This window comes from Vitis riparia, chromosome 15 (genome assembly GCF_004353265.1).
Source record: "Vitis riparia cultivar Riparia Gloire de Montpellier isolate 1030 chromosome 15, EGFV_Vit.rip_1.0, whole genome shotgun sequence".
Lineage (NCBI taxonomy): Eukaryota > Viridiplantae > Streptophyta > Magnoliopsida > Vitales > Vitaceae > Vitis > Vitis riparia.
In genome coordinates this window covers 2,646,331-2,714,733 of record NC_048445.1, presented here as the reverse complement: position 1 = coordinate 2,714,733, position 68,403 = coordinate 2,646,331, and the positions used below count along the sequence as shown (strand labels likewise).

Genomic DNA, 68,403 nt, shown 5'->3' with positions numbered 1-68,403 from the left:
AGGAAATTCTATAAAATAATAAAAAAATTATTCCAAGAAACAACTTGCTTTCAAAACAATTTTCAAAAAAAACAAAAACAAAGGGTTATATGTTAAAAGTTTCTTATCCTCGAAAATAATTCTAATAACAAAGTTTTTAGTAACAATTCTTGGAAATAATTTTCATTTGTTTTCAAGAACAAAATTCTATTTTTTGAGAACCTAAATACAAAAATTGTTTTCTAAAATTATTCTCCATGGAAGTATTATATATTTATATATAACATAAAATTTATATAAAAAAAATTATTCATATTTTCAATCATGGCTTAAAACATTACATTAAAAAATAATTAAAGACGCCACAAATTTGTTTAAAAAAATTGATTTGTTTTCAAAACAAATTATCAAAAAACTTCAAATTTTATTAGAAGGAAATTCTATTTAAACTATAATTTTTTCCATTTACACTCAATTAATTCTTTTATTTTTATATAAAAACAAATTGGTAAATTACTATTATACCCTTGTCTTCTACTTTCACTGTCCACCCAAAACCATAATCCTTATCTCTTTCCTCTTCACCATGTCTTTTCCTTCTCTCATCCTCTTTTGTCTTCTTTCCCACTTTAAATCCCAAAAGAAAAAGTACTAAAAATGAGCAATTTCACCTATTTTTTCTTTCTTCTTGGTTTCGAATGAAAAAAGAAATGAAAAGAGAAAGAAAACAGGAAAAGACATAAAATTAGAAAAAAAAAAAACATATAAAAAGAAAAAAAAATGACTAAATTAGGGCTTTGCCTTAGGTGGAAGGATGAAGATGAAGATGAGGATGTCATGGTAATTTACGGGTTATTTGATTAAAAAATGTCATTGAAATCCAATTTTGAAAATTTAATTAGTTTTTTTTCCTTTTTTAATCTTATTTAGGTAAAAGCATTCTTATGTTTTCTCGTAAAAATAACTTTTTCTTTTAAAATATATTATAAACATTTAAAATAATTAAGTATATTTATATAAAAAATGAGTTACTTAAAAAACAAAAAAAATAAGAAAGGATAATTCACAAATATAAAAAATATTTCATCCTAATAATTGAGGGGTGATAGGCCTAATCTTGTGTTGATCTTTCCAAATAAAAAATACATATAAATAAAAAATTAAAATAAATAAATAAATAAATAAAGTAACAAAACAAAAGCAAAAACCAAAAACACACAAAACAAAAACTTCAACCGACCATTTGTAAAATATACCCTTACGGATAAACCCATCTACCCCAAAAAATAAAATAAAAATAAAAATAAAATAATAATAGTAATAACAACACATTGACATCAAGAGATTTCCCCCTATGAGGAAAGGGTATGTGCCCTTTTTAAGACCTTTCAAAGGGGCCACATTCAACAAACAAATAAAAAGTTGACTATGACAAGCCCCCCTTTATTGAAAGACTTCTAAATTCCAAACACGCGCACATGCCTTTGAATACATCCTCAATAATGTTCAAGTAGAAATCTAGAAAATTCAACCTATAAATTTATTAAAAAAAATTATATATACGGCTCATTTGAAAATTGTTGTAAGAACTGTTTTCTATTTTTCAAAATAAAAAATAGAGTGTTTTCAAATAATATTTTTTTATTATTTTTACTTATTTTTTAAAAATTATTTTAAGAAATAATTATACATTTGAAATAATTAAAAATAAAATATTAAATATAAAATTATTTTTAAAATATTGGAATCAAATTAAAAACATTTTAAGTTTCCAAACAATTTTTTATTTCACAAAAATCAAATAACCGTTTTCAAAAATTGTTTTTAAAAACTATTTTTTATAATTATTTTCAAAAACAGACTCATAAAATCTTCTTTTTTTTGTTGGTATTAAGTTTTAATTATAAAAATATACTAGTTGGGTTTATGTCACCAAACTATAATGATAAAAAAATAATAATAATAAATTACAAATCAACTTCCTTTTTTCATCGTGGTTGGGAGTTTGGGGCTTGGTTGCCCACTGTTGGGCCTCTAAAGTCAAACCCAAAAACTCCATTGCTGTGCTGGGCTTCTTACTGGGCCTGTCTCTCCCTCTTTTTGGGTAGTTCTACATGTACCTGTACTATTTCTCGATTAGGTTAAGGAAATAAAAATAAAAACCTGGGTTTAGTAATTATTTTTTAAAACATAAAAGGATTTAATCTTCTTGAGATATTTTCCACTAAAGATTTTTTTTTTTTTTTTTTTTAATTTTTTTGTCATGGATTCTAAAATCAAAAGAACCCAATGAAATGACCCTAACATTGTCCTACGCTAAATAAACACGAAAAACACATGGGCTTGGTGGATATGGCTGCCGTCGGCCGCCCCCACGAGTTGGGGAAAATAATGGAGAATAATGTCTGGATCCAAAGCATGTGTCCTTTTGTGTTACCCTAAAATAATTTGATTGCTTTTTACCCTTTTGAGTAATAGAATATGTAATGAGATGATTACCATTTAAATATCATTTTCACTTGTTTGTTTAACTTTTAGGTAAAAAATTGTAAAGAGTTGTCCACCATAATGTCTTCTTAAAATTTTATCTTGTACGACAATATTCGATTGTGTGTTTAAGCCCCCTTTACATATTTCAAAAGCGGTACAATATAAGACATGTGAAATCTTAGTAATAATGCAATCGAATATCGGTGATCAATAATTTTAAGACAAGACTCACTGTATCATAGTTTTAAATATCACAAATCTATCCATTTTGAAATAAAAGACACACATGCTCACGAAACAACACTCTACTTTAACATTAAAACCCAAACCCTAGATCTTAAGTTTTTAGCTAAATTTCTAACTTCAATGATTCTCACTTTTTGAAAAATATATATATATATATTATATCCAAATTTGTCGCATGTCAAACCCTAACCATACAATTATGGAGCTTCGAATCTGAATCTAAACTAAAACACAAAGGTCGACGATAACTATATGTCATTATCTATCACACCTTAAAAATATTAAAATAATTTATGCAGATTTTGTTGTCGAGAAATCCTGCATGTATTTTCTGATATGCTATTGGGTTCTTTATAACCAACTTAATTAATTCAAATAAATTATTTGATTTGATTTGATTTTGCATTTTGGGAAAGATTTCATGTCATTGTTGCTTCAAGTCCTTGGTTTGATGGGCCCTTAAACTTTTCTTTCTACGTTATCTAATTTAATTGGTCATGGCCCATGGGTTTTATAAAGTCATCTAATTCATGATTTTTGTTAGTTATTGACTAGGAATGAGGTTTTGTTCCAAGGGTTCAATTGGAAACGTGTTTGAGTTTGATGTATCACAATTTTTACTCTAGTGTGTTGGGCCTTCTTTGGGCCTATATTGTCATGAGAGCCACAGCCCCAGCCCAAAATTGCAACATTTCTTAGCCTGAGGAGTGCACTGTGTTGTGCCCCAATACTTCTAATTGTGGACCTCTTGGGACTCTAGGCCTGGCCCAGAACTGTAGGTATGACTAGGGATGTGAGATAAGGTGGGTTGAAGATGGGTTGTCCCATCCCTATCCCCATTTCAAACCCAAAGCCTTGTAGAGCCGGGTCGGGTCAGAGACTAGGGCTTTGTTTGAGAAGTATTTCTGCAAATCGTTCTAAAAAATAGTTTTTAAAAACCGTTGTACGATGTTTTATAAACCAAAAACCTATTTAAGGATTTAAAACGTTTGTAACCTATGTTTTATGTTTTTAAGTATCTTTTAAAAATAATTTTGATTATCATATTTTATTTTTAATATCTATACCATTATATTTAAAAAAAAATGCAAAGAAAATAAATAAAAATAATTAAAATATATTATTTAAATTTATTTTTTTGTTTTCTAGTTGTTAAACGCTTTTCCCGCTTTTAGGAGTGGAGTTAGAAATAGAATCAATGGCAAAATGATTGAAATTAGTTTCAATAATATTTCTCTTATGGATTGGTTTGTTTCTCTTTCAAAATTAAGGTCATAACATCAATAATTTTTTTTTGTTTTTTAGGGGCATCTGCCACCCCTATGCCCTACCTCCTACTTGAATTCCTCAGGGCCTATTTTTTGTTCCAACTATTTTGAAAAAAGTTGTGGTTTAGATTTCCAAAATTTATTTTTAAAAAAGTTGTTAGAACATCATTTAAAACTAGAATAAATATGATTTATAAATAAACTAATTAAAATTTTCATAAACTTTACATATTTCTTTTTATGAGATATTAATTGGCCTTCTAATTCATGTGTCCAAAAAGAAAATTAAACTAAATTAAGAGTTGATTTGAGGGTAATTTTGTAAAGGCTTAAAAGCACTAGAAAATGTTTAGAAGTATTTTTTATATATACAAAAATTAGGTATTTTACAAAATTTTAAAAAATATGAAAAATTACTTGAAGTAATTACTTCAAGAAAACCACTTTTTTTATTTATTATATTATATATAATAAAAAATTATTAAAACATTTTTTTTAGTTTATATCAAACATCACGAACGTATTTTTAGGAATATTTCTAATAGAAGTATTACTAATAAAAGGGTGTTTGATAAATTTAACTTAAAATATATTTTAAATAATCAAATAAACATATTTATTCTTATAAATTATAATTATGGCAAAAGAGGTTCAGTAACCATGGAGGTGATGGAACAATAAAGGAGATAAATCGAACGAAATGGGTGTAAAAGGGTAAAATAAATATGTGAATTTAAGAATAAGTTAATTAATTTTACTTATTACTTAAAGTTATTTTTAATTTTAAATCATACCATTAAATTATTTTATCAAATATACTTAATAATTTAAATTAAAATATTAAATCATTTTAACTTCTTGAATTGGTTTACTAAACAACCGTTAAGACATACTGTAAATTTCATTTTCTACATTATAAAGAAAGATGGGCCAATGGCCCAATGTGGAGTTGGGTGGTACAATATCCGATCATACCACCCCAAATTTGTCGCCATATAAAATTCCCGCCCAATTGTTATCACTTTGGGCCTCCTTTGTTTATTATCAAAAGGACCTATGGGCTTTTAGATCATAGGCCGGGTCCATGGACCGTGAAACTAGAAACCAATATCATATGGGCTTCATATTGGGCCTGGATAATGTAAGCTATAGATGCTATGAAGGCGCAGTCTCATCTTTTGGAAAAATCAACATCATATGCTTAACCGATGATACCACCCACCTAATATTATCCATTTTTTTGTACCCAATAGCCTAGTAACCTAGTTGATCACGACGAATATTGAAAAATGTGGTCTCGATAAGTGGCACATAATCATAAGCGTTTGAATCCTTCAATTGATAACACCTTGAATTTATTTGATACAGTTGTTGTGGAGTAATTAACACTTTGAGATTTGGACTTTTATGGAGAATTATAAGGGATTGATCATGAAAGGTTCATCGATTATAAAAAAATAAAAATAAATAATTCATCTATTCATTTATTTTATATAATAAAAAATATTTAACAAAAATTTGAAATTAGGAAAACGATGAAAGATTTTTCAAATAAAATAAAAAAAACATATATATCTCTATATATATATATATATATATCATGATAAGATAATGATGGTAGACAATTTATCTACTTGAATTTTCTAAAATATAATCCTCATTTAACATTCAAATTTAAACGTATGATATCATCTTTATGTGAAATATAATGTTTTTTAATTATTTTAATGACCTTTTTTTTTTAGTGTATTCAAGAAATATTTTTAATTTATGGGAAGTTTTATGACACATTAATGCATTTGTGAAGAAAAATAAAATATTCTATGAACAATACAAACCATATTTATTATTTTTTTGAACTTTATATAAATATAAATATAAATAAAAATAAATTAAAGAAGGAAATATGGAGCAAAAATGTATTAATAACTCAACTAAAGGGGAGGTCCAGCTAATTCTAAAGTGACTCACGGATGTGGGGCCAACCAATGAAATCACGCCACGTTGCCACGCTTTGAAACGGCGTCAGAGGGGATCTTAGGTTTCCGTTTACAGAAATCAACCGTACAAATTGTACCAATACGTGGAACTGTAGGTGTCTCTTTCCTCGCCAAAATGTGGACACCTTCAACTAACACCACCAGTTAAGGGCATTAACGGAAATTCACTTACATCAAGTGCATTCAAGACCATCAAAACTCAAAACACCCTCTGTGAAGGACCCAATCAGGGTTTCAGAATTTAAGTGTTTTGATGTTTTATTGGCTGAGACCAGGGAGATTCTGTGGACGACAAGTTTCTTGGTGACCACGTGGTCCTGAAGTAGCGCGAGTATCTTGTTTTTTTAACTACTCTGGAGAGTGTTTTTTAGAGCGATAGTTTGGTTATATATAAAGGTTTGGTTCAGGCGCCGTCACATCGCTCTAATCTCTGGACTCCGCCTCTCAGTCGCCACCACGCGCAGCGACCACGGAGGAATGTGGACTCTTCTTCTTTGAAAATCACCGGAGAGCTGATCGATCGCCGGGCAAACAGCAGGAAAGCCGAGATCTCGATCTTCGACGTAGGGCCTCCGTCGGACAAGTGATTCCTTACTTAGGGTTTCATGGCTTCGGAGGATGTTAAACCTAGTGAATCTGCGGTGACGACGATCGTGAACCTTGCTGAAGAGGCGAAGCTCGCGAGAGAAGGAGTCAAGGCTCCGAGTTATGCGATTCTCAGTGTTGCAAAGTCTCTGACTGCCGGTGGAGTCGCGGGAGGAGTGTGAGTTTCATTTTCTTCTCAAATTTTTTTTTTCTGCTGGTGTCATTCTTTTTCCCCAAGAGTTGCAGATTTTCTTTAATTATATATTTTTTCAAATATTTATTACAGATGAAAGTTTCAGCGAGAAACCTAAATTTGCAGTGTAGAAATATTTTCTTTTTCTTCCCCCCCCCCCCCCCCCCAAAAGTTCGGTATACTGATTCTTAAATTCTCTCTAAATCCATCTTTTCGGCTTTTCCCAAGAAAACACTTTCTTTTCAAACAAATACAACTTAGACCCGAAAACAGTTACATTAAAGTTTTTCTGATTTTTTTGGCTGAATAGTTTGGCTAAAAATTCACTTACACATGAAATGCTTCTATTTTATGGAGTGAAACTTCATTTTCTCACAATCTAGATCATAAATCATTGAATTTTTTGGTGTACAATTTGAGAAACGTATTACTAGGAGGAAAGTTCAATAGTTTGACCACTATATTCATGCGGTTTCTGTGAGATGAGCTTTTTCTTATAGCTTTATTGCTTTTCCACGATGATTTTTAGCTGAATTTGTTGGTGTTGTTGTAGGTCACGCACTGCTGTTGCTCCATTGGAACGATTAAAGATATTGCTACAGGTTGACTTATTTATTTAATTTATTTTAATTGTCTTTCTCAATCAAGTATTCAACTTGAAATTTTTCCGAAGATCCAACATTTCATTTTGTCCATTTCTTTCATTTATGAAGGATTACATGCTCTGTATCATTATTATTATTATATACAACTATGGTTGTAAAAACTCCACTTATGCTTATGCTTGTTTTCTTGTTTCTTTTTTCCTTTTTGCATACCTCACAAACACAATTTCTTATGCCTATTTTTCAAATATCTTGTTTCTATTTTTGCTATTATGACATGCAGGTTCAAAATCCTCATAACATAAAATACAATGGAACAATTCAAGGTTTAAAGTACATATGGAAAACTGAGGGTTTTCGGGGACTGTTTAAAGGCAATGGAACTAATTGTGCTCGTATTATCCCAAACTCAGCAGTCAAGTTCTTCAGCTATGAGCAAGCTTCTAAGTATGATTCCTTAGCAAATTTATTGTTGCAATGACTGTTTCTATTGATCTTAGGTTTGAATCTTTTGACTTTAGTACTGGACAATTGTCGCTCTGGCAATCAAGCTTAGCATGTGTGGATCTAGTCTTGTTTAATTAATTGTCTTTTGGATACATTCATTTAGTTGTCTTAAGAAAAACTTGGGAGGGTTTTGTACCTTTTGATTCAATACATGCTGAAGATAGAAAATGCATTCATTTGTAAACTTGTATGCTTGTTTAAATTATGTAGCCTTCGATATAGCCTAAGGGAGGAATTTTAGGAAATTTTAATAGTTCTAATACTGTCTTTGAAAGTTATTCTTTTACCTCTCTTTAAGGGATTGGTATTCAATCACTCTAGATGACTGATCATGAAATGTTACATTTTCTAATACATCATAGGACAGGATTCACCCATTTACTATTTTCTTTCTTTGGCTGATTGTTCCTTGTTATTTTGTTTTACAGGGGTATATTATATCTATATCAACAGCAAACTGGCAATGGTATGCCTATCTTCATTATCCTTTTGTCATAGTGCTCTGTAACATTTTATATATTATTCATCATTTTGCTCAATTTTGTGTTGGGCCAGGTTGAAAATTTGTTTATGGGTCTCTATTGGAGAGCAGTTTGGTTCTGCTCTAGATGAGGCTAGGTCTATCTAATAATATTAATAACGTGGTTTAGAAGACCTTTAGTCAAGATAACTTGGTTGGGCCCATTGAGAAACACAACCTTATTTTGTTGGTATTATACTGGGTTTTATCAAGAAATCCTAATGCTAATTCATTTGAAATCTTGCTTAGGCAGTAAAATATGTGGTTTTATAAAATTTCCCTGGTGTTCAAATTGTGTCAATGTCTACTCCTGATTGGGATCTATAAATAGCTCGATTCTCCTCTTATGCGAGTCTTGAAAATCAGATGTTATATGGCACTGGATAGGGAACTTAAGGGTTATTCAAGTCACTTTTTTTTTGTTATTTCTTGCAGAAGATGCTCAGCTTACTCCTCTTTTACGCCTTGGAGCTGGAGCATGTGCTGGAATTATTGCCATGTCTGCAACTTACCCAATGGACATGGTACGGGGCAGGTTGACTGTACAGGTACTATCAAGTTTCCTTATAAAGGAAATTATATTTTCAAAGATGTCCTGAATTTTATTTATTTTTGAATATTAGGAGCTGTTACTAGCATCTCAATGTTACTGCAATTTCCCCTTATCTGATATCATGTACTTGCAGACAGAAAACTCACCTTATCAGTACAGAGGAATGTTTCATGCTCTATCAACAGTGCTCCGACAAGAAGGACCACGGGCTTTGTACAAGGGCTGGCTTCCTTCTGTCATTGGAGTTGTAAGTCAACTCTTTGCATTTGTTTTATTTATCCTTGACTGATGATTATTGTCATGATAATTGCATCTATGCATTATGCATTGCCTATTTCATGTCACACATGGCTGAATGGGTGGTTTATTATCCACAAGGTCAAGGTCTGAAGGATAGGAGCCTCAATAAATGAATCATTACATGTTATAGAAGCCATGAAAGATAAAAAACAAAGAGGCCAAACCTGTTGTTATTCATATTTTCATGTAAAATTAGTACACCTCTTGTGAATTTTGTTTTTTTGTTTTTTAAAGATATGTTAAAAAAGGAGTTCATTTCAATGTTAGCCTTGTGAACTGGTTCAGTTGTATGATGTCTCTTGATGATAGGTTCTAGTTAGAGAAATGAAAGAAACAACTTTTTATTTTTATTTTAACTATACTAACTAATAATTTTCATCACTTCCCCTTGTCTCTCCATAAAGATCTAATTTATAAACAGAGTTTTTGAGGGGAATTTTTTTTTTTCTTCTTTTCTTTTCTCTAACTAGTGCCAACAGTCAATGGTGTTTTTTTTTTTTCCTTTCCAAATCATTACACTATTTGGTGCCTGAGAACTAAATGAAATTGTGGCTCGACATTGTTGACATGAAAGAGAGACATTACATATCACCACAACAGGGGGGAAAGAATGAACAGTGTGCTCCATTATTCAATATGAACAAAACCAAAATAGAGGTGGTGCTCTTGCATTTTTTTTTTCTTCTGTATGGGCAAATCTCAAGATCATTTAAGTCTGGATCTTCTCTAATTATTGCAATTTGGGTGAAAAAGAGCAATGTTTTCAAAATTGGACCGGTCATTGAACCAAAAAAGTTACTAGTTCATGGTTCATTGGTTGAACCGCTTGAACCAATGATTTGGGGTGGAGGGGAGCTTTCTAGTGAGGGGGAGGGGGGTTTTGTTGGCGAGGGAGCGACGTCCAACCGACCAGTGGCCAATGATAGTGGCTTGGTGCTGATGACTATGGAAGGCAGTAGGGCAGCTGTGCAGGGGGGTTGCAGGAAGGATGGTGTCGTTTTGATACCGGGGAAAAAAAAATAGTTGAATTGGATGGTTTGGAGGGAATTGGCCGGTTCGCCGGTCAGACCGCCGATTCAACTGGTTTGATTCCGGTTCGACCACTTTCCGGCCCAAGTCACCAGACCGGATCAGACCGGTCTGGTTTTTAAAACCATGAAAAAGAGTGATGCAGTATAGAAAGTAAAATGCAAGGAGAGCAGTGTATAATTGAAAGTGCCCTAGGAATCACTCCTAGAAAGCTTTAGGCTTCACACCCAAGTACTCTTTGTATCACACAAAGAAAATAGTGACTGCTAAAAATTCATTCATTCATTGATTTTTCTCAAAAGACTGATCAGCTACTATATAAAACTTTTCTAGGGACTTATAACTCCTTAAAACTAGACACGTAGTAATAATGCAACTTGAAAATAACAAAACATGGACTGACTACTAGACCACATTAAAGTATTGGAAAATGACAATAATAATGACCGAAAATTGTAACTTAAACCCATTGATTAAACCCATAATTTGATTTCTGGAAAGTGATTTCTAGGCTGAATCCATATTGAATTATATAAGATTCCAACCAAGTCCATTATCATTTAGAGAGTGTCAAATTAAGGTTTGGGCCTTGGAGCCCACTCCTTTGCGCTTTTGATAAACTTTTAAAGGTAGCTGCCACTTGTCTTCATCAACTCCCCCCGGCTTAGGAAAACTTGATCCTAACGAGTTAAAAGGCATGAAATCTTTCATAAAGGTCTTGATTCAAGTGTTGGAATTCCCTATATGTGATCCAGGTGCAATTTGAAAGTGGCTTTCCTCTCCATTTGACAAGATACTTTTGATAGCCCCCTCATCTAGTTGAAACAATTTGGTGATTAATAACATCTTCAATTTCCTCTTTTAAACAAGGAGCTGGTGGTAAGCAAGCATTTGGGCCACCATTAGTTGTAACATCTTCTTTGTTAAGTTTACCTATCAGAAAAAAAAAAAAAAAAACAAAACATCTTCAGGATTAAAACATAGGGTGAGGTCCTTGATGTTGATGATGTTACTAATGCCCATATTTTCTGGCAAATCAAGAAGATAAGCATTAGAGCTAATTTTCTTGAGCACTTTGTATGGACACATTCTTTGAGTGAAGTTTCTTGTATATACCTTTAGGATATTATTCAAGCCTTATCTTTACCATAACCATATCTCCTTCCCTAAAATCGGCAAACTTTCTTTTCAAATCAGCATGTGCCTTGTAATTCTCACTGCTGAGAGCAATCTTCCTGTGAACATCGTCATGTAAATCATGTATATGCTTACATGAAAGTAAAATTGATGCAATACAGAAAGTAAAATGCAAGGAGAGTAGTGTATAATTGAAAGTACCTTAGGAATCACTCCTAAAAACCTTTAGGCTTCCCACCCAAGTACTCTTTGTATTACACAAAGAAAATAGTGGCTGCTGGAAATTCATTCATTCATTATTTCTTCCAAGGGATGCATATATGAGGGTTGGGCACAAGGGATGCATTTATAGACACCAGAACTTGCTGCAAACCCTCTGATGGTTAATCAAGATTATATATTTCTTGGTGCTAATAATTGTGCTTACTTGACTCTGGTTAAGAACAAGTTGTTTTGTGCTCATTCCTGTGCTGGACCTTATACTCTCGTTTGATGTCTGCAGGTTCCATATGTTGGCCTTAACTTTGCTGTTTATGAATCATTAAAAGATTGGTTAATCAAAAGTAAAGCATTTGGACTAGTTCAGGACAATGAGTTGGGTGTGACAACAAGGCTTGCCTGTGGGGCAGCTGCTGGAACTATTGGCCAAACTGTTGCTTATCCTCTTGATGTCATTCGCCGAAGGATGCAGATGATAGGTTGGAAAGATGCTGCTTCTATTGTCACTGGTGAAGGAAGGAGCAAGGCCCCTATCGAATATACTGGCATGGTTGATGCCTTCAGGAAAACTGTTCGGCACGAGGGCATTGGAGCATTGTACAAGGGTTTGGTCCCTAATTCAGTGAAGGTCAGTCTCATTCTGTTTTGTGTGTTCTGCACTGTAGAAAAGAAAATACAAAATAAAAATAAAGTCTTGGGATGATGATAGCCAATCTGCCATGCACAGTGGGAATAGGATGATTAGATGGAAACAATGGATTGGGATTTTCCATTTCTTCATTGTCTCACTCTGGCTACTCATACATCCACTGGGGCATTCATCAGCTAAAACTGCACGAGGCCTGTCATCTTATAGGTCCTACCCAAGAGATTACAGGGCTAAAATTAGGTTTGGTTGGATGCTTTTGAACAATTTGATTATATTTTTATCCTTTGTACTAAGAAAGGAGTTAGAATTTGTGGCACATTAGTTCCACAAATCATGTGCTCCCCATAACTATCTGACATGCTGATTTGCTCTATACATCTGTTACATAGGATCCTTCTAAATGTGGATTCTTAACCACTCTGCATGCCTTTGTTGTGTTGATTTTTGCTTCAGAAACCAGGTTCTAGGTCCAAGAATTCATAGAGAAGTTGTCTAAGAGATGTTAATGGTGCTCAGAGTTTTAAGTGAAAGGAAGGTTATAGGACATGATTAGTTGGTCATGCATTGGCTCATGCCTTAGACTGTACATATCTGAGAAATATGTCAGCCTAATAGAAATTGTATATTTACCCCAAAATATGTGAGGGATGTCACAGTTTCTTCTTGGATGATTCATTCAGAAAGCCAATTTCTTCTTTACAACGTAGCTCTTTTAACCTGTCATATTTGTGACAGTATATATTTTTTCCCTGTTATAAAAAATTTGACTAAAGGAGAATTGCTAACACTGTTGCTATCTTGTTCAGGTAGTTCCATCCATAGCACTTGCATTTGTGACGTACGAGATGGTGAAAGACATTCTAGGAGTTGAGATCAGGATATCAGACTGAAGTGTGGAGAACTCCACCGTATTTATTGAACTAGTGTGCTATTTTTGTAGGCAAAGGGAAAGAGAGAAGGTAAATTAGGGTGATGTCTTCCTTTTTGTCACAGGATGAGAACATTTAGAAACCTGTCGGGGCCTCTATGTTTATATGCTGCTTTCGCTTGTTTTCCTGTATTTCCCCATGAACATGCTTTTAGCTCTTAGATTCTCATTCATATGCAGCATCAATAAGCATTTGCAAGGAACAATTCAAGAAATGCATTTTCATGCCTTTCTATTAAAGTCAAGGAAATGCTTCTACTATCCTATTTGTAGTGACCGTTTATGGAGTAGAGTTTATCTCTGTATTTAACAAGTTAAATGTCTTCACTATGAATGGTCATTTTGATTATGGTTTTAAAAGCATACAAGTAGTGAACGAACCGGTCTTACATTGAGTTATGCACCTTCTCGAATGTGTTTGAGCACTTTCTCTTTCCCTATCTCTATCCATTTCCTTTTATTTATAGACTATTCGATAATTTGCTTGAGAATTATTGGAATTCTGCAAACCCTTACCCCACAGAGCCGAGCCAAACTCAGGCTCTGAAGATGACACTGAATTACAGACTAAACCTTCTACTTCAGCTCTTCAACCGGAGATCCCTTTGTAAAGCCCTTGAGATAACCCTTGAGCATAATAATTCTTTGGTGATTCTTTTCATCTCCAGATGTGTTACAAGAGAATTGTATCCGAGTAAGGTTTATAGATCAAGCGATACAAATTAACACTGTACTTTTCTTTCTTTCTTTCTTTCGATTGTAGGTGATATGGTAATACTAACAAAAATTCCCGAAAATAGTATAAGAATACATACTAGGCATCCTAGAATTTTTAGCAACACCCATGGCCTGCCTTCTTTCCATGGTCATTCGTGTATTTACCACGTTCTTCACATCCTTCTGCAATGCCTGAACAGAGATGAAAGAAGCAAACTTGATCAGATTGCGATTGCCATGTTTGGGGGTCCGTGTAGCAAATGCTTTTGAAAACAAGTTTCAGAAAATATTGTTGTATCTCAAATATGAAAAACAGTTTTTTTAGTTCATTCTCTGTAAAGTTAATATAAAAGTTTTGAAATTTTCAACTATTGATTAGAAAAGTTCATAAAATGCAATCAACTTCTTTCAAAATTGTTTTATATCAAAATTTGGTCAAAAGTGTTTTAGATATTGGTTTTCTATCTACAAAGGGTGGTTATATTAAGGACTGTTTTCAAACATGGCCTTACTTTTTTGCTTTTTGGTCTGAAGAGGGGTGGGTTGTATGACTTGTGTAAGAGAAGCCTAAGAACAACTAACCGGGAATCCTTGATCGTTGTCTGAAACCGCATACGTGGTGTTTGTCGTCCCACAACTTTGAATTCGTTCATTTCCCTTCTTCGAGGTTGTAATCTTGATGCGGCCACCTTTTCTTCATGGTTTTTGGGGCTTCTAACCTTGGTTCTCTCTTCACCATTCAAGCTTTCTTCAGTGGATGCAGAAAACAACGAAAGAACCACAATCAGTAGGTTTAGCTCAACAAGAGAAGATGTGTTCGACGGCTCTGTATAACTCAAGTCGTCCTCCTCCTCTTCGTCTTCTTCCTCGTCCTCAACCCCATCATCTTCTTGATTTCTTCCAACACAAGGTTCCACTATTTTTGCGCTATCCTCTCCCTCTAGGTGCTCATCTTCTGCGTTTTCCTCCATCCTTTCTTTACGGTGTTCTGCCATCTTCGGTGTCCGATTACAGCGGCCGTCTTCTACTTCCTCCTGATCGTACTCCTGATTTGTTTCTTTACTAGGTTTCACCATCTCCTCTATCACCTAACCAAAATCAGCGTTAGTTTGAGCTCAAAGAATATGGCTGGATCGATTAATCTTCTGAGGTTTTCTCCCTCGCTGAGAAACCGGAGGAAGAAGAAAGAAAATATGATCGTCCGCAGAAGAATCTATCTTGTCCTCTGTTTCCTCCGCAAACAAACAGAATAAAAAACTAAGCTACGATTCTCCGAAAATCAAACAGAGTTTACTTTTGTTGTAGTGGCCCCAAAAATAAAAGAATCCATGGTTAGAAAATTCAAAACAGAAAAATCAAGAGCCTTGAAAATCGGCGGCTCAGAATTAATGGGTCCCACATTGGGATCTTTTGTCGTTATGTTAGTTAAGCTGTTGGTAATAAACGATTGTGGTTAAAACAGCATTTGAAGGTCTAGGCCCTTATCGTGGTATCATCAACACGGAGTACTTGCTCTCCTCGAAATGACAAGACTACCCACATGCACTAATCACGTGGTCTTCATATGAGTGCCATCGCTATTTCACGTGACATTACCCTCGCATGCTTCAGAAGATCACGCCATGTGTCCCATCCAACGACCCAGGTTTGGCGCCTTACAAGTCGGGCGCCGCTGGTGCACGACAAGCCGATAGCCCAAACAAGTCATCTCCGGTGCTCAAAAGCGTGCGGCGGCGTGAACACCACGTCGTGTGATCACCCTGACACACGTGATTCCCACGTGGCTGCCGGAGGCCGACAATTGGATCGGCGACGTGTTCTCATCTCCTCCTCCAACTTGCTAGCCGAAAAAAGAAAACGACATAAATAGAAAAAAAAAATTTATTCGACAAATGCCGCTGAAGTCGGGAGAAATTACAGTAAGACCCTCATCACAAAAGTCACCCATGTGGGCCCAGTGATCAGTGAATGAGATCCAATGGGCTTAAAAACCTGGGCCAGTAATCCCCAGAAGTTGACAAATCGACAACAAAGACTAGATTCAAGCCTTCTGCAATAAATAAGTAAATAACTCGTAAATGGCAGTCAGATGCAGCAGCTCGGAGTTCTTCACAATTTGCCAGCTATTTTCTTTCCTGTTTTTTTTTTATTTTTATAATTTCATTGCCATCATGTCATTTTTCTCAGACCCTTTTTTTCCAATAAATTTAATGATATTTTATTAAACATTTTCAATAATTTAATTTGATTAATGATCATTAATTAAAATAACTAAATAATAATATCTCGATGCAGATTTTTGGCTCTGGTGCTGGGCGGCGTCCAGAGTGGCCTCGAACTCAGGACTAAGGCCTTGTTGTTGGTCCTCCTGGTACCATCTGACTTAGGAGGGCAGACAACAAGACCTTAGTCCTGAGTTCAGAATGCCACTCTGGGCGCCCTCGGGCGCCGCATTGGCACGCCCTAAGCACCAGATACAAATGTACAACAGGGAGGATGGGGCGTTGCGCTCGCCCTCGGGGCGCGTGATAGAAGGAAACAGACATGCATTCCTAGGCGAACTGCCGCAGCCTTTTATTAGATTTCGCCGCATTCAGTAGGCTGCAGGAAAGGCATGATGGCAGTTTCGTAAATAAAATCGGAAATGAGCCCCATTCCATAAAATAGTTAAATACATAAATTTTTGCAAAAATAAATAAAAATATCATCGTGGCTCCTGTATTTTCCATAGTTGTGGTGGGCGAGCTGACGCCTACCAGCCACCAGGGCCTCTGACCAACCCACCACCCCTAAAAAAGAATAAATAAAAATAAAAATAAAATCGCATTTAAATTAAATTATTAAAAAATTCAAAAACCAAATCCAGAAAGTTTCAGTAAACTCTCGTATAAATATCTTACTCCCTCCTGACAAGACTTTTTCACCGTTATTGCTATCACATTGTGAGCACAGTGATTCAATTATTTTCTCTATTCTATTATGTTTGTTTTTTTGGATTGCGAAGATATTTTCCAATTTTCAGGCAAGTCTTTCATCTCTCCTTCACATATTTTTCTATCTGTGGTTTTGGGTTTTTGTTGGTTTTTTTTCATTTTTTTGTTCTTCAATGATTTAAAGGTTTGGTGCTTCATGTAATGGTAATTTGCTTCGTTTTGGGTTCAGCTTGGACCGAGACTAGTGGGTGCGGTTGCATTTCTTTGATTTTTGTTTGTAGCTTCTTTTTTATCTTTGGGTTTTTGGGATTTTGAGGTAATGGTTAGATTTTGTCTTCTTTTTTTTTTTTTTTTGTGATGATGTAATGTGTGTTCTGGTCTCTGTTGGGCAGTGAATCCAGTTGCATATGTGTGGATTGGAATTTTGTAGGTTGGGATTTTTTTTTCCCTCTGAGATTTTCTAATTGATAATGCGAATTGTGCTTCTCTGCCTTTTTCTCTATGATTTTGTGTGAGAAAAGTGTTCTTAAATGTGAGATTTCTAATTGATCATTTGATCTTGATTCTGCTTTTTGAGATTCACAGTTGGGATTTTTAATTTATTGGTTATCAATTCATTTCTGTGTACCCGTGGCTTTTGATCCTTACACCCATTCCCTTTGTGTGATTCTCCTCATTATTAGTGATTTTTTTTTCTTGCAATCTTTTATTTGGGTTGGTTATTTGTGGAGTATATATCTAATGAATTTATGTGTGGATGAGGAATTTATGAAACTGGGGTTTGGGTTGAGATTCAAAATTGGTTTTTGAAGTTATCTAGTGAGATTCCTTGGTTTTGGTTCTCTCATTTTCACCTCACTGTATAGATCATTTTCGGTAATTCTTGTAATTTTTTTGTTTGGGTTCTGTATTTGCAGATTGCATGATGTATTATGATTGAATGAGGCCTGTTCTTTTGGTATGGAACAAGCTAGGGAGGAAATGGATGCAAAGAGTGTAGCAAGGGCTGCAGAACTGAAGAGAAAAGGTCTTGATGCTCCATTGATGAAATCAGAGGGTCACAATATGTTAGGATCACCAATGAAGTACGTATCTAGTGGTGGTGATTGGCCCAAAACCTTACCCCATGTCTACACCAATATGTTGGGGGGTAGTGGTTTAAATAGAAGTATAACATCCTTTGATGGATCTGAACCGGTGTGTACTAGTCCTTCCTCTATGAAGGATCCTGGACTTACAGTCGAAGAACTTACTGTGAGAAACTATAAGACCACAAATTTGTCTTCAGTTAGTAGTTCAAATAGTAGAGAGGGAATGCATCCTAGGCAGAGTCAGTGGCATCATCTATACCAGCTCGCAAGTGGGTCAAGAAATAAGATGACACCAAATGTCAGGGAGGATTTGACTGGAATGACTTCTGAAATTTGGGATTTAAAACCTTTGTTGAGTAAGCAAACCAGAGAAATTTCTGCTCAGTTTACTGGTAGTGACAACAAGATCATGTCAAGCAATAAACTGCCTTTTGGGCATGCACAATCAAAGATATTATCCGCGTCTAGCTCTCATGAGGTTTATGTGAAAAAAACCTTAAAGAGCAAAGGGATTGTTTGTAAAGGTGCAGAAGCTCATACCGGATTTGACATTTCATTCATGGGCCAGAATACTGAAAAACAGGCTCCTGTTGCATTGTTGAACTCAAGTGCTAGCATGGGGGTTGTTTGTAGAAATATGGAAGCTTGCAGTGAATCTGGTGTTTCAGCTATGAACCAGAATAATGAAAAACCAGCTTGTGTTGCATTGTTGAATTCAAATACAAACCATGACCAGCATTCTTCGCATAGTGCTGATAAGGCCAATCATGAATCTTTTGATGAAGGAATCAGCTTGAGAGATAGGCTGAAACCAGGAGGTAGTACATTAAATAAAGTTGAGAGCATGCATTTGTTTAAGCAGATTGTGGAGTTAGTGGATTTTGCCCATTCTCGTGGAGTTGCTTTACGTGATTTACACCCAGCCTGTTTCACTTTGTTGCCATCAAATAGGATTAAATACACTGGATCATCAGCTCAGAGAGAATTAGACACTGTCGTATGTCAGAATATGAATAAGAAGAGGTCATTACAACAGGATATGGTACCTTCCAGTAGTTTGGGTGCAAAGCAGCCAAAGCTAAGGGATGATGTGAACTCATTAAAACACCAATCTCAGTTAACCCTTAATCATGGTTTGAGAAGTGGAAGTGTGAGTGATACTGATATTCTTATTACTGGTCAAGATTCTGATTGTGCTGAACACATGGTTGGAAATGTTTCTGGCTACCAAAGTACTTCTATTGCAACACAGCAGCAGTCAATTTCTTTAAATGTCCATTTGCAAGACAAGTGGTATGCTAGCCCAGAGGAGCTCATTGATGGGATTTGCACATGTTCCTCAAATATCTACAGTCTCGGGGTTCTTTTATTTGAGGTGAGATGACTATTCTTCCAACTATTTGTTCTGTTAACTATTTTTGCAAAATGAAATTTCTTTGTGATCTTATTTCTTGCAATTTATTGTCATCAATTTTGAAATTAAGTCATGTAACTCAAAATTTAACTATGAGATTTCAGAGAGTACATTCTTGATTCTTATATGAATGGATGCTCTAACTTGAGAAATTGAGATATATTTGTGCAGATATACCTTGGTTTAGCATTATATTACATGCCCTTGGATTAGTATTAGTTAAGGAACACATTGTGCTGCTCATATTACTACATCCTTTTCTTTGTTATTGGAGCCTCATAAAAACTACTTAGGTTAAAAACATGAATTGTTTTCCGCAATCAAATATATCTACATTCCTTAGCCATGTCATGTTGTATGTTAAATTGCAAGTGAAGTATTTCAGAATAGAGTTGATTGGTCGGGTGCTTTGTAAGGGGCGGGAGTTGTTTTTTGTTTCTCCCATCTTGATCTTTGCCTTTTGGGTTGCCCTTTATCTATGCCTTGTGTACTTTGGCGTGCCCTTTTGCTTGGCATTTTTAATATTATTTTTTGCTTGCCTATTAAAAAAAAAGGTATTTCAAAATAGAGAATGGGGATTGATTAGTAGAAGTATATGGAGCTTATTGTATGCAAAAGCTGATAGGATGTGAGTCTGTCTATCTATGTATGGATTATAAAGCATCCCATTTTAGGAGCTGGGTAAGTAGGTGCCATCCTCTTCCTACTAAACCCTAGAATCAATATTTTGTTTTAACAAAACCTTTAGCTTTAGAAAGTGGTTTGAAAATGCTAGTTCTTTGAGTTTTTAAACCTACTATTAATTGGTAGAAAAAGTTGATTTTAATGTGGTGTTGTTTTTTCTGTTGATGAGTTGCCTGAGCTCATTAAACAAGAATAATGGCATACAAATCATGATTTCTTATATATTGCAATTGAGAGAAGACATTTCTTCCAGCTTCCATCTATCCTTATGTCCCAACTTGACTTTGTCTTCCATGTATAGCAATCCAACATGTATCTGAAGAGATTTGCAACCATAACTGAAAAACCTCAATTATAAGTTCGCTTAGTTGCTTCTCAGCCCCGTTGATTAGTTTCTATTCATTGCAAGTAGTTTTTGCTTCTTTTTTCCTCATTTCACTTTCTAGATCGTCATACTAGGAATTAAGTAGAAAATCTGTACTTCTGTGCTGATATGGCTGTTTTTTATCAGCTGCTATGCTCTTTTGAATCATCAGAGATGCTCTTCGCAGCAATGATGGAATTGCGCCAACGTATTCTTCCTCCAAATTTTCTTTCAGTAAATCCAAAGGAAGCTGGCTTTTGTCTTTGGTTACTTCACCCTGAGCCTTCATCGCGTCCAACCACAAGGTACTACTTATGCAGCATTTTCGCTTATCTACCACCTTCTACAGAAGTATTGAATTTATAAAATTGTATGAATCTCAGAACTAGCAACTTTAAAAGCATGAACTGCTGAGGCATCATTATTGCATATTACATTGGTAGTATGTTCTTAAGAAATGAGGTGTAAGGAAGTGAGAATGTGGATGCCAATCTTCCTTTCTGTATTTCTTCGATATTTTGGAAAATCCAACCATAACCCTGTTCAAAAAGGCATCTACTATCACGCCCCAACACCCGCTCTAAGGGTGTGACGGTCATTTCACACCTCAAGCTTGAAGACTCAAAGTGGAAACAATACAAACATTCATCTTGTAACTGGATGGTTTCCAATTACCAAATTCTTGTTTAGAGTAATAAAATAAATAAATTCTATAATCCTCAATTCTCAACTTTAAACTAACACATCAACCAAAGTATTATTGTCCAAATAACTCCAAACTCAAATATTTTAAACAGGAATTGAATTTTAATATCTAAGCAATGTCCAAAATAAAGTTTGAACCAAAATCCTAATAAAGAAAATTCCCCAACCTGGCCATTACTCCTCACCCGAATTGAGAGTACTTGAAAATTTGTCAACGAAGGAGAAAGAGCTCAAAGCCCAATAAGGAAAATACTAATACAATTTCATGGATCAAACATTTTCAATTATAATTGCAAATAAGAGATACAATGTATAATTTTTTTCATAAAAACTTTTGAGTTCAAACATGCTAATACATTCAAAACTTTTCAACTAAATATTCTCATATCCATTTCAAAATAATTTCATATTAAATTCAAATCAAATATATTCAAAATATTTTTACTTTAATTATCAAATAACAAATGATGCCTAGTTACATGAGACTTTACAAATGAGTGACTGACCTCAAATTTGGTGGATGAAACCAAAGGTCAACAATTATAACCCGTTGATTAGGGTCATGAGGTCAACTATTATAACCCATTGACTAGGGTCAAACAAACTAGAGTCAAACATTTTGTTTTATTTATTCAAACTTACAAAAACATATATCTCCACATTTTTCTATTATAAAGAAAAGAAAAGTTCTAACATATTTTTCATACAAAATATATTTGATCCATGCATAGAAACAAAAATAACATTTTACACATTTCAGAATAATATATAAAAAGAAAACTATTTTCTTTTGCAAAATCTACATTAATTTCCCTTACCTCAAATAAACATTAAAAAACCTTGGAGAAAAATAATCTTGAAAAATCTACTCTTTGCCTAACATAACATAAGAAAAATAACTATTATTATTGCTTATTTATCTAAAATTATAGGTTTGACAATCCTAAAAAAAAAAATTCCTTATGTTGATATTTTTATCACCTATATTATTTTTAACTTCCTAATCAATAGCAATTTAATGAGCGAGTTTCCAAATTTTCATAAAAGTTGTGACTATTTATTTAAAATAATAAATTATATTATTTTTAACTAAATCTCTCAAAAATATGTTCTTTTTATTTATTGCATTAAACTATTATTACTATTATCTCATTTATTAACTTAAAATTAAATATTATTATTTTTATTAATTTTCAAGTCCAATACTCAACGAACCCATTACCCTTTTATCTCCAGCACACACAAAACCCAAAGAAATAAAAAAAAGGTAAAAAAAAAAACAAAGTTTCTTCCCACTACCATTATTGTTATTATAATAATATATATATATATATATATATATATATTGGTTTCCCAACACCTAACTTTCTTCCTAGTGCACACGCATCCCTTTCTCTTTTTCTTTCTTTTTTCTTAACCCTACACTACACCGCCACTCCACACCCCTCATGTTATTTATTATTATCTTTTTCTTAACCCCACAACCTACTATACACGCATTCACACTTATTTTTTTCTTCACACTTCCAACAATCACACAACTTTTATTTTATTTTTATTTTTATTTTATGTTTTCTTTTTATTCATTTGAATATTAAAAATTCCTCTATTTTCATCAATAAGATAACCTATATTCATAAATTTTCAATATTGTGATCTAAAAATTAAATAAACTAACCCTAACCTAGATTGAAATCTTCCAAAGAATTTTTAAATAGTTCAAAACTAATTAACGAATCTAAAATAATAATCTAAGAGTTAAAATTTTACCTGGAAAACTAATCTTCAAAACCTCAAATTCTTCAGCCCTAAGTTGCCCTACACTCTCTAATCTCCATATAAAGGGTTTTTTGAATAAAGAAGACGAGAAAAATCTAATTTATACATAGGGCTTTTAAAAGCAAAAAGACCTTTATACCCTTATTAAATTTATTTAACTTATTTATTTTTAAATTATGGTTTTACCCCTAAATTGGGTTTGGGGCGTCACATCTACTACTTGTTCATGTGTAACTTAACCACCCACATGCTGTAAATGGTACCAATTAAGGACAACAAAAAAAAAAATTCCAACACTCAAGTCCTTAGCCTTCCAATTAGATTATAGATTAAATACCATTCATCTATTACCATTTTTGGTCCATGCATAGTTATATCCATCCAACCAACATCGATGGACATTTGATATGGTACAATTCAAACAAACAATTTGAATTTGTGAACCCCATTGCTTGTTCTCTCACCTTGAAACTGATATTGCATCTTTCTACCTTTGCTCACAAGTATGATATGTATCTGTAATGTTCCCATGTTTCATAAACATATACAGCCTATACTTCAATTTCAGAAGCTTATCGGATACCTTATGTTACATATAAAACCTATACTTCAATTTGAAGTTCATTGGATACCACAGAGAACAAATGAATTCATCTAGATTGGCACTAAGTTCCACCTGGAAAACCTTGGAGGTGAGGATTATCTGAATAGCATGAATGCAAATGATTTAATCATCCCATTCTTCCAGACTCTGAAACAGGGAAATGTTCCAGGAGGGAAATAAAAACTTAGTGCAAATTGTTGCTATTATAGCCATATGAATTGCTTAACTTTGGCATAAAATATTTTCCAGGTGGAAAATCACTTCACTTGTTATTCTGACTTTTATCCGCAGGCCAGCACTCCCATCCACCACTTTGAATTTGCATGTTCTCTGCCTTTCTTTGTTTGTTCTAATTTTGATTAGATATGTTATTTTTTTAACCTGGTTATGTCTAAATAGATGACTATTATGAGCTCAAAATACATATAATTACTCGATACTATGGCATATCATGACTTGTAGGCAGGTCCTGTAACCTTTGTCCTTGAAATATAGGCAATTATGTTTTTATTTGATACATTCAGAAGCCCTTTTTGTGTGCTACAGGGAAATCCTGCAGTCTGACTTAATTTGTGGAGGATCTCAAGAATTGTATTCAAGAGATGAGTTTCCATTATCTGCTGATGATGATGATGATACTGAGTCGGAGTTATTACTTTACTTTCTTACTTCAATGAAAGAACAAAAGGAGAACCATGCCTCCAAGTTGGTGCAAGATATAGCATGCCTAGAAGCAGATCTTAAGGAGGTTGAGACAAGGAATTTATTCAGGACGTCCTCCACTGTTTCTTGTACACATACTGACTTTCCCCATGGAAGAGGAAAACAGGGCCTCTGTCCTGAAGATCCTCTGAATTCCAGTGTTCATTATAAATCCATCCCAGGCTCAAATGTAAATGAGGCAATATTGATGAAAAATATCAGGCAGCTTGAGAGTGCATATTTCTCACTAAGATCCAAAATTGGGCTTTCGGAAACTAATGTGGCAGAACGCCCAGATAAGGATTTGCTGAAGAACCGTGATAAGTTGACTCAAGTGCAAAATGAGAATGAGGAGTTGAGCATGAATCAGAAGCCTAAGGATCGGATTGGAGCTTTTTTTGAAGGTTTATGTAAGTTTGCTCGCTATGGTAAGTTTGAAGTGCGTGGGACATTGAGAAATGGAGATCTCCTCAACTCCGCAAATGTAACTTGTTCTTTGAGTTTTGACCGTGACCAGGACTACATTGCAGCAGCTGGTGTGTCAAAGAAAATCAAGATTTTTGAGTTTGATGCACTATTGAATGACTCTGTTGATATTCATTATCCTGTGGTTGAGATGTCAAACAAATCTAAGCTTAGCTGTGTTTGCTGGAACAACTACATCAAGAACTATTTGGCTTCGACTGATTATGATGGCATGGTTCAGGTGTGTATTCTTTACAAATATCAAGAGGTTTTAGAACAATAATTGATCAGGTCATCAGGTCAGTCTTGTCCTGGCTGCCTTTATCTCATGTTATTCTTGGTAGATGCTTAGCTGCTGCCACCACCACTAAGCCATTTCTGCCTAATTCCTCCATCTTGCCATACTAACTATGGCAAAGCACCACCTCCTGCAGGGTCCCTAGTTAAATGGCAAGTTGGAGTTTGGATATTGCATCAAATTTATTCATATTTATTCTCAGAGAAAGTGCTGCTAAGTTGATTAGTTCTCTGGTTGGGGTTCTATATTAGTAACACAGATCCATAAGCATGTTAGCCTTCTGCTTTCTTTTGTTATATATTTTTTAAGATATAGAAGTTTCTGTCTTTGTTATCAAGGCCATCAAGGGTTTTTTGTTCATCAATTATCAATATCATTGGCCCTAAATTGTTTGCCATTTCAAACTATTAATTTAGTTGTTGTCGTTTTTCTTCTTGTTCTAATTGTTCTTGCTTCTTTTTTCTTATATGGTTTGCATGAATGAAATGCAGATGTGGGATGCAAGCACTGGTGAAGGATTTTCCCAGTACACAGAACACCAAAAAAGGGCTTGGTCTGTAGACTTTTCTCCAGTTGACCCAACAAAGTTTGCCAGTGGAAGTGATGATTGTTCTGTGAAACTTTGGCATATTAATGAGGCATGTTCCCTCTTGTATAATTTAAAAACCAGCTTTGATATGCATTTGATACTTCCACTATTATGAGTTAGAATGAGGGTAGTTTCATATTCCCTTTCTCTTTGTCAGGGTTTTATATTAGGAAACCTTAAAAAAAAAAAAACCGGATTCTATAGAAATGATAGATAATATATTTATTCGTTAATACTGTTTTTATTTTACACATAGAGATGCTCATCTGCTTTGTTTTTCCATTAAAATTTTTAATCACACAAAGTTTAAAATATAAATTTTGAATTTGACTGTTTTTACAGAGAAATTCTACCAGCACTATCTGGAACCCTGCTAATGTGTGCTGTGTTCAGTTCTCTGCTTACTCTACTCATCTGCTGGTTTTTGGATCTGCCGATTACAAGATTTATGGCTATGATCTTCGGCACACTAGAATCCCTTGGTGCGTTTTAGCTGGCCACCAGAAAGCTGTCAGCTATGTGAAATTTGTAGATTCAGAAACTCTTGTTTCTGCATCCACGGACAACACTCTAAAGCTTTGGGATCTCAACAAAACCAACTTAGATGGGTTATCCTCCAATGCTTGCACCTTAACCTTTACTGGTCATACTAATGAGAAGGTTGGTTCCTGTATTCTAAATAAGCTTTTTGAGCATTCGGTAAATACAATTTCTAAGCTTTCTCTTTTGCTTGATCAGAATTTTGTGGGTTTATCTGTTTTGGACGGATACATAGCATGCGGTTCAGAAACTAATGAGGTATATTAGTTTTAATCCTGACATAAGTTCGAATTTTTGTGATTAATCATGATCCTTTTGTTCTTTGGTTTGAGTCTTGGAATTTAGTTGTTCATAAATAAGTCTGTTGTGCATGTACTTTACATGGGAAGATGTCAAGCATACTGTTTACACCCTGTAGTCTTTCACGGAAAGTGACTGAATGCAAAACTCCAAATACAGATAAAATAGCACGCAGATCACAATCAAATGCCCATGTCCCCTTGCCCTCAGACTTTAGAATTATTACCATGTATTCAATTTCTCATTAATTGAGCTGTTGTATTTCTTCTCAGGTCTATACTTATCATAGATCTCTACCAATGCCTGTCACTTCTCACAAATTTGGATCCATTGATCCTATTACTGAGCATGAGATTGTTGATGATAACGGACAGTTTGTTTCAAGTGTCTGTTGGAGACAGAAGTCGAACATGGTCGTTGCTGCAAACTCAAGTGGAAGGATAAAATTATTGCAGCTGGTGTGAAATAAAGCTCAATCTGTCTTTATTCATCCTGAACCAGATTTTATTCCTTGCAAGTTTCTTCACCAATTGGCTGTCGCAAAGATTTACCTTTATGTCTTCTTAGGGTGGACAATGACCGACTACAGGAATTTGACAGATTGAAGACAAAGAAGGGGAACTGAGTTCACATGGAGCCCTCAGTTGCATATTGTGTCAGTTTGTGTGGGGTTTATGGCTTTCAAAAAGCTAATAAAATCAATTGAATTTTCTGACTCAAGCAGTCGCACCCTGTGAATCTCTGGGCTGATGCTAATCCAGCAAAAATGGATTGATTCATTTCAGTTCCCCATGTTACATTTGTTCAACTGAGAAAAATCGGAACTGGCAAGAATTTGGCTACATGTGTGCATGACTGAGAATAACCAAGGCAGCATGGTTGCCAAAATCATGTTTGTCACTGAGGCATGGTCACAGCCCTTCTCGACAAGTTCACCACCAAACCAGGCTGATACTAGATGTAAGATGGATGAGCTGGTAGTAATGATAGCTACTTAAGGAGTGCCTATCCTCTACAAATTACATCAATAAATTGATAAAAGAAGAACTATCATAGTACTTTGCAATCCATTTTAAGGAGTGCAGCTACTTCTGTGATTGCTCCTCAGAACTGGACATCAGTGGGTCCAAGGTATGCATACTTCACAGCTTCTGGAGTATTTCTTCTTTGTGCTACAGATAAAATTTGTTAAATCTTCAATCAGTTCAATTAAGCTCGTCATTGAGTTGTATGTATACAATTATTCTTGAATAATTACACAAATGTACATCAGGTGTAACTTTACTGACTTTTGGCATGACATGAATGAAATGTTTGTTGTTTCTTGAAAAAAAAAAAAGTAATTAGTATATGATATTTGTCATCTTGTCTTCTCGTATTGGATCCTTTGGTTCTGATTCATGCCCGCCATTGTATGTATTCACTGTTCTCCCATATGGGATCTCCTTTGCCTCTTGCTGAAATGAACTAAGCTCCCCATTCCTCGCCTTTTTGTTGGAGGGAATGATCATGATTTTATGCCTGAGTTTGTTCTGGAATTTTTTGTAAGATTAGGTGTTCAATTAACTGATACCAAAATGTGAGTCAGATAAAAACTTTGAGGCCTAATAGGTTTAATTTTTTATGCATAAGGATGTATGTAAACTTAAAGACATGCTAGAAACCAAAATAATCCAAAGCAAATCCCGGCTGAAGGAAATTGAATTTTTTCATAGATTAAGAACTGTGGTTGTTCAGATCAGATAACTCTTCTCCAGAATCACAGATTTTGGGATATAGTCTATGCTGACTAAACTGTTCCTACCCTAAATCACATACTAGATACATAGATTGTGGGAACAAAACTGTAAGACAAAGGGAAGGAAAGGAATGTTTCTGGTCTGGCAACCACAGATTATCTGGGAAGTTGGACTGATGATTTCCTGCTGACATAATGATTTTGTACATTGAGGCCTAGGAGAGCTCAGAATCTGAGGCATGCCCACGTGTTCTTCGTGGTTTTGGGATCATTGCCACTAGATGCCCCTCAGAGCTCAGTCTGATAGTACGTCCACACGGGCTCATCAGTGGAGGTCTTAGCAATTGTCCTTTAGGTGTTCCTGTAAAACAAAAGCCACCAAGATGATGTTAGTCTAATGTATGAAGAGAGCACTGCTCCTAGCTTCTTGCAAAATCCTTCATAGTTCCTGCTGTTTCTGTCATTAACCCTTGACAAAAATTAACTGCCAACTCTAGTTGTTTTCCAGGAAAATGATGGTGCATGACTAGAGAAAGGAAAATTAGAGATAAGATAACCTGGTTGCTTAATGGCTTTGACACTGGAAGATTTCTTCAAGACTGAAATTTTTTTGCTCGTAGTTTCAGAAGAAACTAAAGGCTTCTTTTCAGTCATGGGTGGGGGTGGATCATCAATTATGATCAGAGGCTCATCTCCACAGGTTGAATATCCATCACTTCCTGATTCTGAACTCTTATGTTTAGGAATTGCATGTAATTTCTCCTTCTCCACAGCTCTATAGACAAAAATCTGAAATGGGATGTCTGATATTGGCAGTGGATCAGAACTTCTCCATGAGGGTATCGTCTTCAGAAGCCCTGCCTCAATGTCACAGAAATCAACAAGTGGCACTGGGGCATCTGGCTGGCTGTGATCAGGGTTCATAGCTAGGAACCATTTTGTATACCTAAGAATCCTACAGATGGATGAGAAGCTTGGCCGCTGATTCGGGTCAGTATGCCAACATTTCTTTGTCAAGTTTGTTATGTATTTTGGTGAATTGGATGGGAAAAGGGGCCTCTCCCCTGCCCTAATATTTCGACTCATCTTATCTCCTTGAAGATGGCTATCCTCAAAAGGGACTTTCCCAGTCAAGAGTTCAAAACAAACCATTCCAAAACTGTACACATCTGCCTTCTCTGTGTACTTGAAATTCCCAGTTTTACCCAGCTGTTCTTGATCTGCTAGAACTTCTGGAGCATGCCATATAAACGGGAGATTCACAGCTTGATTTGGAGAAGTTTTCTGGTTTAAGTTTTTAGTGGAAGATAAACCGAACCCTGAAACTTTGGCATGCAAATACCCTTCTGTGGAGATGCTCCTTGCTTTAACAAGAATGTTAGAAGGATTTAGATCCCCATGGTAGATTTTCTTTGAGTGGAGATACTCCATTCCTCTTGCAACTTGAAGCATAAGATCAACTGCAACAGGAAGAGAAAATGGAAGTCTCCTCCTTGGTCCACATATCTCCTTGAGATGGCTGCAGAGATCTTTATGCATTAGTTCCATAACCAAAAAACACTCTCTCTTTTCCTCATCAATGAATCCACAAAGTAAGCGCATTATATTCGGGTGGGAGAGGGACAAGAGTTGGGATATTTCAGGGACAAGAGGCTCAATCTCCCCGTAGAAGTGTCTTAAAGCAAAGCTTTCACCCAACCACATGATCTCCTTGTACTGGCTCCCGCTCCCTAGCCGCCGCCTCACCTGGTAGTCCTTAGAGCCCAGTAGGATTGAACTCGGTAGGAGCTTCCCATTCAAAGGCTGTGACACATCCAAGTTCTTGAAAAGGAGATCCCTGAGTCGTTGTTCATACTTTGTTAAGCTCACTGAACCTGAAGGTCTCTTCCCTTGGATTTTGTTGAGGAGAATCCACCTATCTTCTCTCCAAACTTCATCTACCCGGCTGCAGAAGTCCTTAGAGATCAAATACTGCTTCCCGAATCTCCATTGAAAGAGTTTCGGGTCTTGCCATTCTTTCTGATACTTCGTGGAGAACAATACCCTCTTCTTCTGTATCTCATCCTGGTCCCAACCCGAGTTTTCTCCTGCAATTTCAATGGCTTCAATGACCACTGGAAAGCAGCAGAGCAAGTTATGGATGTGAAACTCAACGCTGTCCGTGTTCTGATAGAATATAATGGCTTTAGCCCACCATTCTTTCGTGTCCAAACACTGTCTTACGTAGTGTTCTCCTTCTTTGAATACCCCGTGCAACTCCCTCAGGGGCTGTTCAAGAATTTTCCATTTTGTATGCTTCTCGTCTAATCGAAGATTCTGCTTCATCTCTTCTGCTACTGTGTGATAAGCCAAGTCGAGAACATCCAGCAACAAACAGCATTGCCTCTGGTTGATCTGAATATCTTCCCGGAACACCATAAATGCCTTCAAACTCCCCAAAACCTCTCCCATTTGCCTGAATTGCTCCATCGCTGAACCTGAAAATTTACCTCCAAATGTCATGAAAGATTAGCAGACATTAGAAGCAAACATAGATGCGGGGATGAAGATGAAGATGAAAAAGTTGCCAACCGAGGAATGGTGGGAAAAATGGTAACCGGCGAAAAAAGGAGGCCTGAGAAACTGAGCTTTAATGAGAGTTTGGATTATCAAAAATCAGCAAGTGGGTGCCCGAGAAAATGCGAATTCCTATCAAATTCTCACGAACCCAGCAGGAATTCAGCAGAATCGAAGCTACCCGCCTCTATTTCCTCAGCCAAATTCCCGAACAAACAGAAAGAGACCGGAGTTTGATAACCAGGAATCACTCAAAAAGGTTGATTGCCAACAAAAGTTTGGAAACAACTGCAAGCAAATCACAAGAAACTGATTCCTGGGAAATTCTAGCATCACCGGGAAACCGATGGAAGCTAGAGTTTTCCCAGGAAATTTTTCATAGACTGTTTGGGAATTGTCGAGAAGTTTTTGAAAAAGGAAATGCGAAACCAAACATTTGTTATCTTTGTTCGTATTGGTGGCTATGGCCGTTGATAATCCGCTTTCTTTGCAGATTCAATGTATAAGATTTCCCGCGAGTTTAGATGTTGTTGTTCTGAGATTGGTGATTCATAGTCAGACATGCATGTTAACCGTTTTAACTGACTTCGGTTATTATTCCCGCCTTCCTTCTTTATTATAACTACATAATTGTTTTAATAAAAAAGTACCTGGATTTTTATTTTTATTTTTCAAATTAGTTTGGAATCATAGTGGGGTTTTAGGTGGTAAAAGATTGATTTGGACACAAATATGTTATTTTTATAAATAAATATTTAATTGTATTTATAAATTTTTTATCAATATTTAAATATGTTTTTTGAATTTAATTTAAAAAATTTTATTTCATAAATAATCATTTGGTATTTATAAAACTCCCTTTTATGATTGTTTGACAATTTTTTTTTTAATGGTTTTCTATAATTTTTTATACCCACGATTGACTAGTTAAATGCTAAAAATAAAAAAAAAGTCTTAGAAGGTGTTTGGTAAAATTTAATATTCGTTTAAGTTAGACTTTAAATTAAATTATATTTAAATTATTAACTTAAAACTTATTATTTAATTTTTACTTTAAGTATTCAGATTATCTAATAAAATTAATTTTAAATTTATTCTCATAAATTATAATTATGATAAAGTAGGTTAAGTAACAATGGAAATATCGTGAAATAATAAAAAAGATTATAAGGGTAATTAGGACAAATAGGGGTAAAAAATAAAATGAAAAATGTCAATTTAAAAATGAATTAATTATTTTTACTTATTACTTAAAATTGTTGTTTATTTTTAGTCATATTATTAAGTTATTTTATTAAATATACTTAATTTACATAATGTCTTAAATTAAGTTATTAAATTGATTTATTAAACACTCACTTAATTTATATAGATTTTTTTAATTTTTATTTTTAGACATAAAAAAAAATAGTAACTTGTACATAACATATGATAACTCTTATATTAAAAAAGAATATGGATTTATATTATCTCCTTGATAATTATTTTAAAGTTTTAAGAGAGTAAAAATTTCTTAATAGCTAAAATTTCTCTTAGCGGTTTTCAAAAGTTATTATCTTTTTAAATTTTAACAATTTTTTTTTGTATTTTATATAGGAATTATTATTATTATTTATTTAAAAAGAAAAAAGAAAACAAGATGCTTGCAAAAATTTAAATGTGTTTATTTTCTCAATTTTTGTTGTAATTTAAAAATAAAAAATAAAAAGTGAGTTAACAAATATAGTTTTTAAATTCTTCATATAAGAAATTTGCAACCAAAAATACAATATAAATTAAAAAGAAAAAAAATAATTGACTTTATTAAATTTATAATTGAGATCGATTTTGAAAAAATATCCCCAATTTCAAATAGAGGAAGGGTTCTCAAAAGTTTAAATAAACTTAAAAAAAAATCTTAAAAAATAAATTTTTAATTAGTTGGATTTATATTATTGATTTTCAAACTTAAAACGAATCTAATATGAACATTAGAAATTTTTGTTTTTCATAAATCATATTTTGAGTTATATAATTTAATGTCATATTTAATAAAAATTATATGATATTTAATTTGTACTTTCAACTCCAATTTTAATCAAAAACTAAAAATAATCACAAAAATTTAGTTGTATTAATTGTATTTATTTATTTTAAAAACTAATTATATAAATATATCGAATGATAAAAAATAAAATACCAAATTTAAAATTTATTTTTAAAACATATTTTAAAAATATTAAACAGGTTCATGTAAACTTTTATTTTATAAAATATCAAAAATCGGTTTTCAAAAATTGTTTTTGATTTTTCCTTTTTTTTTAATTGAAAAATGGAATCAGGATATTTTAAATTTGGATAAAACTTATAATTAAATATTTTAGGGAAAAAAAATTATCACACAAGAGCCTCAATGTTTACAGCATCGAAAACGACGCCGTTTTGGCGTTAGTCCTCTCTTGTAATTAACAGCTAGCCACATGGAGAAAGAGACTTCAGATTCACACTTTGCTGGAACTGTGGGTGGAGATGCAGTGGTACTTCGTAGCTTCGCTTCTCACCATTCTCACCAGTTCTCAGGTAACCCTAAGGAAACCCTAAGACTTGTTCTCGTTTTCCCTATTTACGCCTTGCTCCTCCGAATCATTGCCCTCACGAACCCTAATTTCAATTCTGTTTAACTGGGTTCGTTTTTGTATGACATGAAGATGTGTAATTTTGACTCAATGCTCGAGGAGAAATCGTTTGGATTAAGTGGGTTTCTCGTTTTATGTTGACCCATATTAGTCTGATTTGGTTGTTTTGTTTGAAAATTATGGGTTGGTATAACCAGATTTGTGCAGTGTGAATATTGGTGTGTGATTTAGGTGGAAATATTGGCTGCTGATATGGTAGAAAATACCCACAGAAAAGTCAAGAAGGAAGGGTTATCAATGTGAGGTTTTGGGATTTTGAATGGATTATGAATGCGAAATGTGGGTGTGTGTAGAGTGGAATAGGGTTTATTTTTTGATAGGCAAAGAACAAATATGGTATAGAAAGTTTGGTAGGGCATTTTTTGAGAAGTTTCACTACAATATTTTCTTGGAATATCGAAGTTGTTGGTCTGTCGTTTTAAAGATGGTAGGTGTTTTAACAGCTGAAGATGGAAGACAATGGGTTTTCAAACATGTCTGTTGTTTAATGAAATGGGAAAGGGTTTCTGAAAAAAACTATTTGCATTTTGCTGTCCATGGATCATTTGGGTCTCTGTTGCTGACATTGGGCATGAGAAATTCCATTAAAAATCATTATGGAAATGAGTATCGATTTAGATTGCATTCATCATTTTGATAATGAACAGTTTGTGATTTTCATTTTAGTCTTCTGAGTTCAAGGGGGTGTTTGAAAAAAGGAAAAAGGAAAGACAGAATAGATGTAACATTTTATTATTCTGCTATTTTTTTAGACTTTAGATTCATAGTCTTGTTGTATGTCAGGGGATTTTGACCACACTCTCACAGAGTAATGGAGGTTATAAGTATGACTATGCCACTGTTCCTTTCCTTGCCGAAGTGTTTAAGGTACTTCTGATTCCATTAGATCCAACCTCTGCTCTCATTCAGAAAACATGTTTATCCCTAAATTCGATTCTCATTACAATAAATTCTGAGTTGTCCATTTTTGAATTATTGATAATCCTTCATTACCTTGCTGACAAAATATTTTAATTGCAGCTTCTGGTATCTAGTGTTCTTCTTTGGAGAGAATGCAAGAGATCACCTCCTCCCAGAATGACTACAGAATGGAAGAGTATTCGTTTATTTCCCATTCCTTCAATCATATACCTTATTCATAATAATGTTCAATTTGCCACCTTGACCTATGTGGATACATCCACATATCAGATAATGGGAAATCTGAAGATTGTTACGACCGGAATATTATTCAGGTGCTTCTCATATATACATTGTTTTAATATAAATTAATGCTCATAAAGGAAGGTCTGCTTCTGTTGTTGTTGTGATGTTTATAATTAGCAATTATTTCTACTTTATGTTTCAGGCTGTTCTTGAGGAGGAAGCTCTCTAATCTACAATGGATGGCAATTGTTCTATTGGCTATTGGAACAACAACAAGCCAGGTTTATTCCTTTCTTTGTTATTTAGTTTATACAGTAATGTCATGTAAAAAGAATTGGCATTTAGATGGCTTTAAGCTACTAGGCTAAAATTTAGATGCTTGAGTGGTCCACAACTGAAGTATTTTTAATAGGAGTTACATCATACAAAATAATATGAGAGAAACATAGCTCAGAAAAACCTGAGGACTTGCCACCATATTAACATCTACCGTGGAGATGGGAAGATTTCTGAGTCGATTTCGTCTAACAAAAAGAAGTTGCTAAAATAATCATGGACTTTGCAAAGGAAACATGATATTGCAATGATTGAAGCCTTATGATTTGATTGGCTTTGCTGTGCTATTTGCTTAGGTGCCATTAATACATATCCGCTATTTGCCCATCAAAAAAATGATTTCCACTATTCAATTTAAGTGAAAGAAACAGCATGTGGTAGTAACTAGAGGATGATTCAAATGCTAAAAGAGCAAATGACAACTTGGCTAATTGAGTCCATATATTCATTACTATGATGTGATTCATGATCATTGAGATGTCAATGCAACTGAACATGGTTCAAGCATGACAACAAAGAGACATGAAGAAATCTTCAGCTAAAAATAAGTTGTTTCCGTAGCTACATTTTAGTCCTAAATTGTAGGGGAAATGGTAGCTTGCTCATAAAAAAGAGAAGGTAACCCCATCCCACCTCACAATAAAGGAAAAAAAGAAAAATGCTGAACTTTCACTCATTTTGTTAGTGCGTCCAAGTGAAGGCATTGCCCCTATACGAATAGGGTAAATGATAGGTTCAGTTATCATGCAATATTTCCAATTTGCCAAACCCTACTGCGCAAACAAGTTGCAATCAGAGGCTTGTGCTTGATTGCTTGTAGCTAATACATAAAAGTTTACCATAGCTTAACCAAGATTTCAAGGTTCTTGCTAAATGTGTAATTATGAAATCCAGTGAGAAGGAGGCATTTTTTATAAGATAAATAAAATAAAACCTTTGAAAGTTTTTGTATATTTTCTCTGTCAAACTAGAGCCTTTCCAACTCCCTACCCAGATATTACAATTTCGTATGCAAAAATCTATAGCAAAGCCATATTTCTTGAACATATGTCACTTGACTGATTGTTTTCATGGGTAATTGAGGCAAAATATTCCCTAGACACCTGTGTTGTCATCATAATTGGAATGCCTTGATATAGGTTAGAGGCTGTGGAGAGGCTTCATGTGACTCCCTTTTCTCAGCACCTATTCAAGGATACATGTTGGGAATTCTGTCTGCTTGTCTTTCAGCACTAGCTGGTGTTTACACGGAGTTCTTGATGAAGAAGAACGATGACAGCTTATACTGGCAGAATGTACAGTTATACACGTAAGTTGACCTTTTTGCGCACAAATCATGTAACCATGTAAGCATATAGAAATGCCAGACTATTCCTCTTCAAAGGTAGCAGGTATGAGCATTGAGGTTTTTTCAATTAAGATAATTTTTTGTTTCAAGTTTTAGAGTCTCTTAGAGAAAGTGATTAAAGTGATTAAGATGACTAAAATTCATCCTCCAAAATCTGTAATTTAGAAAACGTCGTTTGCAGGTTTGGTGCAATTTTCAACATGGCACGACTTATCTTGGATGATTACAGAAGCGGATTTGAGAAAGGGCCATGGTGGCATCGCCTTTTTAATGGATACAGTGTCACAACATGGATGGTGGTTTTGAATCTAGGGTCTACTGGTCTTCTGGTTTCATGGTTAATGAAATATGCTGACAATATTGTAAAGGTATCTATCTCCTTTATCTATATCTTACCAGAGAGTGGGTACAGATCATGACAGTCTGATATCATATATTTGCCTATTTTTCTCACAGATCTCTTAACTGCAATTTTTTTTTTTTATATTTTATTTTAAGGTGTATTCTACATCAATGGCTATGCTGCTGACAATGGTTTTATCTGTGTTCCTCTTCAATTTTAAGCCAACTTTGCAGGTAGGCTTCCAGGCCTATGAAGTTTGATTGTTCTGCCATCTTTTGCGTCTCCTTTATTTCATTGTGATTTAGCTACCACTTGAGTAATTTATTCCTCAGGACTGCATGATCATTCTATTTAGCTTTATGGAAATGTTAAACAGGGTATATTTTGTTGCATGTGTAGGATCATTTTTTGAGATTTGTGAAAGAACTTCATCTCATTCATCTACTAGTACTCAGAAAAGCAAAACATGATTTATTATAGTTTTTTTTGTGGTGGCTTGATACTGTTGCTGCATTCTTCACTGTGAATTTGGGCCCTTAAGTAGCATTGGAGATGAAACAATATCCTTCTCAAGTGGGTACCCAAATGTCCGCTAATTGGGTGAAAACATTTCAGTTGATGTCCTCGATGAATCTATGTTAATAGCAAGAACTTCACAAACTTTGTCTTGTCTGATGCTTATTAGAGCTGTGTTTTCTCGCCTTTTGTTTAGTGATTTCTAATCATTGATCTTCTGTCTCTCCCTTTATTTGTGTGATACAGCTTTTCTTGGGTATTGTCATCTGCATGATGTCTCTACACATGTATTTTGCCCCTCCAACCATGCTTGTAGATTTGCCTCTGACTGTAAAATCAGCTCCAGAGAGTCATCTTGATCGAAGAACAAATTCCTGATGTATCTGTCATCTTTATCGAATCAAGTAATTCTTTGGTAAGCTTCCAATTCAAAAGAAAAAATTAATTTAATGAAAAGTTGATTATTACTTTGTATAGATGAAATTTGTTTAGATTCGATACGACCAAGATATGTAGCATAGAATATCACAAAGAGGATGAGGATTCGTGACTTGGATGAGCATAGAAAACACTGTTTTAACAGCTCAAAACTCATTTGCCTTCTATATGAGGATTTTGATTTAATCTTGCTTTTGAGAAATTCATAGTGATTTGTGATGAACAGATACATTTTTATCTCTTAGAGGGTTTTTTACTGCTTGTAGTGACTATAGTTTAGGGTTTTGAACACAAAATTAGAATGCAGGGGCTTCATGAAAATACATCAAACTAGAAACCCAAAAACAAATAAACGAACAACACAACACGACAGAGTAGTTGGCCAGGTTCTGGTGGGTCTCCGGCATATCCAATGCTGGTGGTGGCGCCACCTCACCCACCGACAACTCTGATAGGAGGAGTGAATGAAGACATCTTCACCATATGTGGCTCTCATTTGTTCTTTTGCCTTCTCCTTACTCATCATCACAAGATATCTTAGGGGGAAGCTATGTTCAATAATGGAATTGAGTATGGTACCGCCCCAGATATTGAATGCTCCCTCCCCAACACTTGCTTTTCCTTCAAGTGATTGTGTGGATGAGAGCCATTTGAAGAAAATCTACTTGAGTCCATTGATTAGAGAATAGAGAGTAGGAAATGGCCTTGTGGCTCCAATTTTATTGCCATTAAAACCTTGAAAACTTGGGTTCAGTCTCGAGGGAAGGTTAGCAATCCTTATCACTCACCAACTCTTATTATGGCTCTATTTAGTGTGGATGTCACGTTAGGCCTTGTTTGGGATGTGACTTCTTTTTTTACCTTCTTACCTCATATTAAGCACTTTTAGCAAAGTTACTCAAAACACATCAACAAACTTTACATCATGTTTGAAGATTACTCTTAAAAATAGTTTTTGAACTCAAAAAACATGTTTGATAAACTTTTGACAAAAAAAAAAAAAAAAACAGAATTTTTAGAATTTGTTTTCAAAATTGGTTGTTTTGTAAAAACAAATTTAGATGCTTTCAGTTCATTTATTTTCGAAAAACATTCTCAAACATATTTTAATAATTTGTTTCTCATAAACTAAACGAGAAAGGGTCTTTGTTCTCCTACCTGAAACAAACTTCAATAAAGCCAATATCCCAAGACCCATTAGGTTATGTTTGGTTCTCGAAATGTTAAAGAATATAATTTTCTCATGTTTACCATTGATGATATATCAAAGAAAATCAAATATGATTGAAAATTAGTTAGAATTTTATGTGTTCTAAAATTATTTAATTTTTATCTTATTGGTTCAAAATCGTGAAATGAATTTGAAATAATATATAAACATAATTTATTGCTTTTAAATCTAATTTTTATTTTTATTTTCTTGCATTTTTCTTCAATTTTATTGGGGGCCAAACATAAATTTAGTAAAAATAATAAATATCTTCTAGTTTTAAATAAAAAAATAAAATCAAACATAAGGTAAAAAAAATTCAAAACTAAAGACAATTTTGAAGGTGGAAAATGAACAAGATGATCATGAATGAGACCCTGGGCAATGATAGAAATAGAATGATTTGATTGCTTTAATGGAATCATTTAATACATTCGCGGACTCCAAGTGTGTCCCACATCGTGAATAACGAATGATAGACGGTTGGAAACTTTAATAATTAAAAGGCTGGCTACAAAATTACAATGCAAAATGAGCTGTGTGTATTCTAAAGCTAAAACCAATGGAAATGGCTGACCCTACTTTGACTACAAGCTGGCTGCTTTTCTTCACAAAGCCCTTCTACTCCCTCAAATTACCACTATTGCCTCTTTTCTCATGTGCTCTGCATCCTTTTTCTTTATTTTTTTAGGACCGTAACTTTTTATTTTTAACTTTAGTCCCTGAAGTCAATATTAATAATATAAAATTTTTATTAAATATGAAATAATTTTATATAGGTATAAAATAACTAAAAATGCCTTAAATTTATTCTAAAAAATAAATAAATTCTTACACCTTTTGAAAGGGCATCGACACGTCCTCTAAACTTTCAGTATGATGGGGTTCAAAGGCAAATTTTTATTTTATCATAATTTATATATTTTCACAAAAGAAGAAGGACACAACGCCGTGACTGGGGTGGAATCTAGCATCATGTCATGGAATATACTTTTTGTAGTTGAATTTAAGGTTACGTTAGGTGGTGAAGTTGGTCGACTTTATAAAATAACATTTAATGCCATAAAAAGTGGTATTTAAAAACACGTGGAAAAAATAAATCTCAAATTTTTTAAATTAATATTATCTTCATCTATTTAAAAATAATTTTAAATACATACATTTTTTTAACAAGTCATCCAATTATTTTCAAAAATGTCCTTTTATTTGCTATATCATTCAAATCAATTGACAACTAAAACTCCTTATTTAAATATTTTCCTCATTTTTATATATTTTATTATTACTATTATTTTATTTTATTATTTGAAATTTTTTTCTCTCTAGAAACATTATAAAGTAAAAATTTGAACAAAAAATAAAGTTTATTCTAATATTAATTAGTTAAAAATAAATTCATTGATAATAAATAAATTAATAATAAATTTGTATTTATTATATAATATTAATAATTATTTGATATAATAGATAATAAAATATATTGTAAGAGTTTTTCATATGTAAAATATTTTATATATGGTTGTACTATGATATATAGTATAAAAATAAATAAATAAGTAAATATTTTATATTAAATAAATTAATAATAATAAAAATAATTATATATTATTATTTAATAAACAATCTTATTACTTTTTGAATTGGTAGTTATGATTAAATATGATTTTTTTGTACAATATTTTTTAAACTTTAGGAAACTAAAATAAGAATCCTATTTGTTTCTATAGGAAAAAAAAAACTTAAATAATAATGATAATAAAATATCTAAAATCAAAATATTTAAAGAGAAACATGCATACGAAGGATTCTAATTGTTAATTGATTTAAATGACATGTTAAGTAAAATGATATTTTTTGAAATAATTGGATAATTTATTAAAAAATGTGCATATTTCAAATTATATTTAAATATATGAAGATAATATTAATTTAAAATTTTTAAAGTTTTTTTTTCCATATATTTTCATACAGGTTAATCAAATTTCATTTTTTTTTCCCTATTAAAGTATTGTGAATTTTGTTATATATAAATATTTTTATGATCACATTCGTGATTGTAGAAAAACACGGGGTCTTTTTCACAATTTCCCAAATAAAAAAATCAACACATTTAGGACTTTGTTTTCTCAGAAATGACTCCGGACCTCGATGATGTACATGAAACATCCTCTATAAAAGGCGACCATCCGACTTAAGCTCTAAAACCCCTCAAGAGGTCACCGGAGAAGACAACCCCAGTGACGGCGATGGAGTCAGTAGCTCGTTCCATACCCACCGTGGGCAGTGCCGGGGCAAATGGGCTTCAAGGCCGTGACCGGTGCGGGCAATTCCAAATGCCGCTGCACTACCCGAGATACACTCAGGCCGACTACGAGACCATGCCGGAGTGGAAGATCGACTGTTTGCTCGCGGAGTACGGCCTCCCGGTCACCGGTGGTGTCGAGCAGAAGAGGAAGTTTGCCATGGGAGCTTTCCTGTGGCCCCGTTAGAATTTTATTTAAAATTTGGGGGCGGAACAGCTAAACCGAAAAATCAATGGAGCGTGTACACAGGCTTGGTTTTTGGTTATGGAGCTTGGAAGTAGCAAAAGTGGGCATGGAAGAAGCAAAATTTTAGTATGAGGCCTTTTGGATTAGTGCTAGTAGTGGTGGCTATACATAGTTTTTGTGTGTGATTTTTGTGATTTTGCCCTGTATTGAGCTCTTTTGACTTTAAGTAATGAACTATGGATCGACGGTACCAAGTTCTATGGTGAACTATTTCTCTTTTGGCTTCCTTCTAGATTTTCCTCAAAGCGGAATTTTTGACAAATTTATTACATTAAAAACAATTTATAAAAAAATTGAGAAAAAAAATTATAAAATATGGTAAATTTGGGCATGTAGATGATATTTCTAATGTGATTTTTTAAAAGCCAAATTGTTTCTTCAAAAACATATTTGGATTAAGGGTATAAATTTTCTATCCATAGTTTTTTTTGTTCTCTTTTTTAATTTTTGGTAACGAGACAAAATTTGAGAGCAATGGAAGAATATTACTAAGTGGGATTGATTAGATCGATCCATCGACTACTTAAAAAATGATATATTAAGGTTCTATTTAAATCATGAAAAATATGAACCAGACAAAATAAATAATATCGATGAAAAACATAAAATACGGATTTATAAGATAAATGAGTTTTGACTCGTTAATATAAAAGTATATGGATAAAAAACCTTAATTTTTTAAGAAATAATTATACGTTTAATTAAAAATTATATATATTTTAAATTATTTTAAATAAATGAAGATAATATTTATTTTAAAAAATTTAGGTTTATTTTATATATATTTTTATATTAACGAGTTAAAACTTACTTTTTCCATTAAATTGAAATAAAAAATTTATTAAATTTAAATTCATTTTTTAAACTAAACTTATTTAATGTTTGATAAAATTTTGAGCAAAGGAATAGAATGGTAGATTTTTAATATGATGGTATATTTTGAGTTCCATTGTTTCTTATGAATCACATTTTTTTTATAAATAAATTTATACTTTGATTTCAGATTTGCGTAATCAATGGTTAAATAAAAATCATTTAACCAAAAGAGAAAAAGAAAAAACCCACCTCCCTCCATTATCCAGGGTCTAGAACTACCCTAATCGGTGGACAGAGGAACCTTAAACCTTCATTGGGACACAGTAACCCCTCTCCCAAACACCGGCACAATTTGCCGGCACCAAAAATAAAATAAAATAAAATAAAACCTTTCTTCACTTCACAGTCTCCAGTATAAAAGCGTCCACGAGGGGGAGACCTTGTAATTTCCAGAATTCAATTTCTCGGGATTCTATTTTTTCATTTTCCCTCTATTTTCAAAAAGGTCTCCGCGCGAGAGAGGAGAAAAAGATCTCGAAGTTTCTTGGACTGAAACCCTAACTTTCCCGAGAAAACAAGCAAATCATGCCGCGAGAAATCATCACTCTGCAAGTGGGACAATGCGGCAACCAGATCGGAATGGAGTTCTGGAAGCAGCTGTGTCTCGAGCACGGCATCAGCAAAGAAGGCATTCTCGAGGATTTCGCTACTCAGGTTCTGATTTCACCTTTTAGCCTCTGTTTAGTTGCTGAGAAAAGAGAAGGAAAGAAGATGGGATAGTGTTTTTGGATTGTACTTTTTGTCTGCGGTATGTTGAGGAAATGGGCGTTGGATATCTAAATTTTGAAATATGGTTTCTCTCACTATTCTTCATTTTCTCGGCAACCGAAGAGAGCTCCTTTTTTTTTTTTTGGCTTAGATCTTTTCATTTTGACGAATTTCCTTCCCTAAACTGCTACAATTTCGAGACGATTATGAGTCTGAACTTGTATTATTGCTACGCCTACGCCAACTTTTCCCTTAGTTATTGTGCTATTGCTTGGTTAGACTTGTTGATTATATATATTGATAGGAAAGGGGATGCTAGCTTGATTGACAGTACTTACTGTGTTATGCTAATATATAGGCTACAATGTTACATTGGGTTCTAATATATAATTTTTGGTCGATGCAGTTCAAATATATTTCTGTGTACTTTTCTCGAATTTATTTTACTATAATTTTTTTTTTTTTGTTTGAAATCTGAACATTCAAAACAAAATGCTTTTCTGAGAGCCTTACTACTTGAAGTAAGCATCTCCACAAGAAAGAAAAAACAAGAAGAGGCTCATAGGATGATTTAAATTAGGCATCATGCTGGAGAGATTACAAATTGAATGATATTATTATTCTTTGTCCAGATTCCCCACCACGATTTGTGAGGCAGGGGCACTATTGCAGTTAATTGAATTGTGGTGATCATTGTTTTTACAATGAAAGGAAAAATTGGCAGGCCATTTCAATTAGGACGAGTCTTCGGGATGTATAGCATTCCTCTTACAAATCATAAAAATAAAGTTCACTAAGAACTTTTACAACCTAATTGAGCTTGGTATCTAGAAGTATTTTGTCAGGATTACCTGTAATACTATTTATGAATGAATTCTTCATGTTTGTTGAAATTGAAATTCTGCAGGGTGGTGACAGGAAGGATGTGTTCTTCTATCAAGCTGATGATCAGCACTACATACCACGAGCTCTACTGATTGATTTGGAGCCGAGAGTAATTAATGGTATTCAAAACAGTGAATATCGAAACCTCTACAACCATGAGAACATATTTGTTTCAGATCACGGAGGGGGTGCAGGAAATAATTGGGCCAGTGGATATCATCAGGTCGGTTGCTCGGTTGTTTTATAGTTAGGTTTCTCTTGTAATAGCTTTATCCTGCGGTTAGCTTTGGTGATTGGTGATTAATGGCCATGTGAGGCTTACTCTATTAACGAAGCAATATTGACTGTTACATGTGATGCATGTTGCTAGACTGAAGGCTTTTTTTTCCAATCCATAGAAAATGTTTGAGTTTATCTCAAAATAAACTAAAAATATCCCATTGATAATGGCATAAACTTCTGGTTGTCACAGTTGAAAGATCCTGTCTAATACTTAGTTAAATAACATTGAGATGATTTTATTTATTTATTTATTGTTAATTTCTCTAGGCTGCATGGGCCTTTGTGTTCCTTGCATTTGTCCCCCGATCTGATTTTTAATCAGTTCTACTTTATTATACAGATACCTGTTTACTATTAGGAAAATTTAACATACATGAGTGTGTAATTGCTGAGAATGAAATTTGGTTTAATGGCAGAAGTATTTATTCCTTTTGCTGATCAAAATTGTTATTTTATCTCAATAAACGACAACCCATCAAGGGTCTAATAGCCAGTGTTGTCAAAAGCAAAAGACGATATCAAGGCGATAAGACTCCTTTTAGCCTAAGGCGAAAGACGAAAAACAAGGTGATAACCTAACTATAGTAAGGCGATAAAGAATATACATATATTTACCTATTTGATATTCAACCAATATAAGTATTGTCTTCAACAATCAACACTATTAATTTTTCATTACTCACGATGTCTTATAAAATTAACAAAATAGTAATAATTTATTGAAAGTGTTAAATATTATAACCCATATTATAAAAAACATCATATTGTTTAAAGATATTCATTCTATCTAAATGTATATTCTAATTTTTCAAACATCTAAAAAGCAAAATAAAAAACAAAATAAGATATTGAACATTCTAGAGAAGCTTTAGGCATCATTATCATAGTCATTATTGAAATTAAAATTCTCATTGCTTCCATCAAGACTAGATTGATAACCCTCCATCTTATTATCTCTATGATTGATAATACAATATTTTATCTTATACTTTGTCTAATCCAATGTTAGATTGAATGAAATTATAATCTAAGTATGTTTAATCTTAATTCATGGTCAAAGGCGACCGCCTCTATGCCTTGTGCCTTATTCCAAGGCGATTGCCTAGGCGTTGCCTCTTTGAAGTCGCCTTGCCTAGGTCTTCAAAAGGCGACTTTTATCTACTCTGCTTGGCCTGATGGCCTAGGAGACCCAGGTGATCGCCTTTGATAACACTGCTAATAGCTAACTCATGGTCATGTTCAACTTGATTGATCTTGCCTTCATTCTCAGTCATGCAAGCATTTAGTAGTGCATCACTTGCAATTAATTATTAGGTCAGAAAACATGACTAAATATCGTAACGGTGAGTCCATTTGTTGACTTATGTGATTCTGTTATTAATGTCTATAAATGAGAAATATTGCCATTCTGTAGTATATTTGTGCTCCCTTGGTTATAATAGTGGTGATCTTAATTTCTGTTAGTGAAATAACATAAATTGTCCAACAAGTTAGCTAGTTTAGGATCAAATTTACAATTTTTTAATTTTTGAATCTCAATACAAGACATGAATGCAGGGGTGTGAATGCATATATGTGTGTTTGTTGCATTTGGGGCTATTAGATCAATAATGTCCTCCAAAAAAAAAAAAAAACACAATAATATTATGATACTTAAACATATTCCATGGTATCATAGTAAGCCTTCTTGATTTTACTTTGTAAACTAGTAACAACTTCAAGCAATTGACTCACCCTACATCCATTTGAACTTTATCACAATTCTTTTCTGAGGCTTGTTGAAAAAATTGGCCTAATAATCTTTCTATTCTGTCACTTGCATGTTTGGGATGTGTCTCATCTGTGTTTTGACATAGTTGCTAATTTCTGATCAGGGAAAGGGTGTTGAAGAGGATATAATGGATATGATTGACAGAGAAGCTGATGGAAGTGATAGTCTTGAGGGTTTTGTTCTATGCCATTCAATAGCTGGAGGAACAGGCTCAGGTTTTCTTAACTCTCATTACCATCTTTGGCTGTTGAGGTGTTGAAAGTGTTTTTTCATTTGGTGATATTTCTTTATATCTTTCAGCATTTCATTTTCATTGTTTATATTTGCTTGATTTGTTATCCAATTGATTCAGCAACCTAAATTTAAATGCTAAAGTGGTCTCTGTAAGCTGGTCTTACTGGTGAATTATACACAAGAACATCTACAACCTTGAAGATCCTTATAGTACATCAGTCAAAAAAGTTTGCTTCAATGACTGGAGATTTTCTAAAAGAGGGAATGCTCTCCTGATTTTTAATCTTTTCCATGGATCCTATATCAAAGTGTATATTTGCACTTTGTAGTCATTTGATAGCTTGTTCATGACTGTTTTAAATGCCTTCCTGCTAGAGTAGCTATCGAGTTACTGATATCACGTTTCCTCCTGTACCAATAATCATCTGCTTTGTTCCAGGTATGGGTTCATATCTCTTGGAGACTCTGAATGATCGCTACAGCAAAAAACTTGTTCAGACATACAGTGTATTTCCTAACCAGATGGAGACAAGTGATGTTGTGGTCCAGCCATACAACTCACTTTTGACACTCAAGCGACTAACACTAAATGCTGATTGTGTTGTTGTTCTTGATAACACTGCACTTAATAGAATTGCTGTGGAGCGCCTTCACCTATCAAATCCTACCTTTGCTCAAACAAATTCTTTGGTTTCTACTGTAATGTCTGCAAGCACAACCACACTGCGGTATCCAGGATACATGAACAATGACCTAGTTGGCCTTCTTGCCTCTTTGATTCCAACACCTAGGTGCCATTTTCTAATGACAGGATATACACCACTCACAGTGGAGCGCCAGGTAAGATTCCAATTCGAAGTTTTCTTGTCCAATTAGTCTTGTCATTTCAGACCATAAAGACTGAGGACAGGGAACTCTTATGTATTTCATAGTTTTATTTGGAATTCAAGTTTCCCATCCAACCTGTTGGATCATCAGAAAATCCACAAAGAAACCTTTTCAGTTTAGCCACTAGTCTGATTTCTACCATACAGATGATTTTGGTAGTTCATTTTCTCGTAAAATTTGAATTTGGCATGTTAGATTTCCATTAGTAGAAGCAGATTAAAGCAAGCACATCTCTTTTTGGCAGGCTAATGTGATTCGTAAAACTACTGTACTAGACGTCATGAGAAGACTTCTGCAGGCAAGAGAGACTTTCTTTTTGCTTGTTCTGTCAAAGCACATCCAGTCTGCTTCTGACACTTATCTGTTTTGCAGACCAAGAATATTATGGTTTCCTCATATGCTCGTACAAAAGAAGCTAGTCAAGCAAAGTACATATCGATTCTAAATATAATTCAAGGAGAAGTGGACCCTACTCAGGTAATACTGATAGGTTCTTCAGTAGAACTTTTGAAAATATGTGTCACAATGATCCTTCTGAAAAGTGAAAGGGACCTTTGTTCCATAATACAATGCAAAAAGATGTGAACATATCAGAATATAGCTGTTGCTATAACAACAAATTATACTTCTAACACCAGTTTTAATAAGAGAGGAGAAACACTGTAGTGTGTCCATGGTTGAGCTTCCTTATTGTTTGCAACTGTTAGCAACAATATCTCGATATTAGATCCAAACTCATATATTTGCTATATGCAATATAAATAATATTGACTATAAAATCATAATGCACATTTTACAATTTGCAATATTGGCAATTTAGCATATCCGTGGTTTGATGTGTCCCTGTCCATGTATCTTTTTCCTTTTTCTTTGTCATTGGGACATTAATCTTGTTATTGATTGAGATGCCATTCATTTCAGTGAAGGTTTCTCTCTTGCTCAGAATTGTGAATTCTACTAGAGGTGCCACATTTGATACTTTTTATGATCTTCAAATCAGGTTCATGAAAGTTTGCAGAGAATACGTGAAAGAAAGCTTGTTAATTTTATTGAATGGGGACCTGCAAGCATTCAGGTTTTTCTCCATGCTAAAAGCATTTATTTATATCATTCAGTCCATTCTTCTATCTACTATTATCTGGAGTAAACATTATCTTTTGTGATTTCTGTTCTTTTGCAGGTTGCTCTATCTAGGAAGTCTCCCTATGTTCAAACTGCCCATAGGGTAAGGATTACTTAGTTTGCTATGCTTGTATTTGCTTTTTGTTCTTAAGAAATTTTTGGAGAATGTAAGCATTTCTATCTTCAGTTTTTTCAGTTTGTAAGTTTCATTCTTCCAAATATAAAATGTGCATTTGTTTTAGAGTAATGCCATGATTATTGGAAGGTTAGTTGGAAAAAAGAATGAAAAGAAAATTATGTTTGTGCTTGCATTTTTTAGGTCAGTGGTCTTATGCTCGCTAGCCATACAAGTATCCGACACCTATTCAGCAAATGCCTGAGCCAGTACGAGAAGTTGAGAAAGAAGCAAGCCTTTCTTGACAACTATAGGAAGTTCCCAATGTTTGCTGTAAGTTTCCATCCTAACTACTATAATAGTTGCTTTTCAACTATCTTTTGCCAAATTTCTGCTATCCACCTATGTTATTCATTAATTCCATTTATTTCTACATCCATAGATGCAATGCTTGATCTGAAGTTATGAATTGTCATAAATAGAAAAATGGATTTATTCCAGTTAGCCAGCCCTAAACAGTTGGGAGTAATGGCTTTGTTGAGTTGAGCTGAGCAAAACTATTGTATTTCATTTTCCTCTTGGCAAATACTCAATTTTGATTTTCTTTTTCTGATTTTCATTTTCTCAACTACTGATGCTTTGGGAGGCTCAATTATTATGTTGTAAAAAATAATTTATATTAGTTGTTAATATAGGAACCGATTACTTTATATGAATCATATACTTTTATCAGTGATGGGATTGATTTATAAATTGTGTGCATTTTTCTTTTTTGCCTTTGTCCATCTTTAAAATCATCAGATTTAAGGATGACCTTCTAGTTCATATGATCTTCAAGTTTTGTAGTCCTGAGATTCAAAGTCCTGCAATTTCTTTTTAGCTTTCTTCTCATGATCAATGTTCATAACAACCAAATTCAGATTAACATGCAGTTTTATTTCTATTGTTGCTCAGTGTAGGGCCATGTAGGAACATGCATTAGTTCTCACTAACATTCTGAATCTGCTGAAATGTAAAGTCTCCTATCTTTTAGAGGGAAGAATAGCTTAAGGAAGGATTCAAAGGAACCTCCATGTAGATGAACTGCATGCATACATCCCTGTCAAAAGTTGCAAATGAAATATATCCAACTGGAAGAGAAGGAAATAAGTTTTGAATTGATGAATTGCTAAGCAACTGTTTTTGTCTCATTTTTCTTGAAGCTAAGATCTTTAGTAATGTTACTTTCGGCCAAACCCATTGACCTGCAGGAGCATGATTTACTGCTATAATGGATTCTGGCTGAAGATTGTGCAGCAACTAAAACCCCATTTATTTCTTCTTTTTCTTTCTCCATGACAATTAAGTGAGCTTGTTGTAGAAGGATTCTGGTTTCCATTCATTGCAACTGAAAACAATGAGTTGTTCTGGAACTGTTATATCAGAAAATATCATGGGATAATGCCAAGATATCCACATTTGAAGCTCATTAACCACATATATAACACTGTAATTTGTTTTTAAGCTCAGTTGAAAACTAACTCTATTGTTAACTACATTTGTTATTATCCCTGGTGGAATACCTTTCTGATTAGGTGAAAAGTGAAAATCCTTGATAGATGGATTCCCTCTGGGTTGTGCTGGTTTATAGAGTGGTTGTTTTATATGAGTCTCATTTCAATGTGATGTGGGCAGGACAATGATCTTTCAGAATTTGATGAATCAAGAGACATTATTGAGAGTTTGGTTGATGAATACAAGGCATGCGAGTCCCCAGACTATATTAAATGGGGGATGGAGGTATAAGAACTTCTGGCCCTGATCTCACCCATCTTTTGTATAATTTAGATTGTAATGGTAAATTTTAATTTGTGCAGGATCCAGACCACATTCTAACAGGAGAAGGCAATGCTTCAGGGGCAGTGGATCCAAAGTTAGCAGTGTGAACCAAGTAAGCTACAGGGACCTGTTCCAAGGAAATTACTTGTGTGTGGTTTTTTTTTTTTTTTTTTATTCTTTCGTGCTTTCTTGTGAGCTAGGGTGGTGGGTGGTGTTGTCTCTTGAATCATTATTAAGTGGGAGCGCTGTTCTGGCTGTTTCTTCATTTCATAGCTGACTAACTGTTTAAATCTGTGGGAAAAACACCCCTTTTCGGAGCCTCTATTTCCCCCAAGAAGTGAAGTGTATAAGGGTTCAAGCAAACACCAACTTGAGGTGGGGCCACACATCAACCTGTCTTGGTCTTTAATGATAAAAATGCCTCCTCATTGTTCTCATTAGCAATTACTTTTGTTTCCAGGATGTTAGTTCTTTATATTCTCACTTCCCAGTGATTCTCTCTCTCTCTCTCTCTCTCTCTCTGTGTACTCTAGTGTCATGTTATTAGCTTTTGAAAAGTTATTCTTCCTGTCTGCAGGAGGAAAGTGTCTTGCTTAACATTTTTCCTGTGGCAGGTTTTAGAGTGCTGCTAAAAGGGCTGAAGTGGGACTGTAAAGCGGATTTACCTTTATATTTGATTTCTTGGTGCCTTGTGGAACATGGAATGGTATGTAATGACATTTATCTTTGGGTGTTTCATTTTGTTAATCCCTTATATATTCACATATCCCAGAGAGAATGAATACTGAGTCTCACTTTATACATGAGCTTTCCCAGCTTTATTTTTATATGCTTTACTTCCGGATTCCATCAGTAACTAAAGTTTAATTATAGTACACCTGGAAATCAGGGAATCCAGTCAACGCTCTTGGACCCTGGATTTCCTAGGTGTTAGGTAACTGATTTTCGTTAGGCAGAAGGTTCCTAACCTGGTATAAGAAAAAAGAAAGAAAAATCTGCTCTACATGTGGCTTAATTTCTTCAACATAGCATGAGATACTTGGTGTGGTCTTGTCTGAGACTCCCACTATAATTAGGACAGCCTTAGTCTAGCATGGTAGAGCAGATAAGAGTAAAAAGAACAAGAAGGGACATAGCTCAATCAGTACCGGAAAAAGCCTAAATGTGCTGCTTGAATAATAAGAGCATCATGTGCCCCTTAGCATGTATGAGTGTTGAAGATCCTTCATTTCTTTGTAGAAATCTTAGCCTTTGCCGCTTCACTTCCGGGTTTCTTTTATTTGGTGTGCAACGTGGACATCTTTCTATTCTGTTCCTAATCAAAAAATGATAACGGATCAAGATATAAGCATGTGGCATGTCTCTCTGAGTGGGGTAGTTGCCTGTGTGATCCTCATAAGTCATCATGATGCTTGGGAAGTCATGGCATCCATGTGGGATGTTTCGTCTACATTTTAACACCATATGTAGTAAATGCTTTTGGAAGAGTTGTACATATGGTGCATATATACCTTTTGGAAGAGTTCCTCCATCCGAGTCCATGCATGAATCTCTTCAATTAGAGACGCGGAAAAAGCGGTCCTGAATGATCAAAAAGTCTAGATGATAACGTCTCACATGTGGCTGACGTGCAATATCTTCAAACCTCATTTCAATTGGTCCTTTCCAGTAGCAATTAAGCAGATAGGGGAGATGGGTGGTAATGCTGTAGGGGACAGCCTGAAATAGATTGAGAAAAATATGCGACCACCAAATTAAAGAATTGAGCATTTCAATCTTGGATAATTTGAGTGGGTGGATTCATATTTGTTATTCGATTCTGAGGTGGTTTAGCTACAAATTTAGGTTGTGTTTGTTTTTTTATTTAATTCTAAATAGAATTTTAATGTTTAAAAGTATTAAATATTAGGTTATTTGTTTTTGTAGTATTTTATTTTTATAAAGTATTAAAAATTAAAGAAAAATCAATATATTGTTTTTTCTATTTTAAAAAAGCTATATATTTTGGGTTTTTTTATTTAGTAAAAAGTTTACAATAAATCATGAAAAAGTAGAAAAACAAACGACCTATATTTTGAAAATAAGTTATTTTCAACAAAAAGTTAAAAAAATAAATATCATCTTAAATTTAAATTTTTAGTAATGAGATTTTCTCTTATGTTATTATTATTAATTTACAATTGGGAATGTGGGGTTTTTGCAGCTCTCTTGTGGATGGGCTTGGTTTGATTATGTCTTTATTGATAAGTTCTCTTGCTAATTGATTATCCCCAAATTGAATTTTTTTTAAAAAGTTTAAAATCGAAAATGGTTGTTTTTTATTTTGTTCTAACGCTAAGATAAGACGCAATTTTAAAATCTTAAATTTCAAACTAAATGAATTTATTTCAATTATATATATATGGGCTTTTAAAGCTGTCTATGGAAGTTCTACTTGCCACGTGCGTAGAATGCAAAAAATAAATTAAATAATAATTTAACAAGATTATAAATTTTAATTGTTTTTAAATTTAAAAACAAAGATATATTGCACTTAAAGTTTCGAAATTATCAAATACATTTACATAGTCTATCATCAGGCTTTTTCTATAAAAAAAAAATGTAAAATAAAGGTAAGACCATAAAATATATTCGAAGTTGTTACCATCAAACTGGTAATTTCTTGTTTTTACAAAATAACCTCCTGATTTTAAATCTTTTCCCACTTGAACGATTTCTCCCATGTTCCCAACCTACTGCGTCCCAAACGGCCAGGGAAAACGCCAGTGGTGCACAACTGTCCATAGCTAACTCCGGCCCCACCCCACTAACTAGCCGTTATGATCTGTTAAAATGAAAAGCCTCCAATAATACTAAAAGTTGGAAGAGCAAAACGGCGACGTTGGAAAGCTGAGCTGACAAAAGCCACAGATGGGTTGGAGTGTTAGCTTGTTAGGGCGGGCGGCCACATGAGCTTCAAATTTTGAATACCAACAGTGGGGTCCACACCAATCTGTCAAATTCCAACTCAAATTCTTCCTCTTATAATTTTTTTTTTTAATAATTTTTATTTTACCTATATAAACCAAAAACTCTTCCGGTTCGCAAAACCAAAACCATCCCTGCTTTTCTCTCTCTAGCTTCCGGCCTTTCTCTCCTCTCTTTCTCTATATATATATAGATAGCTTTTGATCCGTACAAGAGAGAAAGGGAGAAAATGGCGGGGTGTTCTAGGGTTGGCATTGGTGCTCCTGGGTTTTTCGCTTTCCTTTTCGTCGTTGTTTCCGCCTCTTTTGCTCGTGCTCAGTCGTCGGCTCCTGCTCCGGCTCCCACCAGCGATGGTATGACTTCTCTTCTGTTTGGATCTGATGGTTCTTATTTGTTTTATCTCCATTTGTTTTTATGGAAACTAGTTTCCAGGATTTTTTTTTTGGACATTTCAGACTCCATTTGTTTGTTCTTTCAGTATATTTATCTCTCCAAGAAAACAGAGTTTGGAATGTGAATTTTGATTCGGGATGTGGATGCATTGGGAGGCCTTTTTTTTTCTTTTTTTTTTTTCTCGTGTTTGTTTTAAGGAAATTATTCTCGAGAGATTCTATTTTTCTTCTTCAACAGAAATTTTGATTTAGGATGTGGATACATTGTCCGAACAATTGATTCTAGTGTTTATTGATTATTTCGCTTCGTTTGTTTTGATGGAAAATTGTTTGAAAGTTTATCTTTATTTGTTGAAAGAAGCTTGATACGGGATATGGATGCATTCTATATGCTTTCATTAATATTTTTCTCGCCCTTTTTCAGATCCTTTAGTTTCGATGGAAAACAGTTTCCCGGAAAATTTCCAATAACTCCATCTTATTTTTTTTTTCAATAAATAGAACAGAGTTGACATGTAAATAGTAGAGAACGCTTAGATTACTGTTTTTTTTTTTTTCTACTGTTTATTCATAGAAAATTCAACGGTTTTGTTCCAATTGTATTAGAGTTTTGATGATTGATCCGTAAGTTAATTATTGCAGGGACTGCAATTGATCAGGGGATCGCATACGTGCTAATGCTAGTGGCCTTGGTGCTCACATACCTCATCCATCCGTTGGACGCATCTTCCTACAGCTTCTTCTAAAATTGGTGCATCAATTCGGAGAGCAAAATGCAATGCTTGTAAATGCTTTAGAGGATTTATTATTTTTCTCTCCCTTTATTTTCTTTTTCTCGATTTTTTCTGGTGCTGTTACACCTCTTGTAGCAGTTGACATATTCCAAATTTAGCAGTTCTTTTGTTGTACTTTCCCCATTAGTTTCAGATCCTATTTCATCTGTTTCTTCTCTCTCGTCTCAATATGTCTGAATATCTTTTCTTTTTCTCGGAATATTTTCTGGCCATGAATGCAGCCATGGAAGTTAAAATTTTTAGTTTTGGATATTGAATCCTTGCACCTCTCTTAGCGAATTAAATTTTGAATTCAAGCTATTTATTTCTGGATAACGCCTTATTTTGAAAGTGTTGCTTTCACATTTAAAATAAAAATTCAAATTTTATACTCTATTTTGATTTATAAAATCCCCCTTCAATCCACTTCCCAAAATTTTCATCCAAAAAATAAATCAACATAAATTCTTCCTCTGTAACCAACTCTCAACATGACTTTTGGAATGCCCATTTTCAAATTAGATTTTTTACTTCTCAAGATATTGAGAGGGTTTCAGAAAAATGAAGTCATGATCATTTTGGTATCCATTGATCTTTTAATTAATTATTGTCAATGCTTACTTAATCTGATCCCAACCCAGGTTTGATTTTTCACCGTCTTTTTCAAATAAGGAGTCGTACTTAAGTTTTCTTTTTTTAAAAAATGGATAAAAAAAATATAACTAAAATTTTATATAATACACATAATATACATTATTATATTATATTTATTTATTATTTTTTAAAAAAATAGAAAAAATACTTTCTAAATAATTTTATCAAAACTCATACTCAAAATAAGTGTTTAAGGGTAAATTTTATATATTTTTAATTGCTTTGATGTATAATTTTCTAAATAATTCATAAATGCGCAATTCTTTCAATGAAAATAAACCCATATGTAATACTTTCAATAAGAATAAACCCAAAAAGTTATTTTTCACATTTAAGTCCTAAAATAGGATTTTATTCTTGACAATAATCATCAGCAGCCTTTAAAACTGTTTGAGGTTTTAATCAGACTGCAAAACTATACATTATGGAGCAATTTATTTGTTGCCTTAAAGGAAACAATTTTCCTGGTCCAATACCAAAATTGGGTTATTAGCTTTCTACAGAAACAAAGTGAGAGAAAAGAGAGAAAGAAAGAAAGAATGGGCATCCCAGGGGTCTCCATCATTGCCGGTTGGCACGTCTGCCATCCATGTTAAAGCGTGACTCTTTATCCGAGAAAGAAAATAAAACTTTGGTCCTATCCAGTTCCATTGTTGAGCTGTTGTCTGTGATGTAAACCATACTTCACGACTTCATAGAAGGACACCACAATCCCGACGGAAGGGCCGGCTCGGCCAACACGTGGGCCGATCCCTGTAAACAGTCCTCTCATTCCTCCATCCCTGTTCCAGACCAAAGATGGGATCAGACTTCATTCCTTTACAAGGGAGGAACCTCTGGATTCATGTTTTAAAGTAATTGCAGAATTACAGAGAGAATGCAGCTGACCTCCAGATTTCTAGCAAAGTTTGTCTGGTCGTCATCTTCCATGCCCGGGCAGGATCCTTCTGAGATTACAAAACATACCCAATCAGTAACAGGAAGAAATAAAATGGAGGAATAAAAAAATGAAAGAAGTGATCTGCATATATTTGAAATTAGTATGTGAAGACAATCAAGGATGTTGCAGTGCTGTTCATATTTAGCTTTCGGTACAAAGATGACCGATTTTCTACTCTCTACACCATCAGCAAGTTCTATCGTGGCTCCAATAAGAATATGGGTTCTTTTGCACATTGAGGAACAATGAAAGAGCTGATTTGCATACTTGAGTACGCGAAATTGATTTGGCCGATGGCAACTTCCCCATCAAAATTCTATTATAACTCTGCCAACTCACCAAAAGACTTTTGACTCTTGGGTTAGGACATCTAATTGCATATTTTCCTCCGCATTAGGCGCATCTTAGATTTGGCTGACTAAATTTTGGGCTCCCCCATTGGATTTAAGATTCCATCATTTTACCAGTTTTCATATTTTTCGAAAGCTCTTAGTTTATTTATGACGGAACTCTTATGTTTTATACTGGGGTTGAGACGGGCACAGTGTCCAAATCTGGAAAATGAATATGAATTTAAAAGAACTTGATTTAGAGAAATGACCTCTATTTGCCGTCGTGTTTTTGCAACATCTAGTGGGCATGTAGCAGCAGCTGCAAGGCTTCCTGCAACAAAACCAGCAGAGAAGTTGGCCCCAAGGACACTGGCTGCAGTGGCTTCATCGCCTATTAGACCAATAATTCTTCTCCTTATCTGCATACATGGGAAAAAAGAAACAAGTAAAGGATTGGATGTATGGAAAGATATAATTAGATATGTAATATCCATGAAACTGCTTTAGAGAATGAGGTCTCACTGGCTCAAGTGTTGACCAGCAGATTGCGGAGAAAGGAACATCACGAGCGAGTTGCGCTCCAAGGCCAGTCCACAAGACACGGTAACTTTGTACTGTCAAAGAATGCCATTTACAAATGTATTAATTAAATGCCAGAAAGCATCAAAACATGCTTATAAAACTTAACACTGTCCAACACTGTAATGCAGCTTGAAATACCTCTAAATTCAACATGTAAAAACTTGATACCCATTGAAAAAAACTCATGAAGATAAAACAAGTACAAAGAGAAAAAAAAGAAAAAGAGAATAATCCATAATCAATTAAACTTTACTAAGATATACAAGTAAAAACAATTAAGAAAATTTTGAATAAGTATTCAGAGAAATGGTGTCTAATGTTACATTTTTGGCACAAAAGCCACTTACAAGCTATAACAATAAAAATTAGAAAGTCATGGCACATGCAAATTTATTCTGAGTGATTAAGGATCCAAAGGAAGTTTATGACTTTGAATGTTGCTTAAAAGATGAATCATACCAACTAAAATATTAAAGAGCAAAAGGGAACCATTGATCAAACAACCAAAGCCCAGCATATCTATTATTTCAGCACTTGATTGATCCATATGCATAAAAACCATTTGATACCAGATTTAAAGGATTAGCGCACTGTTCAAGGCAACACATGCAACAATCCAAATGGAAGAATCTCATGCGATAATAAGTAAAAATTAGATTTAGAAATGACTCAACAGACTGTTCTTTTTGTGATTTGTATTGTAAAAGGTTAATTGATCGTTCATCACCTTGTTCTCCATCAGCTAGGGAATTTCTTTAGATAAAGAAATAAGCTGAAACTAAAAAAATCAATTGAAGAGTCAACTTACAGTTTTGAATGTTGTTTGTGCTCCTGACTGGGGAAATGACCCCATGCAGCGTTTTCCACACTCCTGGAGGCTTTGTGCCAGACTGGGTTTCTTTAAATGCCTATTAAAATGAAAGAGAATGACCAGAATGAAAGGCAGAATCCAAAAAGCATTTTCCAACTAAATAGTTCCCTGCAGGAATGCAGTGAGGTAGATAGAAAATTGTTAGTAGCATAAGTAGCCACTCATTGAAAACTAGTTCATCAAAATTTGAAATGAATGGTGTAGTACTTGATAACGATGGCAAAAGTACATATTAAATGAGATAATTTTGAACGCTATATACCTGCATGCGTGTTCTTGCCAGTTCAACAGGATAACAAGTAATACAAGCTAATGAGCGTGCCAGTGAGCCTGCAACTAAGGGTACATATGGTGTCAGGCTTGGGGCATTCTGCGTTGTGAATTCTTCCATAAAGTTGCGGAATATGTCATAACAAGGCAAATAGATGCCCACCTGCTTGACAGTAGAAGTTAATAACCATCAAGAAGATCTTCTCTAAGAGATGTAGACACAAATCTTAGGCCACCTATATGCATGGGGTCAAAACTTGAAAGAAGCTGTAAAAGATTAAAGATGGATCCCCGCCAAGAAAGTGACTTACAGTTGGCATGGCCAATGCTAAGCTTGCGCTTGTGCCTCTCCACAATCTCATAAACCCTTCCTGCACAAATTCATTCTTGTTAAGCCCTGATAATACAAATGTGGTAAATTTAATAACAAGATGCCCCGTAATCTAATAAAACAATCAGGCATATGTATACAAGGTCTTGAAAGGATATCCCTACCACATGATGCTATGAGAAAACCTAATTATAAGTGGACACATAGTGTTATGCAATTTCTGCAGTTGTTTATGTGGATTTACGTTTCCATTTGATCTGTTTTTTTCCTTCCCTTTGGTATCACTGAAAGTGGTTGCTGCTTTTTACAAAGACTTTATCGGTCACATAGTTTCAATTCCAGATTGGCAGAATCACATCATAAATACTGCAAATGGTCATACCATTCAAATCTAGGAAAATTTGTTGAAAGTCCTACTAAAAAACATTTCTAGAAAACCTAAGCTTGGTTGAATATCTAAAGAACAGATTTTGTAGGTTGAACACTTTGAAGAAATGAAGAATGTTTTCACTAACCTCACGTATCATCTTGGAGAAGACATCCAGTGTTCCTCTATACTGAAAACAATCTGGCGGGCACACAGGTACATCACTTAGAGCGGCACGAGTGCAAGATGGAGAATATCTGACATCTGAAAGCATCTATCAAAAAATTCAAAAACAAAAATCAATTATGGAACTGTACAGGACAATGGAAAATAGAATTCATGCTTTACAAGCATTCATCAAGTGTCAAACCTGTAAAGGAGCAATTTCAAAGAAACGTGAAAACCAAGTAACATGTAGAATCTCATATTTACATGGCCTAGTATTCCATTTCGTTTATTTACATCTTAGGGAATCAAGACAAGAATCAAGCAAAGGTACTACTTCAAGTTGTCCCATCCAATAAAGAATATTAGCTAGTAAAGAACCATGAAGATTGTGTACACTTACCGTTTCAAAAGGGGCCATACGACATAGGCCATGATAAGATACTCCAGCAGCCTGTGCTTGCAACCTTGTCTGTATAGCAGTCAAGTAGAAATGCATAACATCCATTAAAATCCATCATACATTCCTGACTTCAAATCAGAGCTCTGACAGAGATCAACAAGCTATATCCATTAGACCAAGCATAATGAATGCATATCCAATAACAAAACAACAAGGAGAGAGTTTCCCTCTGTACATGACGAAAACAATCTCTGAAAGATGAATGAACTGCCGAATGGCATCTTCCTTAGTTAAAACAAATTGCATACAAAATCAGAATAGTAAGAAAGCATAGCAATTGGGCATGTTCTACAATTGCAAGGAATTTAATATAACCACCAATAATCTCTAACACACGATAAATTTAACAAATGGGTATCTTCCAAAGGGAAACAGAATTGAAACAATCAGCAACTATCTCTAGAAGATGAACAAATTAATAAATGCTTATCTACCAAAAATTAAATCAAATTGCACATAGGGCAGTAACAATCTCTGGAACCTCTCAAAATGATTCAAAACATTGGGTAAAAACCGCCAAAAATCTCCAGAAAACGAACAAATGGGTATCAAAACGATTAAAAGAAAAGAAAAAAGAAAAAAAATCCACCAAGAATCTTCAGAAAATGAACAAATTAAAAAACCGGCATCTCCCAAAATCAAATCAAATCGCATGCAACAAGAAAACAAATGGTAAACAATCACCTTCGCAACATCGAGAGGGTTAACGATGATCGCGGAAATGAAGGCGGCACCAGCCGCGGAGAAAGCCCTTTGCCCAAAGCCTAAATCCCCGTCAGATAAAGCCTTGGAATATTGCTCGGACGGTGCAGACTCTTCCCTATTCTCTCTAAACATCGTGTCAGACATCGACGACACATTCCCTTCAATATCCACCCTTGTTGCCGCTGCACCAATCCATGAAGGCAGGCTCGGCCTTGATCCCACCATTGACAAAAACTCTTTTTCTCTAAAAACCCTTCTGAAATCTTCAATTGAAAAGCTAAATTTCAAACTCTTCTAAATTTCAAGCTCTTTTCTCCTTGAAACTCTCCAGAGAATTTGCAGAGCTGTTCGAACATATGAATTAAAGCGGTTGGAGACTTGAGATCGAAACGCTGCGCTTTGATGGTGGTGATTCTAGAGAGTTCTACCTTTACTCTGCATGGGGAAGAGGAGTGCGTGATTCGTGGCGTGGAACCGAGGGCGCCAAACAATTGGGGTGGTGGTCAGCAGTGGAAAGAGAAACAAGAGAGAGAAAATATGATTAATGGATGGTTGTGATTCGTTGCAGGAAAAGTCCGATGAGTGGATGGTTCCGATTCACTGAAACGAATGTCTCTTGGGTCATTGCTTGCGTAGTGTTCTAACTTCTAAATGGCAACGGAGAATCGGGCCACGTTCCTGATCCAATACCGGCCCAATTGAGAATGTCCAACCAAGAAGGGCCCAACTTCATACGATGTGCAATATTTTAAGGCCCAACTAATTTTTGGTAAAAATTTAATTTATTTGTTTTGTTGGAGTTCTAATATTGATTATTAATATAATAACATAAAAATAAAAAGATACGAAATTTAATGTGATTTGATCGCACATATTATGTAATCCCATATCCGACAGGGAAATAAATTTTCGGAACACCCCTTAACTATGTAGACATATTTTTAAAATCGTGAGATTATAAACTAATTATTTTTTTTTATCATATTTCAGTTTCTATGTATTTAAAACATATCATATAGAAAATGAGAACAAATTTCAAAGCCTTCCAACAAATTAAACCAAGAAATTCCACTTCTACAATGCCCTTTGAATCCACTCCATGCCATTAAAAAGGAAAAAGGAAGAAAAAAGAATAAGAATCATCCTCTGCCATAGAACACATCTAAAGGACTGTTTGGGGTGGTGAATAGAAACTCATTTTTCCCAGCTTCTTTTGAATTCATCAATGCCAGAAACTTTGTTTGGGAGGTCCTGTACTGTTGCCTGGTTCTGTATAAATGGATTGTAGATGAAATGCTGGCCGAAACCGCAATCAATCTCACTGCAACTCCAGCTGCCTTCTGCCATTTCCATGGATGGGCCAAAATCTGAAAGCAAGAAATGAAAAAATTGGAACTCCTCTTCTGCCCATTGTCAGCATCGCCCTTTTCCTCCATTTTCTCTTTCAAATTCCAGCCGAAACCACTTTCTCCATTGCCAAACAGTGCATTCAACTCTTCCAACACTTGAAGTGATCTTCCTTGATGCTGTGTTACCTTCTGGATGAGAAATAGCCTGCTTTCTTCCAACTGGGCAAGTGCTGAATTTTGATCCATCTGCTGCCATGATTCTAATTTCTGCATAGAAAATTCAACGGAAAATTTACTCATAATTGAATTCTAAATCTCTGCTGCTTTTGGATTTTCCCGGAACCTCAAGGAACCAAGCCTACATCAAGATAACACAAATCAGTAATACCATTCATTTTCTTTCATATTCTTTTAGGATTTTCATAAAGGTAAAGGACATGAGCATAGAATAACTTCCTTAGTTTTCCACATTGCTTGAAAGAAAAGCAAGGTAATGTGCTAAAAACTTTGCAAATTTGCAAAGTTTTTAAAACCCTTTGGAGTATTTGGACATTGTGATTTGATGCTTTTTATTTTATTTTTTATTTTTTTGGTAATTGGTTTGAATCTTGTTAAGGGAGACAGATATGCTATGAAATGGTTTTTCCTTCAATGTTGTGAATTTCAAATGCCAAAAACTCCCAACAAAACCAATGCATTGCATATCGCAAAGTACATGGCATGTTTGGTTGGAAGGAAAATTTTATGACAACTACAGGGAGTAACTATTTTTGTTTGATTTTGTTTTCTTGGAAGCCCATTTGGGTTTTCATTTCCAGTGTCTAATCACAGATATGGGTTTTAGAATTGACAGGAAAGAATAGATTTTTTTTTTTCAAAAAAAAAAAAGGAAAAAGAAAGTACTGTGGAGGGAGACAAACTCATGAACCTGTAAAAACACAAGCATTTTCTCAACATTCTTCAATGAGTCTCCAATGGCAATCAATCTCTGCCTCTCCTCAAATGGGGTCTCTGCATCTCCACAATAGCAACCACTTTCTGAGCAACACCTGCAGAAGCTGCTGCAACTGGTGTTGATTTCATCACTGACCTTTTCATTCAAAGCCCTTGCTCTCTCAATGAGAGCCTGCAAGTAGTTTTTCATACTTCCATAAAAAAGAATAACTGTGTCAACCAGCCAATCAAAGCCCACTTGTATTATACCTCACAGCCTCTCATTTTGTTGCTTTTCTTTTTCCCATGTTTTCCCATTCTTTTTCAGATTTTCCTGGATTTCTTTTTCTTTTCTCCTCTTTTCTTTTTCCTGGCTGTGGTGGAAGAGCCCCGAGAGTGGAGGCCATTTGGGGCCGCAAACCCATCTCTTTTCTGGGTTTTTTGCATCAGGTGTGTATGCGCTCCACATCATTTTGGTCACTTTTTTGTGGGTTTTGCTTTAAAGGGAAGTTTTGTTTGGAACTGAGAGGTCTAGCTGTTGATGCCCCCACACCCATTGTCCCACTCTGATCACATGCATGCATTGATCATGACATGGTTCCAACCCCCTTCCGCCATCATCCCTCATCATGTACTATGGAAAACCCTAGAACCCATGTGCCTCCCATCATATTTTTTCAATCAAATTTTTTAATATTAGTTTATTTTCTTCAATCTCTTTATCAAACATGAAAAAAATCCAAAACTTATGTTTTGATGGGACATTTGGGAAATATATGGTTTTCAAACCCAACTTTATAAAATATGATAACCAGATTTTAATATGGAAAGTAATATTGCTATCATAGTCGACTTCATTTTTTGTGCCAAAATTGCCCATCCGGATCACCATTACTGATCAAAAAAATAGGTAGAAGTGCATTGTAAGAAGTTGGGTTTAACTATAATGGTGGTGGCGACGATGGACTAATGTGGAGTTGCGGCGACCTTGGCACCTTCGGATTTTTCTTCCACAGCAACATCCAAGCCTCCATGTCAATACCGATCAAAATTTGAACAAGTTTCTTGGCTCATCTTTTTTATTTCTTTTCTTCCTTCGTCATCTTCTTCATTTTCTGGGTTTTTCCACTGAAAAATAGAGAACTGAAGTAGAGCCACCATGCAATCGTCACACGGGGTGAGCACCGGCCACTGTCGCCATTAATCACCACCAGCTTCCCCTCAATCGCGACCAAAACCCACAATCACCCTTGTAGCTTCTTCACATCTCCAGTTCCAACAACTTACAACTCTAAAACCATCTCTATCTTCACCACACCAAATTCCAATCCTTCAACACCTATTTGTCGTTGATCCACCTCCATCTTAACAATAGCCGTAACAGCTAAAGGAAAAGAAAAATCCAGAGGTGCCAAGGTCGTTGTCACCGCAACTTAATCCATCACTGCCTCCCCCATTGTAGCTAAACTCAACTTCTTACAGTACACTTCTACCTATTTTTTAGATCAATAATGGATACCCAGAAGGGCAATCTTGGCACAAAAAAATGGAGTTAGCTCAGAGTGCATGAAAGCAATATTACTTTTCATGTTAAAATCTGGTTCTCATATTTCATAAAGTTGGGTTTCAAAAACCATATATTTTCCAAATGATCCCATCAAAACACAAGTTTCTTAAAAATATTACGCGTGAAACGAGTCAAAGAGTATTGTTATAGTTAAAACGGTCAAAAAAATGTTTTACTTTTTGAGATACTCCGTCAAGTTGGTTATAAAAGATGTATGATGTATGACACATCAATCAAACTTTTGTAAAATAAAGATTATATTCTCTATGTGTACTAAGCAACAAATTGGATATTACCCAAAAAAAAGGGTAACCTTGCTCTTTTTTATAAACTTTTATTTCACTTATGGGCGCCCATGTTGTAGAATCCTCAGTTTCGATGGACCAGGCAAAACCCATACAAAAATGAACCATAAATATGAAGCCTCTCTGCCAATTGGTACCAAGGCTGCAACCTTTTCTTTTCTTTCATCCATTTCACTATTTTTGTATGGTCATCAAAGGCATTTGTGAGCCCACCAGAGAGCCCACAAGAGTTCTAGTCTAATCGCTTCTCTTCTCATTCACCATGTTGTTGATAGCTGCACCGGGCCTCACGGTCCTACCTGCTTGCCCTACCAAAAATGGTTTTGAAGATCAAACGAATGATGACCACTCCTCGAGCTCCCTCCGCCTCGATCATTGGGCCAATCCAAGACAAAAAAAGGCCGATGACACGTATGTTTCATGTCATCAGCAAAGTAAAAGAAGATGAGTTTCTATTTTTTCTTTCATTTAAGATTTAATTATGCTTTGTGCAAATGCTTTTGATCTACTAAATGTCTTTTGAATTCAATCTATTTCTCTTCTTTCATCCTTACATTACATCCCATGCTGACTAGGGCTGTCCCATAGGGGCCTATCCCAACTTGCATATGACGACCAAGGGTTGTCCCATTGAATCAAACGAATGCGATCAGGATCTAAACAAGATATTATGTTTTGTCGTCTCCCATTAAAATTGTCAAAATTTTTTGGCTCTATTCCTTTTTCTTTCCATCAATGCTTCACTTAGGGTGAAGTGTTTGCCCTTGAAATCAAGACAAACTAAATGTAGGTCTAATAATTTGCCCTTGAAAATGATTTTTCAAGACATTTATTTTCATGGTCATATTAATGGTAATAGTAGAGGTGACCAGGAGATAAAGATGAATCAATTTCATACAAATCTTTCCAATATTTTGGCCAAAATGACTTACAAATCTGTGATGGGAGATGCCACCAACTTTGACCAAATTCCATTCATGTATGTGTTAGCAACACATCATGAATTTAATTCAAAAACATTACTCTAAATTTAATTGACATGTATTAAGCGAGACCGATGATATGTTTCATAAAGACTCGTCTCAATTTAGAAGGTGTTTATTTTTTTAGTTTTTTGCTTAAAGTAATTTGTTTTCAAATTTTAAATTATTTATTTTTCTATTTTTTCATGATTTATTATAAACTTTTTATTAAATAAAAAAATTACAATATTTTACTTTTTCTAAATAAAAAAAAAAACATTATATTAGTTTTTCTTTACTTTTTAATATTTAATATAAATAAATTATATAAAAAAACAAATAACCTAATATTAAACACTATTAAGTATTAAAATTTTATTTAGGATTAAATAAAAAAACAAACATCATTTTAAGTTTCCGTAGAAGTTTGATGGCCCATAATTATATTGTGTCGTGCCACTATGTTGGACTCCAAATAAACCCACTTGAGAATTCTCTAAATTTCTCTTAAATTTGAAGTAACAAATTTTCAATCATAACTTCCTATTGGTTGATAGTATGATAATAATTTGATGAAAGTGATGTTAAGTGTTTCAAAGTTAATTAACATGTTATAGAATGATGAGAAATAATATTAAATAAGTCTTCCATCTTTGTTTTTAAAATAGTAATTTTCTAATACCATACCAAAAAATATCATCAACTAAAAAGCGTTATATTTTTAGTATAATTTCATTATTTTTGTCTTTTTATTCTATTTGTTATTTTTTTCGAATATAAAAAACAAAAAAGTGGAGATAATGCCAAAAAAAAACTATTATCGAGAGATTTGCAAAAAGACACACATGGACATGGAGAGAGTGTCGTCTTGTGAGAGACATGGGGTTCAAGCTTGTGGGGGACTCATCAACGTGAAGTGGGCTTCTGACACGTGGACATCTGACACGTGGACAGAGTGCTTCAAAATCACATCAACTAATCACAACGTGGCTAATGTCGTTTCAAATATTTACATTATTTATCACCATTAGCTTCCATTAATTTTGAAAATGATTGATATGATATTTGATTTTATGTACAACCAAAAGCCAATTTACTTACCAATATCAAGAAATATTTGTGTACTATATTCATATTAATAAAATCAAAAAAATTTGTGCTATATTTGAAATTTAAGGTCATGAAAATTAGATATATTTTATATACAAATTTTACTTGAATTTAAATAATTATCTAAAAAAAAAATCATCTTACATCCCATAAGGTCTCGTTCTAGCACTATCAAATTTAAATTCATCATTCTTTTAATTGGTCTCGTATTTATTTGTATTTCAGTCTCATATCATCTGTATCATCATTAATTGATTTATATTGTATTATATTTAGTATATAATAATTCGTTTTCTCTCATATAGATATTATCAGTTCCGAATTTAATAAATTTTCATAATTTTAAAACACTTCAAAAAAAATATGCTACATATATTGTATTAATATTAAAATTGTCTTATAAATAATATTAATTGATTGAGTATTAGAAAAAAAAATCAAATGATGGAAATGAATGCAACATATCAAAAGAAAAAAGAAAAACAATAATCTTGATATGATATTTTGGGAATTATGGTAAAAGTATATAGATAAGATGGTGGAGAAGTGTTTGAATGTGGTCCAAAACTTTCCAACGATTGAGACGTTATTTATCTCCAAAAATGTCGATTTTACATTAAATGTAGGGAAATAGTGATGTGGTAGGACCTTGTTTGGTATTGAATTTATAGTGTTATGGTTGTTTGAAAAATGATCCTATATTCATTAATCTCTTCTTCTAGGTCAATATGCTTCGTATCAAACAAATATGCTAAAATTAAAAGTCAACAATAAAGAAAAAAAAACTTGTTGCATGCAACAATTTGTAATTTAAGGAAAAATATTTATCCACAAAGAATTTTGATCAAAATATAATGTAATTCTAATTTCTCTCTCTCTCTCTCTCTCTCTCTCTCTCTCTCTCTCTCTCTCTCTCTCTCTCTCTCTCTTAATTAGCCAATGATATTCTTATAAAATTGAAAAGTATTTATACATTATATGGCCATGAGTAATGTAATGTAAATTAATTAAATTTTGTAACAATAATTTTCTTTTGCCTTTTGCTTCAAGTGAAAAATGAAGTTGTGCTTAGAGTCTTCTTATTTTAAAATTAGTAAAAAAAAAATTGTTTAACATAATCTCAATAATGGTTTATATTATGAAAATGTTGGTTTTCCATAAGTGCTTTTAGGACTTATGTGAGATTATTTCATTTTTCAATTCAATAGAGCTTATAATATTAATTGTTGTAGAAGCTCTTTTGTAACTTATATTATAATATATTTTAAATTTAATGAAATTTTCGTATCGGTTTATATTATTTGTCCTTCTTAACTTTACAACATGTTACATATGAATCATTTAAGAGTACCCAAATTCTAAAATTTATACAAAACATATTTTTGTTATACTAGTAGAAGTTTTCATGTCAATAATATTAATTCCTAGTTATATTCACATATGAGAAAAGATTTTTCAACTATACAATAAAGAACATTATAATGAATGGGATAGATATAATAATTAGATTTTTGAAACATTTCATATTTCTTTATTTCTTATATCCATTTTTCCAACATTTTTGACTATTTTTTAATTTTTTAATTTTTATTATTATTTTTACAAATCAATGAAAATTGGAAAAAATACCATTTAATAAGCAATAATTTGGTGTTTTGGATATTGATATTAAAAAAAAAATTGAATATAAAATAACTTTAATCCCACAAGTTTTCAAATATTTTGCATTTTTTTTTTGGTCGTCTCTTTACTTGAACACACTCCAAAACAAAAATAGAGATGTCCATCCAAAATTAAACTCAAATCTTAACACAAGCCACAAGATTTTTTCACTTCAGCCTCATTAAAATATATATATATATATATATATATATATATATATATACCTCAAACGAAAAAAAAAAAGAAAGAAAGAAAAAAAATCTCACAGAAGTAAAATAGAATCTTCGAAGTAAGCGTCAATGTCCCAGGTACAAGACCTGATATCCTCGTCTAACCGAACCGAAATATCGCCGCCGATACTTTCGGCCAAAATCATGTCCGGTATGTTCATTTCTTCGAAGCACATCGATGCCGGAGTTTGAAACTCGTTCACGAAGCACTCATTCAACATTACCTGCTCAACAGGCCTGCATTCGGTCTCCAGGTGAGAGTTTGAATCTATCAGGCAAAAATCATGTGCAAAAGTTGCTTCTTCTTTAACCTCCCAAAGCGGTCTCCAGTCGCTCTCTGGTTGCGATTGCGACTGCGACTGAGGTTCTTCGCTGGACTGAAAGCGAAGAACTGATGTGGGAGAGCAAACACTCCGGGAGTCTCTGCCGGAGTCATAGCCGGAAACTGAGGGGTTGATCTCCGGGGGGATGGTTTTCGGCGGCGGCTTCGCGAAGTTGGTGAGAGCATCGGGACCTCTGATTCGAA

The 68,403-nt window shown here is 34.1% G+C and overlaps 11 protein-coding genes across 18 annotated transcripts in view; 6 read left to right on the top strand and 5 right to left on the bottom strand.

The window, feature by feature from the left end:
• The first annotated feature begins 6,309 nt into the window (after positions 1-6,309).
• On the top strand, positions 6,310-13,538 carry LOC117932292 (mitochondrial adenine nucleotide transporter ADNT1). Of its 2 annotated transcripts, none has more exons than XM_034853478.1 (8): positions 6,310-6,746; positions 7,315-7,363; positions 7,650-7,813; positions 8,302-8,339; positions 8,832-8,941; positions 9,080-9,193; positions 11,915-12,259; positions 13,087-13,538. In XM_034853478.1, the coding sequence occupies exons 1-8, from the start codon at positions 6,589-6,591 to the stop codon at positions 13,168-13,170; spliced, it is 1,062 nt and encodes a 353-aa protein (XP_034709369.1). In that variant the 5' UTR covers positions 6,310-6,588; the 3' UTR covers positions 13,171-13,538. The 2 variants fall into 2 exon arrangements, with proteins under 2 accessions (XP_034709369.1, XP_034709368.1); XM_034853477.1 differs by having other exon boundaries at positions 6,313-6,746; positions 8,829-8,941.
• A 298-nt stretch (positions 13,539-13,836) lies between these two features.
• Positions 13,837-15,185, bottom strand: LOC117932293. Its single transcript, XM_034853479.1, has 2 exons — positions 14,508-15,185; positions 13,837-14,117 (listed from the first exon to the last, which is right to left on the bottom strand). The coding sequence occupies exons 1-2, from the start codon at positions 14,999-15,001 to the stop codon at positions 14,099-14,101; spliced, it is 513 nt and encodes a 170-aa protein (XP_034709370.1). The 5' UTR covers positions 15,002-15,185; the 3' UTR covers positions 13,837-14,098.
• A 1,632-nt stretch (positions 15,186-16,817) lies between these two features.
• On the top strand, positions 16,818-27,742 carry LOC117932147 (protein SUPPRESSOR OF PHYA-105 1-like). Of its 4 annotated transcripts, none has more exons than XM_034853226.1 (8): positions 16,819-16,947; positions 17,776-19,324; positions 20,559-20,716; positions 24,046-24,907; positions 25,456-25,602; positions 25,896-26,213; positions 26,292-26,351; positions 26,666-27,742. In XM_034853226.1, the coding sequence occupies exons 2-8, from the start codon at positions 17,819-17,821 to the stop codon at positions 26,855-26,857; spliced, it is 3,243 nt and encodes a 1,080-aa protein (XP_034709117.1). In that variant the 5' UTR covers positions 16,819-16,947; positions 17,776-17,818; the 3' UTR covers positions 26,858-27,742. The 4 variants fall into 4 exon arrangements, with proteins under 4 accessions (XP_034709121.1, XP_034709117.1, XP_034709120.1 ...); XM_034853229.1 differs by lacking the exon at positions 16,819-16,947 and adding an exon at positions 16,993-17,062; XM_034853228.1 differs by lacking the exon at positions 16,819-16,947 and adding an exon at positions 17,040-17,106.
• A 341-nt stretch (positions 27,743-28,083) lies between these two features.
• On the bottom strand, positions 28,084-30,791 carry LOC117932148 (mitogen-activated protein kinase kinase kinase 7-like). Its single transcript, XM_034853231.1, has 3 exons — positions 30,703-30,791; positions 28,689-30,608; positions 28,084-28,492 (listed from the first exon to the last, which is right to left on the bottom strand). The coding sequence occupies exons 2-3, from the start codon at positions 30,598-30,600 to the stop codon at positions 28,347-28,349; spliced, it is 2,058 nt and encodes a 685-aa protein (XP_034709122.1). The 5' UTR covers positions 30,601-30,608; positions 30,703-30,791; the 3' UTR covers positions 28,084-28,346.
• A 2,375-nt stretch (positions 30,792-33,166) lies between these two features.
• On the top strand, positions 33,167-37,691 carry LOC117931654 (CMP-sialic acid transporter 1). The gene is made up of 8 exons (XM_034852653.1): positions 33,167-33,246; positions 34,146-34,229; positions 34,383-34,597; positions 34,711-34,789; positions 35,984-36,153; positions 36,374-36,560; positions 36,691-36,768; positions 37,298-37,691. The coding sequence occupies exons 1-8, from the start codon at positions 33,196-33,198 to the stop codon at positions 37,427-37,429; spliced, it is 996 nt and encodes a 331-aa protein (XP_034708544.1). The 5' UTR covers positions 33,167-33,195; the 3' UTR covers positions 37,430-37,691.
• Positions 37,692-40,871: 3,180 nt separating this feature from the next.
• On the top strand, positions 40,872-41,455 carry LOC117932393. The gene has a single exon (XM_034853637.1). The coding sequence runs from the start codon at positions 40,946-40,948 to the stop codon at positions 41,186-41,188; it is 243 nt and encodes an 80-aa protein (XP_034709528.1). The 5' UTR covers positions 40,872-40,945; the 3' UTR covers positions 41,189-41,455.
• A 990-nt stretch (positions 41,456-42,445) lies between these two features.
• Positions 42,446-50,776, top strand: LOC117932503 (tubulin gamma-1 chain). 2 transcript variants are annotated; one of them, XR_004654189.1, is made up of 13 exons: positions 42,446-42,778; positions 43,740-43,940; positions 45,874-45,985; positions 46,444-46,844; positions 47,137-47,190; positions 47,265-47,369; positions 47,893-47,967; positions 48,073-48,117; positions 48,334-48,462; positions 49,804-49,908; positions 49,986-50,059; positions 50,148-50,322; positions 50,562-50,776. XR_004654189.1 is itself a non-coding variant. In XM_034853773.1 (12 exons), the coding sequence occupies exons 1-11, from the start codon at positions 42,650-42,652 to the stop codon at positions 50,052-50,054; spliced, it is 1,425 nt and encodes a 474-aa protein (XP_034709664.1). In that variant the 5' UTR covers positions 42,446-42,649; the 3' UTR covers positions 50,055-50,059; positions 50,562-50,776. The 2 variants fall into 2 exon arrangements, 1 of the variants encoding a protein (XP_034709664.1); XM_034853773.1 differs by lacking the exon at positions 50,148-50,322.
• Positions 50,777-53,025: 2,249 nt separating this feature from the next.
• Positions 53,026-54,350, top strand: LOC117931792 (arabinogalactan protein 20-like). Its single transcript, XM_034852862.1, has 2 exons — positions 53,026-53,267; positions 53,949-54,350. Exons 1-2 carry the CDS (start codon positions 53,144-53,146, stop codon positions 54,050-54,052), a joined length of 228 nt encoding a protein of 75 aa, XP_034708753.1. The 5' UTR covers positions 53,026-53,143; the 3' UTR covers positions 54,053-54,350.
• A 713-nt stretch (positions 54,351-55,063) lies between these two features.
• Positions 55,064-60,276, bottom strand: LOC117931617 (mitochondrial carrier protein MTM1-like). Of its 3 annotated transcripts, none has more exons than XM_034852602.1 (10): positions 59,739-60,276; positions 58,995-59,063; positions 58,575-58,700; positions 58,040-58,099; positions 57,721-57,891; positions 57,396-57,495; positions 56,528-56,619; positions 56,275-56,424; positions 55,622-55,680; positions 55,064-55,515 (listed from the first exon to the last, which is right to left on the bottom strand). In XM_034852602.1, exons 1-10 carry the CDS (start codon positions 59,982-59,984, stop codon positions 55,371-55,373), a joined length of 1,218 nt encoding a protein of 405 aa, XP_034708493.1. In that variant the 5' UTR covers positions 59,985-60,276; the 3' UTR covers positions 55,064-55,370. The 3 variants fall into 3 exon arrangements, with proteins under 3 accessions (XP_034708493.1, XP_034708495.1, XP_034708496.1); XM_034852604.1 differs by having other exon boundaries at positions 58,995-59,137; positions 59,739-59,823; XM_034852605.1 differs by lacking the exon at positions 59,739-60,276 and having other exon boundaries at positions 58,575-58,690; positions 58,995-59,072.
• Positions 60,277-60,775: 499 nt separating this feature from the next.
• Positions 60,776-62,481, bottom strand: LOC117931807 (plastid division protein PDV1-like). The gene is made up of 2 exons (XM_034852875.1): positions 62,037-62,481; positions 60,776-61,375 (listed from the first exon to the last, which is right to left on the bottom strand). The coding sequence occupies exons 1-2, from the start codon at positions 62,250-62,252 to the stop codon at positions 60,899-60,901; spliced, it is 693 nt and encodes a 230-aa protein (XP_034708766.1). The 5' UTR covers positions 62,253-62,481; the 3' UTR covers positions 60,776-60,898.
• A 5,395-nt stretch (positions 62,482-67,876) lies between these two features.
• LOC117932240 (pathogenesis-related genes transcriptional activator PTI6-like) overlaps positions 67,877-68,403 on the bottom strand; it is a 3,235-nt gene continuing 2,708 nt past the window's right edge. The window contains exon 1 of the mRNA XM_034853373.1: positions 67,877-68,403. This exon is cut by the window's right edge and continues 2,708 nt beyond it. Coding sequence (XP_034709264.1) covers positions 67,910-68,403 — 494 coding nt within the window. The 3' untranslated portion in view covers positions 67,877-67,909.

Excerpts from the sequence above, each read along its gene's own strand:
- LOC117932393 (XM_034853637.1), top strand. The coding sequence starts at position 40,946 with ATGGAGTCAGTAGCTCGTTCCATACCCACCGTGGGCAGTGCCGGGGCA.
- LOC117931654 (XM_034852653.1), top strand. The coding sequence starts at position 33,196 with ATGCAGTGGTACTTCGTAGCTTCGCTTCTCACCATTCTCACCAGTTCT. Across the intron at positions 34,790-35,983 it reads TTGGAACAACAACAAGCCAG|GTTAGAGGCTGTGGAGAGGC; the intron begins GTTTATTCCTTT and ends GCCTTGATATAG. Across the intron at positions 36,561-36,690 it reads ATGCTGACAATATTGTAAAG|GTGTATTCTACATCAATGGC; the intron begins GTATCTATCTCC and ends TTTTATTTTAAG.
- LOC117932293 (XM_034853479.1), bottom strand. The coding sequence starts at position 15,001 with ATGGTGAAACCTAGTAAAGAAACAAATCAGGAGTACGATCAGGAGGAA.
- LOC117932503 (XM_034853773.1), top strand. The coding sequence starts at position 42,650 with ATGCCGCGAGAAATCATCACTCTGCAAGTGGGACAATGCGGCAACCAG. Across the intron at positions 47,370-47,892 it reads GAGAAGTGGACCCTACTCAG|GTTCATGAAAGTTTGCAGAG; the intron begins GTAATACTGATA and ends TCTTCAAATCAG. Across the intron at positions 48,463-49,803 it reads GGAAGTTCCCAATGTTTGCT|GACAATGATCTTTCAGAATT; the intron begins GTAAGTTTCCAT and ends TGATGTGGGCAG.
- LOC117931807 (XM_034852875.1), bottom strand. The coding sequence starts at position 62,252 with ATGAAAAACTACTTGCAGGCTCTCATTGAGAGAGCAAGGGCTTTGAAT. Across the intron at positions 61,376-62,036 it reads AAATGCTTGTGTTTTTACAG|AAATTAGAATCATGGCAGCA; the intron begins GTTCATGAGTTT and ends TTTTCTATGCAG.
- LOC117932147 (XM_034853226.1), top strand. The coding sequence starts at position 17,819 with ATGGAACAAGCTAGGGAGGAAATGGATGCAAAGAGTGTAGCAAGGGCT. Across the intron at positions 20,717-24,045 it reads TCATCGCGTCCAACCACAAG|GGAAATCCTGCAGTCTGACT; the intron begins GTACTACTTATG and ends TGTGTGCTACAG. Across the intron at positions 25,603-25,895 it reads AACTTTGGCATATTAATGAG|AGAAATTCTACCAGCACTAT; the intron begins GCATGTTCCCTC and ends CTGTTTTTACAG.
- LOC117931792 (XM_034852862.1), top strand. The coding sequence starts at position 53,144 with ATGGCGGGGTGTTCTAGGGTTGGCATTGGTGCTCCTGGGTTTTTCGCT. Across the intron at positions 53,268-53,948 it reads TCCGGCTCCCACCAGCGATG|GGACTGCAATTGATCAGGGG; the intron begins GTATGACTTCTC and ends TAATTATTGCAG.
- LOC117932148 (XM_034853231.1), bottom strand. The coding sequence starts at position 30,600 with ATGGAGCAATTCAGGCAAATGGGAGAGGTTTTGGGGAGTTTGAAGGCA. Across the intron at positions 28,493-28,688 it reads CAAAGCCATTAAGCAACCAG|GAACACCTAAAGGACAATTG; the intron begins GTTATCTTATCT and ends TTTGTTTTACAG.
- LOC117932292 (XM_034853477.1), top strand. The coding sequence starts at position 6,589 with ATGGCTTCGGAGGATGTTAAACCTAGTGAATCTGCGGTGACGACGATC. Across the intron at positions 8,942-9,079 it reads GGGGCAGGTTGACTGTACAG|ACAGAAAACTCACCTTATCA; the intron begins GTACTATCAAGT and ends ATGTACTTGCAG. Across the intron at positions 12,260-13,086 it reads TGGTCCCTAATTCAGTGAAG|GTAGTTCCATCCATAGCACT; the intron begins GTCAGTCTCATT and ends TATCTTGTTCAG.
- LOC117931617 (XM_034852602.1), bottom strand. The coding sequence starts at position 59,984 with ATGGTGGGATCAAGGCCGAGCCTGCCTTCATGGATTGGTGCAGCGGCA. Across the intron at positions 58,701-58,994 it reads GTATGGCCCCTTTTGAAACG|ATGCTTTCAGATGTCAGATA; the intron begins GTAAGTGTACAC and ends ATTTTTTGATAG. Across the intron at positions 55,681-56,274 it reads AAACACGACGGCAAATAGAG|AAGGATCCTGCCCGGGCATG; the intron begins GTCATTTCTCTA and ends TTGTAATCTCAG.